General features: G+C 40.9%; 1 protein-coding gene and 2 long non-coding RNA genes across 3 annotated transcripts; 2 read left to right on the top strand and 1 right to left on the bottom strand.

Annotated features, from left to right (window-relative positions):
* The first annotated feature begins 5,426 nt into the window (after window positions 1-5,426).
* On the top strand, window positions 5,427-12,995 carry LOC136712299 (uncharacterized). The gene is made up of 6 exons (XR_010804816.1): window positions 5,427-5,552; window positions 5,678-5,730; window positions 10,083-10,296; window positions 10,618-10,633; window positions 11,797-11,979; window positions 12,353-12,995. It is a non-coding gene; the product is annotated as an uncharacterized LOC136712299 (long non-coding RNA).
* Window positions 12,996-17,881: 4,886 nt separating this feature from the next.
* Window positions 17,882-48,539, top strand: LOC136712343 (uncharacterized). The gene is made up of 8 exons (XM_066688912.1): window positions 17,882-18,043; window positions 18,490-18,516; window positions 22,776-22,791; window positions 23,217-23,306; window positions 39,777-39,854; window positions 39,961-40,143; window positions 47,011-47,243; window positions 48,043-48,539. Exons 1-8 carry the CDS (start codon window positions 17,987-17,989, stop codon window positions 48,067-48,069), a joined length of 711 nt encoding a protein of 236 aa, XP_066545009.1. The 5' UTR covers window positions 17,882-17,986; the 3' UTR covers window positions 48,070-48,539.
* Window positions 48,540-56,219: 7,680 nt separating this feature from the next.
* On the bottom strand, window positions 56,220-58,878 carry LOC136712419 (uncharacterized). The gene is made up of 2 exons (XR_010804831.1): window positions 58,684-58,878; window positions 56,220-57,478 (listed from the first exon to the last, which is right to left on the bottom strand). It is a non-coding gene; the product is annotated as an uncharacterized LOC136712419 (long non-coding RNA).
* Window positions 58,879-72,089: the final 13,211 nt, after the last annotated feature.

The following is a 72,089-nucleotide window of genomic DNA, read 5'->3' on the forward strand; positions in this document are numbered from 1 at the left end:
GCAGGATTCTCTTTCATTTCTAAGTACAAATAATGTTGTAATGAATATCATCTGTGTTGTATTCGACGCTACCAGTTTGATGTGCTAAGAACAGCAGGGCGTGTCGAGCCTCCGCTGTCCTCCGTGTTGTCCGCACAGCAGCGATACAGACTCGATGTGCTGCTGCTTTGGTCTGAATCTGTGAGAAACCACGCCCATTCATTTGAATATACCAAATGGAAATGTGCCATTATGAAATAGTGCCATGAAATACTGAAATGTGCCATTATGAAATAGTGCCATGAAATACTGAAATGTGCCATTATGAAATAAAAGTGCCATGAAATACTGAAATGTGTCATTATGAAAAACATAATTAAAAAATACTATTTATTTATATATTGACTCATTTATATATTTATGTTTATATTTATTTATATATTTAATGCCTTTATTTATTTATTTCATAGCCATATATATTTATTCATTTATTTATGTATTTATTTAATATTGACTCAAACGGCATTCCATACATTTCATGCACTTGAGTGACATACAAATATTAGTGGCTTAACAGCCACACAGTGCTATTCAAAAGAGAATACTGTAGCCTGTGTTTTAACCCTTACATCCATGAATTACAAAACATCTGTCTTCCCCTTCCTTGAAATGACTGATCTAACAGTGGACAGGTCAAAACACCTTTACTAATGCATTCCTAACAATCATGTTATGTTAGATGAGTGATTACTTCAAGAAGGGGAAGAAAGGGTGTTTTCTAAGATAATTAAAAACAGAACTTGATAAGTGTGTTTTGAACACTTGTAAACATTTGGTTTGCACATCAAAGTGGCTCTAAATAACATATTTCTGAAAATAAAATACCTATGTTCTAAAAATATAAAAACTTGCTGAAAGGATATATGATAAAGGCTGAACATCTTCCATATATGCACAACAAAACCTTTTCTTTAGAAATGTTGGCCCATATTGATAGGATAGCATCTTGCAGTTGATGGAGATTTGTGGGATGCACATCCAGGGCACGAAGCTCCCGTTCCACCACATCCCAAAGATGCTCTATTGGGTTGAGATCTGGTGACTGTGGGGGCCAGTTTAGTACAGTGAACTCATTGTCATGTTCAAGAAACCAATTTGAAATGATTCGACCTTTGTGACATGGTGCATTATCCTGCTGGAAGTAGCCATCAGACGATGGTCAGAAACAATGCTCAGGTAGGCCGTGGCATTTAAACGATGCCCAATTGGCACTAAGGGGCCTAAAGTGTGCCAAGAAAACATCCCCCACACCATTACACCACCACCACCAGCCTGCACAGTGGTAACAAGGCATGATGGATCCATGTTCTCATTCTGTTTACGCCACATTCTGACTCTACCATCTGAATGTCTCAACAGAAATCGAGACTCATCAGACCAGGCAACATTTTTCCAGTCTTCAACTGTCCAATTTTGGTGAGCTTGTGCAAATTGTAGCCTCTTTTTCCTATTTGTAGTGGAGATGAGTGGTACCCGGTGGGGTCTTCTGCTGTTGTAGCCCATCCGCCTCAAGGTTGTACGTGTTGTGGCTTCACAAATGCTTTGCTGCATACCTCGGTTGTAACGAGTGGTTATTTCAGTCAAAGTTGCTCTTCTATCAGCTTGAATCAGTCGGCCCATTCTCCTCTGACCTCTAGCATCAACAATGCATTTTCGCCCACAGGACTGCCGCATACTGGATGTTTTTCCCTTTTCACACCATTCTTTGTAAACCCTAGAAATGGTTGTGCGTGAAAATCCCAGTAACTGAGCAGATTGTGAAATACTCAGAGCGGCCCGTCTGGCACCAACAACCATGCCATGCTCAAAATTGCTTCGCCCACCTTAGTTACTGTTGCTGTGCCTGTCAAGCTGCGCTTCTACTGTAAACAGCCAAGCATGGAGGGGAAAGCAGCACATTACCGGTCAGTGTAAGTGATTCTTTTTGGAGTAATACTTCCATGATATCCTCCAGATCGAGGCAAAAGTGATTGCAATATGCAGTGGAAGGATATGTTCAGAATATTCAAATCAATAAGGAAGGGGACACAACAATAATTGAAACTCAAGCATACAGACCTCAATCAATGAATGAGAAACCCCATAAACTCATCCTAACATGTGGCCAGCACAGCCTTGTGGAGCAGCCATGCTCTTGCACTGCAGGGTATGTTCTGTTTATATAGCTATTATAGAAATCTTCTATCAGTCAACATCATCCTATCAACTTCAGCAGAAAGTCACCTGTTAAAGTTAAGCCTAAGCCTACGAGCAGCGGTGTGTCCAGAAAATGTTAAATGGGGTGGTAGAGTGGGGGCACAGGACAAATTGAGAGGGTCCATCCTATCATCACCTCTCTGATGGAGTGTCATTCACTATAGTGTGGTGGGTGGGGGTGTACTGACGGTGTTTCGTTCTCCCTGGCAGGGGGGGGCTGATGGCATTCGCAGGGGGGGTGCCCCCCAGCCTCATTTCAGGGGGGGGGCATTGCCACCCCAGGCCCCTCCTTAGACATGTCCCTGCCTACGAGTGCCCCGGCGCAACAAGCTAATATTACAGGTAGCTAGCTATCTTGCTAACGTTAGTAGTAGCAAGTTAGTCGTATTAATGGTCACGTTAGCACAAATAACTAATGTCAGCTTTAGATAACATTGTTGTCCAAGGAATGATTATGTATAAATGTTGACAAAAGCAAAAATATCCCCCCTCTAACTTTTGGGGTACCTGCTGTGGGATTTGCAGGTGCCACAGCACAGTCTCACTATTGTGATCCTTACAATAAAAGCTTGACAGACCTTCTTCAAGTAGTGACCGGTTGCTAAGGTAGGATTGGACAAGGATCTTTGGGGGGGGGCTTTGTGAAAGGCCAATTGAGCACTGTAGTTTTCTCTCTGTTACAGGATATTAACAGTCTTATTCTGCCCTATTAGTCTTCAGACCTGTTTTGCTGCCTCTACCCCATTTATGTAACCCTGCTCTGTTGCCTGTCTCTAGTTTGAGCTGTGTTCAGTGGACCACAATGGTCAGCATCTACCTTTAATAGCACCATAAGGAGCCAGTGGCACTAGGAATCAATCCTGGCTGCTACCAATGTGATACCACTTTAAAAAGACTTGTTTATGAGCTGAGGAATCATGTTTTGTATTGTAATGCTGCACCTCCACTTCTTTACTTGAAGAACCCACTCTAAACTCTGCACTAATTGCAGCATGGGGCCAACAAAGGGGTTCCTTCCTACTATTAGTAGTAGTTTCAATGCTTGCAGTAGTGGAAATCATAAAGCATTAAGCTACAAGAGGCCATGACTTATGCTGACTGATGGCACTTCTTGGTGTGTTAGCCATGAGGGGCAGTGCCTGCAGCAAAACAAGAAATAACACTATCCCAACTAACACAGTGCTGACACAATAATTGAGAATATGTATATATTCTATAGTTTCTTAATCTGATCAGTTTTTTTTTTCACCATTGTTACTTACATTTAGGATAGCACGAATTTAGCAAGAACACTGCCATACTTACAGAAGATTGCAATTAAGCTTCTCATTAAGAAATTAGGTAAGATGTTGTGAATAGGGGGCATGTTTTTTATTATGCATTTGCTAAAGAAGCTGTAATAAGGGTGCACACATCTGTCATTCTAATGCCTGTGTTCCACTGGCTTAAACGTCGTGTCATGCCGTGCCGTGCCGGAGTCCCAGAGCTTTTTTTGCAAAACCAGGCCATTGTGAAGTCCGTCCCTCTGATGCAGGAGCAGCGACTGTGGCTTTGGTTTGTTTCGTTTTAAAAACAGACACAGGAAACACTGCGAGCGATACAGCCTGACGTGAAAGGACTTTTGTGTTTATTTTATTCTTTCTGCTTTACATGATTGTAAACAGCGTAATAAATACACGTTTCTGTTAAGAGATGTTAGGAAGAGCTAAACGTGTAGAGACAACATTATATTCAGACAAGCATGTTCCCATAAGAATACGTTTCCATGTGCAACTATAATACTAAATATCAAATATGTATTGTTATTATTATCATCACCAGTTGTGCTAGTATACATATGTATTTTAAACGGCACAACGTGACTCCCTTAATGTATTACTCTTTCTGCAGATTTGTAACTGCAAACAATACTTTTTGCCATATTATTTATAATTTACTTAGCAGACGTCCTTAACCAGGGTAAGTTACAGTTTAAACAAAGTACACAAGTTTCACGATTAATCATCCAGCTACAATATAGCAGGTTATAATTGAACTAAAGTTTGCACGTCTCAGTCATGGCGTTTATGGACGCATTTATTAAACCAGTCCTTAATGTTTTAGAGGGAAACCCAGAACTGCTGTATTTATGTATTCATTAATTTAACTTGTAAATGGGCATGTTAATTGAATCGTGTTTGCCTTCATACTGATTGTCTGCGGATTGTCCTGCACACCATTCACAAAACACAGCCTGAAACACAGCTGTACATACAATATTAATAAAATGGGCTGCTACGATCTGATTATTATCCTTCAGTTTATTTTAACTAGTCAGGCACTGCACCGGTCCTGTGAAATTACAGTGTTTAATGCACTCGGATATTAACTGTAAGCAGTCATTGTTTCTGTACGTGGATTTCACTCCATGCTGCTAATACAACTGTAATTTCTTCGGGATCGCACTCGGCACTTGAGATTATATCTTCCGACACAATATATCTGATCTCTTCCTTGTCTGTCTACAAGTCAAACACACACCTCCGCTGCTGAAAGTGAATCATGTCCTCAGTGTGATGGATGCTTACGGACACGTCCAGCACCAGATTGTTAACCTCCACAAAACACGGACGCGTCCAGACGCTCAGCCAGTGGAAACACCGGTTTAAGTGTCCGCCAGTGGAAACGGGGCATACTACCCCAGCTCCAACTTACAGCTGTATATCTTTCTTCTGGAGTTCATCAGTTCCTGGAATCCCTCACAGATATAACACCACTAACCACTGTAGAGGCTAAAATCTGAAATAGCACAGCTGCACAGGTTTGTGTAACAGGTCCTACATGTCTGGGACAGCCTGTGATGTTTAGCCTTTCACACACTGATCCCAGATGCAGAGGATACCGGTCTTACCTGGTGTGTTACAAGAACGGTTTCTATTTTTCATTTCTCTATATCTGAAAGTGAAAGCTAAAGATTTTTGTATGTTTTTTTCTTCTTTAATACATATTTTCAAAACCATTTGTATTAATCCAGTGTATTTATCCACACACAAATTCACCAGTGAAGCAGAAACCAACATAAAAAAACAACAAACACATGCACTGTTAGTGTTTCAGTGACCCCCCACCCCCCTTCCTATTCCATACACACACCCTTTTACTCATAACAAGATAACAGCATTAAATGGTTTCAGTTTCATTCTTAGTATCAAATCAGAACAAATTCCAGACTGTTTCACTGCAATTCACACAGACCACAGGACCTGTGAGGAGCTGCATTTTCAAACCAAAGGAAGAAACAAGCCAGGACTCCAGTAAGCGAGAGAAATAAAGGCCAGGTAAGAACAGTGCCCTATCAAGTAAATGTTTCAGCATTCATTGGTTGAGATGGAGAAGCAATACAAATGGGTAGAATGCAGTAATATAGATCTGAAATGCCCTTTTTTGTTTATCATATAAACAGTGCAGAGAAACAAACCAAAACTCCAGGGAACTGAAAGGTTGAAAAGACAGAAGGTAAGTACACTGTAATGTCTATAATAAGTAATGTGAATGATTGTTACATGAATGCAACTTTTCAGCTGTCATTGGTTGATATCAAACTGGTAATATTGCACATTCACATATTAACGATTACATATTTATGGTTTGAGCATTTGATCAGAATTATATATTATAAAGTCTGTATGAATTGATGTTACCAGTGGGATCTGGTCATATTAAAGGTGTGACAGTCTCACTAAGTTGGGCGCCAGGTGTGAAAAAACCACACACGAAAAGACAGATACAGTGAGGAAAAAAATATTTGATCCCCTGCTGATTTTGTACGTTTGCCCACTGACAAAGAAATGATCACTCTATAATTTTATTGGTAGGTGTATTTTAACAGTGAGAGACAGAATAACAACAAAACAATCCAGAAAAACGCATTTCAAAAAAGTTATAAATTGATTTGCATGTTAATGAGGGAAAACAGGTATAGTGAAATCTTAGGGAACAGGAAGCAAGAGTAAGAAAAGACGAAGAAAGAAAGATCACATGACCTGTACCCTGTGCCGGCTAACCAGAGCCTAAGACCAATAGGGTCAATAACTACACAACAGATTTTAACGTTTCAGTTGGTAAGTATTGTAAATAAAGAAAACAAAGGAAAATACAATAACAAAAGTCAAAGTTGAATTCAACAGTTTCACTAAAATACACAGTCCCGGTCAAACTAAACAAAGAAGTTCAATGAGGGTTGGAGGAGAATCAAAATCAAAATTCTACGGGTCGTAGTAGGGACATTTTATAGGCTTCACGAAATGCAAAAAGTGACAGGGGCGAATGCAAATCGTCACATCCCCTCCCCCATGGAAAAAGACAGGACCTGGGCCTGGCAGTCTAGAAAAGGGCAATGGATGGTACATCTGGAAATCCCATCCAGTCCTCTTCATCATCTGTATCTTCAGCAAAGATGTCAAGGGAAACAAGGTTTGAGCTTCGAGACATGAACAGTTCATAGGTCTTCACCAGAGTCTTCCATAACAATTTGGTAATTTACTGGTCCCATTTGTTGAATGATCCTGTATGGGCCTTTCCATTTTGGGGCTAATTTAGCACTAAAGTGGACAGAGGCCTTTGACAGTGCATGTGTTCTAAACCACACACGGTCTTTGGGTTCATACCGCACATCTCGGTGGCGTTTGTCATAGTTCCTTTTTTGCCGTTTGCAGGCTTTTGTTAAGTTGGTAGAGACGAGTTCATGAAATTCCGTCAACCTAGATACAGGGTTCTGTGTGGCAATGATACTCTCCGATACACCATATCTTCAATTATGGTGAAGGAGGATAACGGATACCTGGTACCAAAACTTTCATCATGTTCTAGAATGGAATGGTACACTTTCCGAATGTCTGGGTCATTTTGTTGGGCCCTCCAAATGATTTCATCAGTTAAGGGGAATACAAATTATGTTTCATCAGGAGACTGCACAGAAGCATATGTACCAGCAGCTAAGGTGTCAGTTGCTTCCACAGGAGGAGAGACAAGAAGGGTTTTCAAGGTATCAAATGCCTGTTGGCATGCAGGTGTCCAAACAAAACTTGCTCCTTTCTTCTTGAGGGCGTTTAGGGACTCAGCTACGTTGGAAAAATGTGGCACAAAACGGTGATACCACCCCACCAAACCAAGAAAACGCTGTACTGCCTTGAGGTTGCTTGGCTGTGGGAACTCTTGTAAAGCTTTCGTCTTGTCAGAGTCAACTTGAACTCCAGCGGAAGACACAACATGACCAAGAAACTTGATTTGTTTTAAGCATGTTTACTGTAAGGCCAGCTATTTCCAATTTTGTGAAGACCGCTTGGAGGTCACAGAAATGCTGCTGTACATTACTGGAATAAACAATTATGTTGGAGTACTTCGGTGCGTCCAAGGGTTGAGGTGCATATGGACTCATTCTGTATTAAAAGATTTGATAGTTGAAGTTTTTCAGACTCTGACACATTAGATTGTTCCACAGCACAAAGGATGAGAGAGGTGGTGGAATCATCATTGAAACACTGTGAGGAAGGCATAGAATACAGAGGAGGAAGAGAGGTAAACAATGCAGTAGTAGGAGTAAACACAGTTCTTTTGGGAGAAAGGCAATGTGTCCAATCAGACACTTTCAAGGTCCCAGGCTGGAAAGGGAATTGTCTGTTTCCATGCGGCTTGAACCAATAATTATGCTCAGCCACATTTAAATGAATGCCGCTGAAGAAAATAAAATCCAAACCCAGTACAACAGGGAACGTTAGCGTTTGAGAAGATAGGACAAGAACAGGGAAGGTCCAAGACTTCTCATGCAGAAAAAGAGTGAGCTCTATCCATCCCAATGGTTTAGCTTCTCCATTAGCAAGGTATAAAGGTCTTCAGTTTTTCTTGAGGTTGCTTGAATTTTAACCATAATTGCTCATTTAGAAAGTATAAGAGGATCCTGTATCGAGAATGGCTCTTTCCTTCCACTGGCGAATGGTTACAGGCACCACAAGTTGACAAGGAACGGCAATGAGAGGTTCGGATCTAACAGTAGATTTGTGGTGGTTTGCAGGTGTCACAGGTGGAGTGGTAGCAGAGGTTGATGTCACAGTAGTTACAGTATGTGTTCGGGTTGGTTTTCCAGTGCTTTTAGAGTCAGTACAATGCAGATCGTCACAAAGGATTTGTTTGGGAATAAGGCAATTTAGGCACCTGAGCAACTAGTAATGTAGATCCTCTTTACCTCTATACCTTTTTAAATAAAGTAAATAAGTCAGTTGAAAGCATACACCGATCAGCCATAACATTATGACCACTGACAAGTAAAGTGAATAACACTGATAATCTCATTATCATGGTACCTGTCAGTTTGTGGGATATAATAGGCAGCAAGTGAACATTTTGAAAAATGGGTAAGCATAAGGATCTGAGCGACTTTGACAAGGGCCAAATTGTGATGGCTAGACGACTGGGTCAGAGCATCTCCAAAACTGCAGCTCTTGTGGGGTGTTCCTGGTCTGCAGTGGTCAGTACCTATCAAAAGTGATCCAAGGAAGGAAAAGCGGTGAACCAGCGACAGGGTCATGGGCGGCCAAGGCTCATTGATGCACGTGGGGAGCGAAGGCTGGCCCGTGTGGTCCGATCCAACAGATGAGCTACTGTAGCTCAAATTGCTGAAAAAGTGAATGCTGGTTCTGACAGAAAGGTGTCAGAACACACAGGGCATCACAGTTTGTTGTGTATGAGGCTGCGTAGCCACAGACCAGTCAGGGTGCCCATGCTGACCCCTGTCCACTGCCGAAAGTGCCTACAATGGGCACGTGAGCATCAGAACTGGACCACGGAGCAATGGAAGAAGGTGGCCTGGTCTGATGAATCACGAGTTCAAGGTGTTGACTTGGCCTCCAAATTCCCCAGATCTCAATCCAATCGAGCATCTGTGGGATGTGCTGCACAAACAAGTCTGATCCATGGAGGCCCCACCTTGCAACTTACAGGACTTAAAGAATCTGATGCTAACGTCTTGGTGCCAGATACCACAGCACACCTTCAGAGGTCTAGTGGAGTCCATGCCTCGACGGGTCAGGGCTGTTTTGGTGGCAAAAGTGGGACCTACACAATATTAGGCAGGTGGTCATAATGTTATGGCTGATCGGTGTATATGTGTATTGAAGAGACAGAACTATTCAAAGGGGAGTTCCTGAAACTCTATTAATGTAGGAAGCACACTTAATCGGCATGAATCAAAACAAAGATGCCGATTAAGCATTATACACATAGAAAGTCCACAAAATACCTGTACACAGAGCACAGCTTTAATGATGTTTCAAAATGAGCTCCTCCTTCAGGAAACAAGAAGTCATTATCCTGCATCAGTTTATTATTACATGATACACATGGTAGGAAAAAGTATGTGTTATTCTTACTGATTATTATCAGGGCCCTGCATTTTGTGTGACTGAAATACAGTTGATAAAACCAAGTCATACAAAATGTAGTTATTGTATGTTGCTATCTGTGTATCTTTACAGAAATCTATTACATCATCCCTTGTTTATATGTGCTGTATGTGTATCCAATGAATATCCATACTGTACTAACTGGAGTCATGGTACTGATATTACCTTTAAATATAAATTCACGTGTCATGCTTAACTTTTTAATTGATAACATTGCCTGACTCTACCACACCCATCTCTGGGCCCTCTCATGGATGATCGGGGACACTGTACCAGTCGTGCAAGTAATTTCAATATAATCCGTGAATTGCAAAAACACAAAAATAATAATAAGAGATAATTGTGCTGTACTGTCTGTGACAATTACTTAAATGTAAACATTTTCTATATTATCTTCCACTCTTTTAACAGCCAATAAGAAGTCCATTCTGGGGGTGGACACAACAAAGAACTCGATTTGACTGAGAGCAGCATACTGGTGAACAAGGAAAACATAGTAGGAACTATGTCCCGTCTGCCCCATGCGAATGAGGATTTACTGAGGAGAAGTCAGGCTGTGAACCAGGCCTCTGACTGCTTACAGAGACCTACTCCAAGTTATTGGCAGAGATTCCCAGGAATCTTTGTAAGTGCTTGTTGTTGTTTTGCTTTACTCAAGCAAAATGTAGTGCTGGAAAATGTATTTTCTTCATTCTTTTCAGTCAATAAACTTGAAATATTTTTCTATCAAGCCTCCCCCAATTAAATATACAGACATTTCTACAGGTGTTATTGAAATATTTCAGAGGTCAATATGTACTTAGTTCTGATAGTTCCGAATTTCAAAACAAACTATCATAACATGTTCCATAATCGAAAACATCCAGAAAAACATGACAAAGCATGATATGTTATATCTTGTTCTGGTGTTGCTGTTGTTAATTTCTCTAATTTCTTTCTGTTTAAGGGTCTGCCACAAAAAGGTAATTTGCTAACTTTTCATTAGATTTTGATGACTTAAAGGTTATTTTTCTTTGACAGTTTCTTTACATGCAGATCCAAAAATTTTTGGAAATAAAATTATAGAACTAAAATATTACAATATTTAACTTATCAAGCTTAGGTCAGCAGTGTGAAGTAATGATCAGGGCTCTGGACTCTGAAGATGAGGGTTGGGGGACACCGTCGCAGTACCCTTCAACAAAGCACTACCTGAATTGCTCCAGTATAAATCCAGCTGTATAAATTGGTAATTGTATGTAAAAACTCAGTTGACCTGGATAATGATGTCTGCTAAGACATATAATGTATTGATTTATTTTCAAATATTACTATATTTTTTCTATTACAGTTGAATATACTATTTCACTTTACTTTATAGAAGACCCTCTCTGTCAGTAGTGGGTTGGTTGTGGGACGTGGCCTGTGCTGGTAGAGGCAGATCTGTTCCTGGAAAGACCAAATCCAGTTTGTTGTATAGGTCACCCTCAAGTACTAATTTCTAAAGACTCTGGACACATGAGTTACTGATGAGTGAAGCCGATCGCTTGTTCAGTTCAGGGAAATGTGGCTCTCGAGGGTTGAAGGAAATTTAGGTTTCTTACAAATGCTCTCAAAATTATAACAAAACACCTGAATTGATTAGAATTCAAAATGATTAAGTGTCTATGAATGGATGATAACAACACAATCCAGAAAAATTGAGTAAGGCTGTTAGGATCCAGAGGAACTATTAATTACTATTACTACATCTGCATATATAGAGAAATATTTAAAACAAAGTAGATGTGTGTGTTGAAAAGATTAGATTAGGAGAAATCTGAAACACTAAGTCATTGTGCTTCAGAAAGTAACAGTATCTGATATCAAGATGCACATGGACAGAAACCTTATGTATTATTCCTATTGATTATTATTAGGCCAAGTGTTTTGCATGACTGAAATACAGTAGAAAAAGATTACAGTAGAAAAATTACTACATATTTTTTTTATATCTATGTATTTCTACATAAATCTTGTACAATATACCTCAATTCATATCTAATTGTTTATATGTGCTGTATTTATTATTTATTTTCTTAATCCTTAATCGCTTACTGTATAAGATGTTTGCTTCAATGTCCCCAATGTTTATGTTCCTATCCAGTTAAAATCCATACCATGGTTACTGGAGTTACCTGGGGTGCTGAGTGTCAGTTTGTAAACAGACTCCCTCAATATCAGCGTTTTGAAGCATGCAGTATTGTGGAGTGCTTAGTGATCCTGGTCTTCTGTCCTGTTGCGTCTCGCATACAGACTGATATTGATAATGCCATTCGGGATATTCCAGGTGAGTTCAGTTTTTTTATACATTTTCCTTTATTGGGTTCTCTGCTGTGTATGCAAAACACAACTCAGTATACCATAGGATTGCATTTGACAATCATTACCAAGAGGACTCCCAGTTGCTGGATTTAGTCATATAGTGCATATTCACATCTGTTCATATTGCCAATCCAGTATATTGTATGTAATAATATATATTATTTTACTCATGAAACATAAATCTAATTTTCCTTAAAACTGTCTCCACTGGTCAGTGCTTACTATTTAAACGTAATCATAATTTCTACAAGTACACTCATTTTGGTAATGGTGAGAAAAACAATGTCTTGTTTCAGAAATATTAAACCATTCTATGTTTTCTTCCACTCTCTTAACAGCCAATAAGGAGGCCATTCTAGTAGTGATGCACCACACTCACGACCCGGACCAAATATTTGTTGAGAGCAGCTCTCTGGTGAAGAACAGGGCAAACATAGTGGGAACTGTGGACTGTCTGTTCCATGAGACTGTGGGATTACTGCAGTGTGAAGTCAACACCCAGGCTGTGAAGAAAGTCTCTGAAATTGTACAAATATATACTCCCAGTCATACTCCAATATGTCATTCTCTAACCTTTATCCAAAAAATTTTGATTGTGATTTCAGCCAGTCTGTTACTTATCCTTCTTGTGATACTTGTATGTTATTTGGCCAATTTGTTTTGAAAACGTTTTTTTGTTTCCTCTTCACTATTCTCACCCAATCAGCTTTAAATATTATATTCTATTCAATCTAGAAAAACAAAGTATTCAGAAATATATATATTCCATGAAGAACTGCATTTCTTTCCCCGTGTGTCTGTGAACGAGTTCACCGTCTTACTCTGTTACTATACTGGGCCAGAGTTCAACCCTGCTACCCAGATATGTTTCATTTAAGTTTGGTGCAATAAATTATGAATTTACTATATACAACACCTCAGACCAAGGAATGTGGTAACAGTTTATTGAACCTCTGAAATAAACCAATAAGCAACAATCAATATTTGTGTTACTGTCAGTGCTGTTTGTCTCTCCTACCAGTGTAACTCAGCAACCACAGACTCTGTGGGTCAATTGCAACAAACATTCAGATTTAGCAGCACGTGACCCAGCACGTGACCCAGCACTTCAGAACAAACATTCATAACATGCCCTGTAAGTAGTTTCATTCCAGAAAACAATTATAGTATAGTGTTGGATTATGAAACAATGAAATGGCTGAAGTTTCTGAAATAAACTAGCACCAATTATAGTTGATACTGCCTGTGCTGCCAGTGTAGCTCAGCAACGACAAACTGGGGGTCAATTGCAAGATTTGTTACACCTATTGGACTAACTTGTAAACCGTTTGCATGACACTTTCCTCAGGATCATCCCCAGTTCAAGATCATAATTTCCTTCTGTTAGGCAATATACAGTGGCAGCTATGTTCAGCTGCTTTAATTTATAATGGAAAGGAGTAGTAGTCACAGCCCACTATTTAGTGCACATTTTTCATTATAATACTTTAATTATAATAAGGTCTCCAGTCCATGTGTAGTACAGTACAGTTCTATTAAATTTGATTTAATTAAATAGAAGGATTTGAAGCCCCTGTGTCCATATTGTAGGACTGTTGTCAACCAGACACAAACCGGCTGTTCTCAATTAATCTACACCTCCTTCAGAATACACCAGTCACACTATGCTGACAAATTTATGCCAGTGAGGAGGGGTCTCACTATCCCCACCCCCTCTCCCCACACAGACCTGACACATTCCCAAATGTACACACCACAGAGTCAATGTCTGGAGTTACAATAAAACAAGATTATTACAATTGTAAGATTATTTGTTAGAACAGAATTTCCCATAGAAAAATACATTCCATCTGGTTCGGTAGAGGAAACAGACTTCCTTCCTTTTACCTAAGCTCCCTGGTAGCCTCTGGTAGGCTCTGGTAGCCTTATCTGTACATGCAGAAGACCAAAGGACCCCCAGACTTCTAAATTACATTAGCATAAAGCACCCAAGTCATGGTGGTGGCAAAATGCTATTGGTTGGAAGGAAACCTTATAAAAAGGAAAACAGAGAAGTTTAGTCTCTTAACTTATTCATTCTTCAATGAGACAACACAAGACAGAGCAGGAGGAGAGGAGAGACATCCCTTCCTGCCTGACCAGACCTAAGCTGTCCTGCGAGAAGAAACTGGGTATTATCTGTTACTTACTGTAATCCAGCAGAAGCTTAATATTACTTAAGATCAATTATATTACTGAAAATAAGTTAATGATATTAGTTTCCTATTTTTGTCATAAATACATGATTATTGCACATCTGTGACTTGACCACATCTTCCCTCTAAATAAAAAAAAAATCTTAAAAGAGAAACCAATTGACTTATGAGTTTTCAGTTCTACCATTTAGATGGACTGAAAAACCAAGCATATCAAATTCTCTTACATAGTGGTACCAGGCAGGGCACGAAGTCCACCAGGCAAGAGGCCCTATTACTAACAAAAATACTTAAAATTGCCTTTAATTAATCTTTCATTAAAACAAACACAAAATGGTTAAGACAGGCACTAAAAATACTAACTAATCCTAAAAGTCCCCATTTAAACTATTCTAAGAACTAAGCCTGTCTTGCCCCCCCAAGAGTCAAAATCCTAGAATTACAGTGCAAATATGCAAAAGGAAGTCTTAGTCCCAAATGTCCATTCCAGTTCACAGCAGGTGAATCTCTAAAAGCCCCTGGACCCGGCCCTGCAGTGCCACCAATCCTGGGAAGGGAGAGAGAAACAAGGAAAGGAAATTCAAGAGGGACGCGTCATTGAGGCCGGGTAAGTGAAACCACACACACGCTACAGAGGTTATTTTCCCCATTCACGTCCCTCTGCTATCCTCTTCCCCAGTGAATCTTTCCACAGGTACACTACATCCCACCTCAGGCCCAGCTGACCACAGGGGGAACACACAGTCTCTACCAGCCCTGTGAGATAAGTAGAAATAGTACAGAGTCAGTCCAATATCAATATTCAGATTTACAATTTCTTTCCCTCTTCAGGATGCTACACTCGTGTCACAAAGGGGCAGCCAGGAGACAGTACAGGTGCACAGCCAAGACTCATTCAAGACCAAGGAGAGTTGTCCCATAGAACATCAGAGTACTTATCCTGCCATGAACAATTCCCCTGTGCCAATCAGTGGTTTCCTCTGTTCCTCAAGGCAGTCTTCCTCGCCTTTAATGCTCCCAATTGCCGCATGCCTTCCTGCCTTGCTCCCCACAGTGCTGTCCTCTTCCCTTATCAGTCCCAGGCATTCCTCCTTACTGCTCTCTGCACTCCTCTTTTCAAGCAGGTTTTCCTCATAATGGGTCAGGAGATGGATGAAAACAGGTGTGCTCGTTGAAGGAGCGGGGGGTTGGGGGGGACACCGCCCAATCAGATGGGTGTATCCTTAGTTTCTGGAGTTTGAGAATGCTGCCTTCGAGTGAAAATACAATAAAGTGAAGAAACCAAAGCAAAAATCAAGTGAAACTTAACAGAAGCAATACAACAAGTGAAAATACAAACCCACAACAATCCATGATAAATGAACACACCAATCACCCCTCCCAGCACCTCTTGTAACATTAACGAGATATTCAATCAGCTCCTATTAGGCTAGGCCACAGATTTGTTTTCAATAGGGCTTAACTAGAACTGGGATATAGACCAAAGACACCAGCAACCAGCCTAAAAAGTTCTAAAGCATTTTATTTTTACAAAAAGGAATAATTAGCAATAAAATCAGCAGCACATTAATACACAATTGGGATACCACAACGAACACGTCATTCAAAGAGTCCCTACATCACCCATACTATACATGCACTGGAATAATGCACTTAACCCGAACCAATTCATACAGTAAAGAGAACAATTACACCAATCACAATACAATCACACCATTATGAACAGCTTCCCCAATACAAACTCTTAAGAAACTGCAGTTTGAACTCTTATCTAATCCCATTTAAATAGCTACACGCTTAAGAACCATCCACGTGTCCCCATCAATACAATATACATGTATAGTCAGAAACCCAGACAGACGTCCACTGGCGACGGGGCTACACGTTCATATGCCTGGTCGCGCAGACACCACACGGCCAGTCAAGCTCCGGGATCACATTCTCAGCTCAGCTGCCTCCTCAAGGCTATCAATAGTCTTCCACCAAATTCCTGTCACCCGTGGGACATTAATACTTAATTAGCTGGGTTTTATTTATTTTGTTTAGCTTTATATTTATTACACGTATTTGTTTATATACATTTAACACGTTTGTTTGACTATCTTTTGACACGTGATTTTGTGATCTACACACTTATGACTTTTTTGGTTTTGCACGAGTTTTGTTTCTTGATTGATTGCACTAATTACCTTGTGAAGTATTAACTACCGCATTCCAGTAAAGCCTTCTTGCGTCTTTTATTGGCATGATTATAGACAGCTGCGGTAGCCTTTTAAAAAGGGCTTGTGCACCTGAAGAGAGGGGGCACGACAACGAGCCGAGGCAAAAGAGACCTAAAACTAGCTTTGCAAGGACGCACACGTTTGGATTTGGTTATCTGTTTGTATGCATTTTTGTATACCCCCTGCCTGCTACTATAACTGGGTTTTAAGCTTTCTATGGACACTGGAGGTACTTGTTGAGCTCGCGTTTGTATCGGGATACAAGCCAACCCTTCCGACATCGCTCTAGCAGTGGACGGGACCATTTTTGTGGGGGGTGGGTTTTGTTCCTGTTGCAGAGACTGTGTTTTTTTTTGTTTGTTTTGTTTTTCAAATCCATATTGGAAGTTTGAGTCCTAATGCTCAATTACAACACTAGGTGGCGCAGTCGTGCACTCTTGGTAATTCTGCCAGGCAGGTCGAAATCTACCCCCTCACGTCGATGTAGTCCCTACATCCCACCCAGCCACACAAGGCCGTTAGCCGTGCTGCCTGCACCCGTCACTGCATCCCGGCGTGTCTCCATGCTCCCGAAACCTGCCCGTCTGCTTCCCCTGACGCTTCTTGCCTTCCGAAACATTCCTGTACTTCTATACAGGTGCAGCAATCGCTTCAAGCATTGTCATCTGTTGATAATTATCCAATTAAACGACCCGTATAATCCCTAATATTCGACCCCTTTACAATCCTCAGCCAGTGCAGGGGAGAGGACGCACAGATACCGTGTGTGGACAACGCAGAACATTTTAAAAAGCATAGAGTGTAAATGGGAAGGAAAAAAGTTTTTAATATATATATATATATATATATATATTTTACTACTGATAAACTAAAGTTCAATACAATCCATCTGGTTGCGGTTTCCCACTCATCTCATTCTCTATGTGTAACACGCTGCCAGTCCCAGATATTACAATCACATCCAAAAATGCATCTCCACCTTAATATAATAATATTAGACAGAAAATGCTCTTCGAGCTCACGAGTCAGATGGAGGTGAGCCGCTGTGTGTTGGAGGTTTCTTTCCAAATTCAGGGGTGTTATTTCTTAGGTAGGTAGGTAGGTATATATACAGTACTGTGCAAAAGTTTTAGACCGGTGTAAATAAACGCTGTGAAGTAAGAATGCTTTAAAAAAAGACATGTTAATATGTGACCCTTACAATATTATACATTATTATTTCCTGAAGTTAAACAGTATCAGGTAAGAACGAACAATTATAAGGCGATTATAATTATGAGATACGAAGTCATGATTATGAAACACTCAATCGAAATTATGAGATAGCAAATCGACCTGGGAGAAATAGAAAAATGCGACTACTTTTTTTTTTTCTTTTTCATGGAAATGGGCTTAAACAGCAAAAGTCACGAAAAGTCCTGATGACATGATCAAATGGTTTCAGTTTCATTCTTACGATCACATAACTACACAGTCCCCGCTGATTCAAACACACACAGCAGAGATCTGTGAGGAGCCGAGCCTTATTTTCAAACCTTTTTAAAACCAACAGAAGATGAGTGCACACAAGCAAGCCACGACTGCAGTCAACTGCGAGGGGAATATAGACCAGGTAAGTACACTGTTCTGTCAAGAAGTACAAATGTCCGCTTTCATTGGCTGAGAAGCAAAGTATATGGCTGGAATGCAGGATTGTAGATCAGAAATGCCCTGAAAGTGAAAGTGACTTTTCTTTTTATTTATTTTTTAGAAGCAATTGCAAAAAACCCCAAAAAAACACTGAAGCACACTGTTCATTTGAAAATGAATATATGTATGCCAAATGTAACAGCCAAGCAAACTGCATTCAGGATGCTGATGAAACAATTATTGTTTTCTGCACCAAGCATTACGGATTGACTTCATCCCTTACCAAATACTTACCTAATACTAAATTGACACACAGAAGATGACATTGTGTGGACCCTGGTACTATGTTTTAGAGAACATGCATATATTTGCATTTACTTGACCAATTTAGCATAATGTAATTACCAACGTTGCCTGTTTCTCATACAGCCGTCAACACATCAGCAGACCACCGAGGTAGGTTGTTTTCTCCATTGACAGATGTGTTTCCATATATGAAACTTTTTTTTTTTTTTCTTGAAGAATAATCTCAAAATGTTTTCTTTAACCCTATGAGGACGAATGTGGAAAATAAGTGCTTGAGAGATCACAACAGACCAGTAATGTTGTATATTCACACATGTACAGATGACTTATTTATTGTTGATTTTATACTTTCCTAACTAAATCAATTCATACCTTTTTTGAAATGCGTTTTTCTGGATTTTTTTTGTTGTTATTCTGTCTCTCACTGTTAAAATACACCTACCATTAAAATTATAAACTGATTATTTCTTTGTCAGTGGGCAAACGTACAAAATCAGCAGGGGATCAAATACTTTTTTCCTCCACTGTATATATATAATTTTTCAGCACATAATTTGCCAAAGCGAAAGTAAACTGCACAGTGTAACTGGAGTACACAGTCAATACAGTCACTACTATCAATAGTTTTCTTGCACAGTAAGACAATTTTTTACTTAAATTACAGCAATATGCAAACTAAGAATAAGAAAAAGCTTTCACTCACATGTCTGGGAGCTACGCTGAGTACCACTGAGGTGCGCCAAAGAGAACACTGTGTATCCAAACAAAGTGCAAGTGCAAGTGCAAGTACAAGCACCGCATAGGCCCGTAGGCTTAACCACACAGCTGGGGTTTCTGGGGACACCGGGTGACGTGGCGTTTGGGGTTCAGAGGCCAAAGGCCTCCAGCCAAAGCTCTGCCTAGAACCGAGGCCACACACAAGGACGGTGGAGTGCAGCAGAGCTTGATCCCAGCAAGCTGAGTGAGCAATATCTCCTAAAGCTGCAGTTGCAAGCTGTAGTGCGAGTGCAAGCTGGCAGAGGAGCATGTCACGCAGGCGAGATCTCTTACGACAGACTGAGACTTAGGCTGAGGGCTGGACCTCGGATTTACTGATGCTGCTGGTGCCCCGCTGTGGAGGAAAAGCCCCGTGAACAAAAACCAACCCAGTGACTAGTCTGTAAATAATATAATATATAACAATAATTATATTAAAATGACAAGATAAGCCCTGTGTGATGTATTTTAAAATCAAAATTGAAACCAAAGCAGAGCTGGACCTCCGAGGCTCAGATGGCACAGAATGGTGTTAATTATAAACTAACTAAAAAATTCACACAGAGACAGAAAAATGTGGTGAATCGGTGGGTAAACAGCACTATTTGTGCAGCCAGCTGACCGAAAGCAAACACACAGAGAGCTCTCATGTATTGATGTTCCAAAGGCGAAGAGGCAAAAGAGGAAGTTCCTGCGCAGACATCTTCCTGTTTGTACAAAAGGTGTAGGAAGGCACCTGTTTGAGTGACGGGCACAGAGGCCAATGGCAGCTTTGATAGAGAGATGTTTCGATTGGGTTCCAATGGAAGTGTGCTGACACCCCTCCCCTTTGGGCAGTGCTTCCAACTTGAAAGATAACATCACCTTTCTCCAATAATGATCATATGAAGGGTTTGATATATAATCAGAATTAAAAAAAAAAAACGTTAGTACAGTGGCTCTCAAAAGTATTCACCCCATTGTGTTACAACATGAAATCAGAATGGATTTAATCAGGAGGTTTTGCCACTGATCAACACAGAAAATGTCCATAATGTCAAAGTGAAAAATATAATCTTCAAATTGTTCTAAATTAATTACAGATACAAAACAGAAAATAATTGAATGCAAAAGTAATCACCTCCTTTGCTATGACACACCTGATTGAGCTGTGGTGAAACCAATTGTCTTTAGAAGTCACGTAATTAGTTGAATGGATTCCACCGCAATTACATGATTTCAGGTTAAACACACCTGTCTCTGGAGGTGCCACAGTTGTTTTGTATAATTCCTAACAAAAATGATATCAGGAAGAAGAAGAAGGAACATTCAATGCAAATCCGGAATATGGTTCTTCAAAAGCACCTACACAGGGGTAGGATATAAGAACATTTCCAAGGCATTGAATATCCCCCAGAGCACAGTAAAGTCCATTATTAAGAAATGGAGAGAATATGGCACAACTGTGAATCTGCCTAGATCAGGCTGTCCTCAAAAACTGAGTATTCGGGCGAGAGGGGCACTAGTCAGGGAGGCCACCAAGAGGCCTATGGCAACTCTGAAGGAGTTACAGTCTTCCTCAGCTGAGCTGGGAGACACTGTGCAGACTGCAACTGGTGCTTCAAAAAAGTGGCCTTTATGGGAGAGTGGCAAAATTAAAGGCATGTGGGGAACACTGAGACCAGGTGGAACAAGATTCTATGGTTGATGAGACCAAAATAGAGCTTTTTGACCTCAAAGCTAAGTGCTATGTTTGGCGCAAGCCTAACACAGCACATCATCCTGAGAACACCATCCCTACCGTGAAGCATGGTGGTGGAAGCATCATGCTATGGAGATGCTTCTCTGCGTCAGGGCCTGTAGACCTTGTAAAGATAGAGGGCAAGTTGGATGCAGCAAAGTACAGAGAAATCCTGGAAGAAAACCTGCTGAAGTCTGCAAGAGACCTAGGGAGAAGATTAATCTTCTGGCAGGACAATGACCCCAAACATACAGCCAAAGCCACCTGAACTAGTGTGGGAGGGACAGGTGAGGTGCAGCAGTGCTGCTGATGCGACAGCGCTATGAGGTGGAGAGAAAGATGGCATCTTTTAAAAGAGCATACCAGTCGGATGTAGAAAAGAGGAAGAGGAGAAAAGAGGATGAGGACAAAAAGGCGCAAGGAAGAGGAATGTTACAGACCTTTTTTTCACCTCACGGCTCTCCTGTTGTGTCAAGTGATGCTTGTGTGTTACCTCAATCCATTAAACAAGCTGCTTTTATTATTTTAAATTCACTCACTTAAGCATACTAGTTGTGTGTCATGCCGGTGCTGAAAGCTGTGATGTTTAGTATCAAAACAAAGTTCTGGCTTTCCTCTTACTGACGTCATTTCAACCCACTTGCTCAAGTAGACCAACCAAGGTATTTAATCGAGGTATACAGCCACACAGAAGCATAGGGTCAATCCCATCTGCTCCAATAAATGGTGTAAAAATGACAAAAACACGACAATTATCCATACGTAAGCCCACAGTTTATGTATAAATGCTACTGTCTGAGATAATCGTATATATTATATCCCAAAATGGACACATTTTAAAAGTGCATGATAAATGGTCCTTTTATTGTGGGATGGTAAGATGCTGATGGATGTTTCATGGTTAATGGCAATGCGGATCACTTTTGTTTCCTATTATCATTATGCTCTTTATATTGTTGTGGGTTTGTTGTGCACTGTTCAGTACTATACTTCGTGTTGTAAACCTAACTTTATAAAACACTTCTATTTACAGCTTGGTGCTCCATAAGTGACATGAAAAAACATTCAATAAGATCATTAAAACAAAGTATTTAACAACAAGGCACAATGCAAGAGACAATAATTTGCCCTTTGCATGGCTGTGTGGTAAACAGTGCAATCAATTTGATAGCTAGCCTACTGCCAGTTGCCATCCAAATGATGATTTTGATTAGCTAGAAGTTAACTACAACAGTAGTCTGCTAGTTGTCAGCTAATGATTTTTGATATTATTGTATTTCATTTGTTTTTTTTTAATATGCAGTTATTCACCATAGTATTTTCAGTACTGAGTAGTTTTGGTGTGGATGTTATTGTTGCATCCTTTTTATTTAGTGTGGGTTATTGAAATGACACGACAAGGATTGCCGTATAAATCCAATATTTGTATTTGTATATTTAATGTGCATACAAAAATGGAACACTCACCACTGGTAATTAGTGAAAGTACCACAACTTGCTGCTTTAGCTCCAGCACAGAATGCTAAAACGTCCATGCCATGAGCCTGCAAGCAAGCAACTACCTCGGGGACACCCTATTTACGACAGGTCGTAGCCTTCAGAACAAGCCTTCTGATTGGCTAACCCACCAACACAGAAAAGTAACTAAATATTTTCTCTCCACCATAGAGATGGGCACCATTTAAATGTTGTTCAGCGAGGTGGAGTTTTACATTATGGTAATTTTCTATGTTGATCTGTGGCAAAAACTCCTGATTTCAAAAACCATTCTAATTTAATGATGTAACACAATGAAATGTGGAAAAGTCCAAGGGGGGTGAATACTTTTGAGAGCCACTATACTTCTTGATCCTCTATTCAAGTGTTGTGTATGAAAAGTATGACATCTTGTGCTGATGTTGCTGTTAATTTATCTAATTTCTTTCTCTTTAAGGACACACATCCAACAGGTAATTTGCCAGTCTTTCATTAGAACTCATTATTACTGAAGAGTACTTTTTATTCCTTGACAGTTAACGTGACTTTACATGCCAGTCCCAAAATATTGGAAATAAAATTTAATAGAAATAAACAATTAAATACTTAATTAAAACTATTGAACTATACTTTTATGTTGCAGTTGTATATAATATATCACTTTACTTGATGCCCCTCTCTTTCAGTAATGGGTTGGTTGAGGGACGTGACCTGTGTTGGTGCATTTCTTGTGCTGGAGAGCCCAAATCCATCTCGCTTTATAGGTCACTGTAAAACACTGATTTCTAAAGACTAGGAACACATCAGTTACTCAAGAGGGATGTGAATCACTTGATCAATTAAGGTTTACTAGTGGTTCTTGAGGGATGAAGCCTAAAAAAGATTTTAATTTCTATAGACTTTGCCACCAGGCTGAGCTTCTGGACCCAATGGAAGAATACTCCTGATAAGCAGCCAGAGGGAAAACATTGCTTCAACCAACAAACAGGTAGATGTAAATACCTTGAATTACCAAATCACATGTTAAAGTAAATAGTGTTTAGAAGCTCTGGTGAGAAAGCCCCAAAAATAGTTGAAAGTGAAAATAAGCGAAAATAATAAAATACACACACAATATCTGCTTGTAAGATGTGACCATAAAATACAAAATTATCACTGAATAATCTAATTAAGATGTGAGTTATTAGTACAAAGAATAACTAAGTAATATGGTTTTCAAGGTTGACACTTAATTTGGATAAATCAAAATAATGACACTACATGGCCAAAAGTGTGTGGACACCTGCTTGTCGAACATCTCATTCCAAAATCATGGGCATTAATATGGAGTTGGTCCCCCCTTTGCTACTATAACAGCCTCCACTCTTCTGGGAAGGCTTTTTGTTAGATTTGAAACCATTGCTGCGGGAATTTGCTTCTATTCAGCCACAAGAGCATCAGTGAGGTCGGGCCCTGATGTTGGGAAATCACGTCTGGCTCTCATTCAGCATTCCAATTCATCCAAAAGGTGTTTGATGGGGTTGAGGTCAGGGCTCTGTGCAGGCCAGTCAAGTTCTTCTACAAACCATTTCTGTATGGACCTCGCTTTGTGCATGGGAGCATTGTCATGCTGAAACAGGAAATGCCCTTCCCCAAACTGTTGCCACAAAGTTGGAAGCTCAAACTTGTCTAGAATGTCATTGTATGCTGTAATGTTAAGATTTCCCTTCAGTGGAATTAAGGGGCCAAAACCATGAAAAACAGCCCCAGACCATTATTCCTCCTCCACCAAACTTTACAGTTGGCACTATGCATTCAGGCAGGTAGTATTTTCCTGGCATCCACCAAACCCAGATTCATCTGGTGAACTGTTATTCATCACTCCAGAGAATGTGTTTCCACTGCTCCAGAGTCCAATGTCAGCGAGTTTTAAACCACTCCAGCCAATGCTTGGCATTAGGCATGGTGATCTTAGGCTTGTATTCGGCTGCTCGGACATCTGGGAGGTCCCATAGTTGGTTAGTACAATTCCTAACAAAAACTAAATCATGATGATTCAATGCAAATCCGGAATAAGGTTCTTCAAAAGCACAAATCAGGGGTAGGATATAAGAACATTTCCAAGACATTGAATCTCTCAACGAACAGTTCTTGTGCTGACATTGCTTTCAGAAGCATTTTTAAAACTCGGTAGTGATTGTTGCAACTGAAGACAGATTATTTTTACACTCTAGGGGTAGCACAAAAAGATATACAAATTAAAACTCATAATAAAACAGTTTTATTTTGTATTAAGTATTTCTTTGATGCATCTGAGATTAATAATGTTAGATATAATCCCTTTACTGGAATCGATTACTTCCATTTTGATAATTAAAGCAGAGAAAATTGAATCATGCAGTTTTATAACAAATTAATGTCTGCTTCATAATATAACGAACTAAAGTAGTGCATGGACGAAGTGAAAAGCAACAAACACAACACTAAAATACAAATACAAAAATGAAAGCAAACCTATTGCTGTTAAACCACAGTCTTTAGAATTATTTAGCCTATGATGATTATTTATTCATATTCAGGGTACTGATTTACATTTAAATAAATAATAATAATCATTATTTCAAACAATACACTCATGCCTTACAGAAAACAACTAATGTGCATGTGCAGTTGAATAGCTCGCCGTATATTTTTTTTATTTGGGTAATAAATCAAAGCATTTCATATAAGAAACAATATTATATTTTTGGCATTGTCATGAACCACACACAAAACATCACTCCAGTGTACACTGTGTAGCACCTGGGACCACAATGGGGCTTCTACGGGATGAAAATGAGGGGAGTGGCGCAGCCTGACCATTTATTTTAATTTGTTTTAATCAATTAAAATACAAAAAATGTAAAAGGTTTAAAATACATAAAATCATAAACACAGACATACACAGAATTTACAGGAGCAGTACAGGCGAGAGGAGGCAGTGAGGATTTAAAACAAACATTTCTTCCATTAAATTAGAGCTGGTTTGGACTGAACAGGGACTGGAAAGCGTGAACACAAATTAAGTGCAAATGTGTAAAATATGCACTATTGTACATTGTACTATGTGCAGTAGCAATTGCATATTGATCAGTAGAGTAAAAGCATTTAGTACGGTGCCATTTGGACCTGGCGTTTCACTCACGATGTTTTCAGAACACTGGCAAAAACCCACAAATGATCAGTCATTCCCAGTATGACTGATGCCCCTGAATCAGAGTCATGTTTATATGTACACAGCATTTTCAAAACACTCTCTCTTCAATCTCCATCTCGTGTCCATGTTTAGTTGCAGTGTAAACACTCTCAGTGTCCACTCAATCTGAGTATAGTTGTAAGACACCTGTAATGCTATACAGTGTGTGTGTTTTTCAAGCACATGAAAGACTGTAGATAGGTAGAGATCGCCACTTGAGTGTGACACTGTATTATAAAGGGTAGGCATTACCTTCATAAATGCAGGGTCCTAATTATTATTCATGTCTACATCTGAGTATCTTTACTGAAATATTTTACAATATACCTCAGTGAATCCCTCTAATTCAGGGGTTCCCAAACTTGTCAGCCCACGACCCCCAAAATAACGTTGCCACTGACTCATGACCCCCTGCCACTATCCTCAGAGGTGATTAAAGTATACAAATGTAATAGGCCTATACGAAAAGTATAATGACAACAACACAACAGCCTAACAACCATAATATTATTTAAAAGTAGCCTAATTTAGTCATTACTTTCATTTCAGTGTTAACCTCACCTAATGCTTGGAGCACAAAAGCAAATCCATTCTTGGTTTAATTTTGGAGACCGCCACTCAGAGATCATCCTCTACGTTCAGTCGCGATCTGTATTTATTTTTAAGGTACGTGAGTGCCGAGAAAGTCTTTTCGCACAAGTAGGTAGTGCCAAATGGCATCAGTACATCTATACCGGCCTTGGATAACTGTGGGTATTCCCTCTCGACTGAAATCCAAAACTCAGCCAGTGTCTTGGAATTAAATGCTGTCTTTCATATTTGGTTGCTTGACAGTTCGCTTGACGGTGGTGCTTCTCCGCTCTCCTCCGCTGGCCTCTCTGCTGGCATCCCTGCTTTGTCTTTTGATATTAACCAACATTTCATTTCGACAAAAATAATATTGTAAACTTAAAGCCAAAAAATGTGCACATATCGGAATGTTTATGGGTGCTGTAAATTGACCTGCTGCAACTGATGCTGATGCTAATATGTCGTTAATCTGTCTAAACACCTCCGGGGTCATGAGGGGACAAGGAACATTTTGTTTGCATGGTTTTATTTTTAATTTAACGAGTATTATGTTTTATTACAATTATGGCTAAAAAAAAATTATTTGATTTCTGGAAATAATCTCACGACCCCTACTTTGGGAACCACTGCTCTAATTGTTTATACATGCCGTACTTATAATGAAAAACCACACTGTGTGTACTGGAATAATCCAGAATAATAAGAATAGTTTTAAATATACATTTTTAAATATAAATTCCCATTTCTTTTTCATTTAAGATGCTTGAATGTTTGTCCCCAATATATATGTTTAACCTTAGAAGGAGAAGTAATTGGCACAATTCTAATATTTTTAAAAAATTTCAGGTTTGCAGTGCTGGGATCGGCAGATCAGCACACAACCACGACAGAAAGCTATTAAAATCAATTGCTTATTAAGATTAAAAATAAATTATAAAGAGTGCATCAAAGTCTAGCATAGGAAACAGCCACTCTATGCAGACAGGCACTGACAGGCAGATATCAGTGTACTTGATAGGAGAAGACCCTCTCTGTAAGTAATGGGTTGGTTGCAGTGGTGTAGTCTACGTGATACGCAGGCATACGCCGTCTGCCCACGAGGATTCCCCACTATTATTATTATTTTTATTTCTTGGCAGATGCCCTTATCCAGGGCGACTTACAACATGAGTGCAAACAAAGTGCAAAAATACAGAGAAGTACAAGGCATCAATCATTACAAATTCAATTTAGCTAAAACAGCAATTCAAAATACATTTTACAAATTTCAATTTACAATTTACACAAGTACAGTAAGTGACTTCCTACATCCTGGATGGTGAAAGCTAAGTGCTGTCAAGATGTAGGGTCACAGTCAAGGGCTACGGGAAAGGGAGCAAGGAGGAAAACAATCAAGAACGCGAGAAGCAAAATAAAACTGTGAAGTGCTATCTAGCAGGGATAGAGGACTAATATTACAAGTACTGTCGGAAAAGATGCGTCTTGAGTAAGCGCCGGAATGAGGTCAAGGACTCTGCTGTTTTGACTTCGGTGGGCAGGTCGTTCCACCATTTAGGGGCCAGGGATGAGAAGGAGCGGCTCTGGAGGAAGGAGAGTAGAGAGGAGGAAGAGTTAGTCTTCTGGCACTGGAGGAGCGCAGTGGTCTGGAGGGGATGTATGGAGAGACGAGTGACTGAAGGTAGCTTGGTGCAGTGTGGTCAAGACAGCGGTAGGTGAGGGTCAAAGTCTTGAACTGAATGCGTGCCCCTATCGGGAGCCAGTGGAGGGAGTGGAGCAGTGGAGTAGCGTGTGTGAATCGGGGCAGAGAGAATACCAGACGAGCCGCAGAGTTCTGGATGAGCTGGAGCGGCGGGTAGTAGATGCAGTCAGGCCGGCCAGGAGGGAGTTGCAGTAGTCCAGGCAGGAGAGGAACAGTGACTGGACGAGTAGCTGAGTCAAGTAGTCGGTGAGGAAGGGACGGATCCAGTGTATGTTGCTCAGGAAGAATCTGCAGGTACATGTCAGCGTGGTGATGTGCTGGGTGTAGGAGAGCGCAGGATCGAGGGTGACTCTTAGATTTTTAGCGGAAGAAGAAGGAGAGAGTGTGGTGGATTCCAAGGGGATCGAGATGGGGAGGTCAGCAGAAGGTGAGGAAGAGTGGGGGAAAAAGAGGAGATCCGATTTGGAGAGGTTGAGCTTGAGGTGGTGCGAGTGCATCCAGGTGGAAATAGCAGACAAGCAGGAAGAGATGTGTGAGGGGATGAGAGGGTCAGAAGAGGGAAAAGACAGGAAGATCTGGGCATCATCAGCGTAGAAGTGGTAGTAGAAACCATGGGAAGCGATGAGGGGGCCCAGGGAGCGAGTGTAAAGAGAGAACAGGAGCGGGCCCAGGATGGAGCCTTGGGGAACGCCTGTGAGGAGAGGTTGAGGGGTGGATGAGGAGCCTCGCCATGTCACTTGGTAGGACCAGTCACTGAGGTAGGAGGAGAACCAGGTGAGAGCAGTCCCAGAGATCCCAAGGTCAGCGAGGCAGGAGAGGAGGATGGAGTGATCAACGGTGTCAAATGCTGCGGAGAGGTCAAGGAGGATGAGGACTGAGGAGTGGGAGGCCGCCGAGCATGGCTGAGAGAGTCAGTGACAGCCAGGAGAGCCGTCTCAGTGGAGTGAGCTGTGCGGAAGCCGGATTGCTGAGGATCAAGGAGTGAGTGTTGGGACAGAAAGTCCGAGAGCTGACGGTGGACCGCCCGCTCGAGAGTCTTGGAGTGGAAGGGGAGTGGGGAGTAGGGAGTTCTGAGGAGAGGTGGCATCAAGGGTTGGTTTCTTTAGCAGTGGGATGACAGCAGCTTGTTTAAAGGCAGAGGGGAAACAGCCAGAGAGGAGGGAGGAGATGAAGGGGAGAAGATCAGGAGCGGTTGCTTGGAAGAGACGAGAAGGGAGAGGGTCCAGGTCACATGTTGTGGGTTTGTGACGTAGGAGGAGAGCAGAAACTTCAGCATCTGAGTGAGGTGAGAATGAAGAAAAGGAAGCTTGGTCGGTGGGAGGTTTGGGTGTGATGGGAGATGAGGGTGGAGTATTGAAGAGCCTGCGGATGTCTGCAATCTTGGAGGAGAAGAAGGAGGCGAAATCATCAGCAGTGACAGATGGGGGAGGAGGAGGGGGAGGGGGGGCAAGGAGGGAGGAGAAGGTGGAGAAGAGTTTGCGGGGGTTGTTGACAGTGGATTCGAAGAGAGATTGGAAGTAAGACTTCTTGGCTGAGGTGAGAGAGGACGAGAATGTGGACAGTAGAGAGCGGTAGAGTTCGAGGGCAGCTGGGAGTTTGGTCCTTTTCCACTTCTGTTCGGTGGCACGCAGACTAGTTCGGGTTGCGCGGAGAACAGCAGAGAGCCAAGGTTGAGGAGGGGAGGGACGGGCAGGACGAGACGTGAGAGGACAGAGAGTCAAGGGAGGAGTTGAGGGAGGAGAACAAAGAGGAGGTAGCACAGTTGACAAATAGATGGGAAAAACAGTCAATGGAAGGCAAGAGAGTGAGGGCAGTGGAGGCAAGGGTAGAGGGGGAGACAGAGCGGAGATTACGGCGGAAGGTGACAGAGGGAGTGGGTGGAGAGGGGAGGGAGGGGAGGGAAAGGGAGAAGGAAATGAAGTGGTGGTCCAAGATGTCCATGGGTGTCACGGAGAGTGTTGAAGGGGAGCAGCCTCTTGAGAAGATAAGACAAAGAGAGAGGATAAGGCAGCAGGGGTGGTAGAGTTGTCTGGGGAGATCCATGTCTCGGTGAGAGCGAGGAAATCCAGAGACTGGTGGGAGGCGAAGGCAGAGATGAAGTTGGCCTTGTTGGAAGCTGAGTGGCAGTTCCACAGGCCTCCAGAGAGTGGAGTAGCAGGGAGGGAGGAGGAGGGGGGGAGAGGCAGAGAGATGAGGTTGGAGGGATTAGGGAAACAATGGCGCGCAGGTGCATGCCGAGAGGAAGGAGAGAGCAGGACAGGAATTGGAGAGATCGTCATGGTTGCCTGTTGTTGCTGTTGCTGTGCAGCGTCTCCTTGCACTCTTCTCCTCGCTGGAGTCCCCGCAGCTAGAGTCCCTGCCCTTTGTAAGTGGGGCCCTTCAGAAGGGGGGCACTGAAGGCTGCTGGCACTGACTGCTGGTGCAGAGGGGTGGGGGGCTGTTAAATACTTCACCTGTAACTAATGAGGACAGTGCACACTATAAAATGAGCAATGATACGTAATGTTACTTTTTTTAATTCACAATAAATAAAAAATCAATTTACAGTATTCAATACATTTATATTTCAAGTTACAGGCTTATATTTTAGACTTCAGTTTAATTCGTCAATGTTCAAGAAATAAGAAAATCACATGTGGCCATTAATAACAAAGCAAGCCGAATGGGAGGGGGTGATACGCCATATGGATAAAACATTTTCAGCTCAGTTTCTACGCACCAGATGTACAGCTACCAAGTCTCCTACTTGCCCCGCTGTAGCCTATAGCTAGTCGTTGTTGCGTGCATCTGTACAGCAACATGAAGCAAAAACAACAGAGTTTTAATAAAAGCTCTGTAAGGTCTGAAATCGAGTATTTTAAAGCTATGCTGCACTTTGTGCTTCATATTAATTGTTTACAGATGAGTTCATAAAAGGTCCCTAAAGTCCTTAAAGGATTTTGTTTAAAATGTAACTGGAATAAATATGATTGAATACGATTCACCTATGATTTGATGCATAGTTAATTTAAATGCAGTATATAATGTTCTTATGTAAGTGAATAAAAAAATCATCACTCAAATGATTCACTTGTGTCATGACACGTTTTAAAAAACAGAAATAAATAAAGTGTTGGGAAAAGTCATTGAAAGTACTTGAATTACCATGTAATAATCTCTGTCTGAACCCACATAGTATCTGCACCTTAATTTTGCAGTATGTAAAAAAAAAAAGAAATGTTTGGAAATGTGTGTGTATCCAGTGCAGTTGGAGCTCTCTGCTCATAATTCGAACTGTACCTCTTAGCTCTGCCCTGCAGCAGCTCCACCCAAAAGACTGATCAGCCTAGTATGCCAAGAAACTCAATATCCTTATAAAGGAGGCTTAACACTGAGGGGTGTGGAAGATCAATCAATCTTCAATCAGGTTGGAACGTTCATTGCAATGCCTTTATTACACGTGACGTGGAGAACAGCAGTGAATCAAGAAGATCCCAAAGCTGCTCTGCTTCCATTCTAAAAGCCAGAGCTTTTTATATACAGAAAACAAAGATCTGGTCACTATTAATAAGTCATTACTATGTTATCTACAAAGCTAGCTATATATTATTAGAGGACAGAGTCCATGGGTCAATACAAGAATTAAGGAGCAGACACTCAAATCATACTCTGTCATCTTCTCCAAGATGTTCATCGAAAATAACAACTACCTTCTGGCCTGGCTGTTGACTTGACCTTATCTTTCGTATACAAGAAGTAAACCATTTGTGAGGGGAATTTCTAACTTTACTTCCACACTCCCCCATTTTGTCCTATGAAGGACAATCATTCATATATACAGAGCCTCCATGAGACCCTGGAGACCCCTTTAACCTCAGGGGGAATAGTGGACATCTTTTAGTGTAATTCATAAGATCCATTATATCACTGTGTTCTTGTTGTATTTCCTCATACATTATTTTAACCGGCTCCTTATTTCAAAAGGAGTAAGGCTTTTCTGCATTTCTTTAGCAGTGCAAGCACAGCAACACTTGATCAGTACAAAACAAATATAGAGAAGAATGAGTATGCCAAGGATAAAAAGCAGACTCAGGGCTATAGTAGCACCAATTCTTCCTAGGGAGCCACTTATCCAGCTCCCCAGAGACCTGAGGTCTGGTGGATTTTAGTAACTTCTTTACAAATGTGATCCGTGAGATCATGAATCTGTTCAGTGTTGTCGGGAATGTAGGTACAACATTCTTTACCAATGAGAGCACACACCCCCGCTTTTACCACCACAACGAAATCTAGGGCTAGACAATTCTGCAGGACTGTGGTGCATATAGCAGCTATCTCTATGTTATGTAATCTATAGATTCTGCAGTTTTATTACTAACCTCCTCTAAGATTGAGGCCAGTATCTGAACCTCCTTTATAGAGCGCCCAACACCATACGGGGAGATCAATATGAAAAAGAAACCCTCAGTTTCAGAGATATATCTTAGATTATGTCAATGGCCCTTAGGGGGTTTTGAAAGAGATCTCATGGCGGGAGTGATGTAGCCAATATAGCAGGAACCCAACCAATTGTCAGGGAGCCAAGGATTTGAAACCCCCCATCCCACCATATCCCACGAGCTATTGCAGGAGCTGTTTCCTACAAAAACATTTCCTTTACCACACTGACAGGCTAGTCCAGGGACAGAGTCTACCAAGAGGATAGAAGGTGGCCTCTGGGAGGTATTATAAGGGTGGAAATAGGGCATTTGTCCGTTCAACATTGAGGCAGAGGCATCAACAGTATTGCAAATGCTCATATCTATTCTATGATGTTTCTATATAGCACAGTTATCTTCTGCAGTCTAGGGAACTGGGATCATGGGAATGCCTCCCTCAGCGTTATGGGGCACATGAGAACACACCCAGCACCTTGACAGGTTCAAGTCTTTTGTAAACTGATAAGACAGTTGGAGGTAGGCGTTTCCTCTGGTCAGGTGGCTGTCTCGTCACTGTCGAATCCTCAGTCGTATTTTATCAGTGTACATGTTAGTGTTTGTGGTGTCAATATGCGAAAGGGGAGAGGTTACTAGCACGTCACCCGGTATTTGTGGACCCTTGTGTCCTGTTGCTCCTTTTGGGCCACTGCTCTGCCCTGTGCTGTTAGCTGGAGGGTGATGCCGATGTCAGCTTCTTCTGGACTGGTTCCCCCAGTCAGCGATGATCCTGTCAGCTTGGTATTTGAAGGCGCCCTCTTCCCAGGTTGCTATGGCGCAGACAATGGTCCCGCAGGCGATGAGAGAGACAATCCAGGCGAAGGGGGAGCATCCCTCTGGTCTCCACCAGTGTTGTGCTGATCACTTTGATGGGCAAGTTTGCAGTGGGAGGAGTGGATCCATGTCGTCTTTCCTTGGCACTTCACAGCGGTGTGGGTGGTCAGTAGCACGTGATAGGGCCCCGTCCACCTGGGCTGCAGAAAGGACTTTCTCTTGTGTGCTTTGATATACACGTAGTCACCTAGCTGGAAGGGGTGGCAATCCTGCTGGGCTGATTCAGTCTGGGCTGCTTTCACCTGTGAATGGACAGCTTCGAATGCACATGTTAGTCCCATACAAAAATACAACATAGCATCATCCATCAAGTGGATCTCCATTTCCCTTACAGACAAAGGAGGAGTGACGGAAGGTCTCATAAGTCATCCCATAATAATCTCTTGCGGAGAAAGACCAGTTTTCCGTTTTGTTGACGATCTCATTGTCATTAGGGCTATAGGAAGGGCATCTGGACGTTTGAGCCCTGTTTTTTTGCATATTTTAGCCAGTTTATTCTTTAATATCCCATTTTGTCTCTCCACTGCTCCAGCTGATTGAGAGTGATGGGGCAGTGAAAATGTGCTTAACTTCGCAGGGCTTTGCATAGTTCCTGTACTATTTTCCCAGTGAAGTGAGTGCCCCTGTCACTGGAAATTTTCCCTGGAATGCCAAATCTACATATGACATCTCTTAACAGTATTTTTGCAACTGTTACTACTTCAGCCTTCCTACGGGATAGGCTTCAACCCATTTAGAAAACCTATACATTATTATAAGTATATATTCATCCATCAACATTTAGGCATTTGAGCACAATCTATTTGCATATGAAAGGCATGATTTTGTGAGTTTAGCTCCCTTCCCAAGATTATGAGCTTGACAGATGTGGCAAGTTCTGCATTATAGCAGAACTGTTACTTTAAAACCTGGGTCAAACCAATTTTAAAGACTGATGCACACATCCCCCTTTGCCCGTGTGGCCAACACCATGCGCCAGACGGGCAAATCAGGGAAAGAGTGTCTGTGAGGCAACCAATGCCTTAACAAATATTTGAGCTCTCTTATGGAAGGTGCAGTGGCCAGTTGCAATTTCCTGGATCTTTTACAGTGCATCTCAGATTATTATTATTATTATTATTATTATTATTATTATTATTTATAAAATGGTTTTCATCTAGTATGTGCCTTATTCTTCTGTATCAACATCAATATTATTTAGCAGTATTAATACAAGCAGTGTAAATTAACATTTATCACACTCTTGCTCTGTTTGTAGTAAGTTTTGAACCCTTACACGTAGTTACAGTCTCTGCCTTCTCTCTCTCTCTCTCTCTCTCTCTCTCTCTCTCTCACAGTCATCTCAGGCTGCTTGTCTCTGCCCTTGCCCCTCTCTTCCTAATTGATAGGGTATTTCTGTTTGCAAAAAGGACTATTTCCAAATAGTTTTATTTCTTTGAACTTGCCATAACTATGTCTCATTAAATTATTTAGGTTACATTAAGTTATACTTTTAGTAACTTCCTTATTTTCCCTCATATTTCATTCAAGCACCATCAGAATCTCTCATGGCAATACATTTGTCTCACACATAACAAACTCTCCTTTCTCAACCTTTTAAGCCCTATCAACACTGAAACTCTTGTCATCTTTCGCAAACCTTATTCAACTTTGGTTAACATTGCTCTGCATCCCAACAGCTGTTCTTTCTCTTGTTCCTAATTTCTTATGAGAAATGTATGCAAGTTATATTTATCAATATGTATTATTACTATTTATACATATATTTCACTCCATTTTGTGAGCTAATTAATTAATATCTCTTCCTAACAAAATACTTTATAAAAATAAGCATTTTCATTGATCTCAATAATGATTCCCAGGTACCCCAGGAAAACACATTTTCAAAAAATGTGTCCAGTCAATGATTTCCCCAATGATGAGCATGCATGGAAAGCTAAGACTTCTGTCCACCTGCACAGCTCACATGTCTTTATTGTGTCAGTTTCCTCCCATTGAAGTCCAGTCTACACTGGTACGGGTTCAGAAGAACTGTTCACAAAACCATATTGAACTGATCAACAGTTTATTGCTTACCTACACATTGTATTTAGGCATGTTATATCTGGCTATACATTAAATGAAAATTACAAACAAAATACGGACATTTACCTTGCGCAAACTCTAAACTTACAAACATACAAAGACACATACTAATTTATATCCAAAGTCAATTCGGATACCATGGTTTTGGTTGGCAGGTTGTATTGACCTGCAGTGTCTCAAACTAACCTTATGTATTATTTCTTATCTATTAGATTTCCTTCAGTATCTTGAGGACTTTTACTAATACTGAAAACGTATTTATGTATTTGTCTTTGGGGCATTCGGCTTAGACTAGATTGAATTGTGTTGTGCCTATTTTTTCTTCAACAATTTTTTTAAGATAGCTAGCTTTGGTTTCTCATTTCTTAATTTACATTCATCATTCCACATCATAAACACTTTCTTGTTTACTTCTCCTGGCTTTGTATTTCTATTTTGCAAAACCGTTTTTAGGTGCTCAAGTCTATCTGAATCAAAGTCCCATCTTCTGGAAACCTTAGCTTTCTGTCACCTATCGTCCACTTAAACCACTTGTGCACATCACGCACCACTTAACTTCCATAATTATCATACATATACCTTATATTTGTACCTTTTGGTGGCGGGTCGCCCGCTTTACTAGAGTTGTTCCCACCCATTTTTCATGTATTGTTTTCTACACAATAATCAAGGCATGCAAGCCCACAAAAATAATAACAATAAAACGACGGGGGAAAAAATAATAATAAAAATAAAAAACAAATACAAACAATAAACCATATATAGTGTAATTGTAACAGGAGACCGGTACACTGGACTGGAGAACCCAGGTGCAGAGAGAAGAAGTGTCGAGGGTCTAGGGCAGGCAAACAGGATCCGAAGAGAGAGGCAAGAGAGTAGTCAAAAGGCAGGCGAAGAGTCAGGCGATTGAGCAAACGAGTCCTTAGGGAAAATCCGAGAGGTGGTGGTCGAGGAAACAAACAAAAGTCGTGAACAAGGAGCAAGAAGAGAGATCTGGAATACTTAGGATTGACTACACGAGGAAGAACAAAACTGAGCATTGACTTGTGGAGATGCAGAGGTTTAAATAGAGAATTAGGTGAAACAGAGGACAGGGATGTGAGGTGCGGGGCCAATAGTGTTGAAGAGAGAAGCTAGCATGTGCACATGGTTCTGTGGAATGTAACTGAAGTGATTGATGCAAATGAATTGGAGAGAATGGTTTAAAACTCGGGAAATGACGACCTCAGGTGGCGAACAGGGGAATGGGTGAGTGAGGATGACACAGTAATTACTTTCTTACTCCATGTACCATCTTATTTATGGTTCTATAAACTTGTGCTTTTTATATTATTTTCACCTTGGTGTATCAGATATTAAACAATCATTTAGCACCTTTTTTTAATTTTCTTCTTTCTTATAGTAGGTCAAACCTACGCTGCAGTTTTACAAACACACTTTTGTCAGCGGGAACCCCAAACAAGAACACAGTCAAGTCTATGGTAACCCTAAGAAACCCTTGTTTCTTTACAAGCAAGAAAACAATTCCTGCCTCAAGTACTTGATGTAAGGCAAGCAACAACGATTAATTAAAATATAGATCGCGTTACCTGATCATCATAGGGCCAGGCGAGCAGACAAGTGAAAGCAAAGCACCGCAGTAAGGATTTTAAAAGGCTCCCTTACCTTATTATTTTCCCGGCGCGGCTTTGCTAGTCACTGGTCTGGCCCACTCCGGTCCTCTCCGACAGGGTTAGCGGCCTGTCCTCGTCGCCGGGTAATGTGGAAGAACAATCAGTATTCAATCAGGTTGGAACGTTCGTTGCAATGCCTTTATTACACGTGACGTGGAGAACAGCAGTGAATCAAGAAGATCCCAAAGCTGCTCTGCTTCCATGCTAAAAGCCAGAGCTTTTTATACACAGAAAACAAAGATCTGGTCACTATTAATAAGTCATTACTATGTTATCTAAAAAGCTAGCTGAACAGAATATGCTCATTGAAAATAACAAACAGGGGTCTAACTACCTTCTGGCCTGGCTGTTGACTTGACCTTATCTTTCTTAAGTATACATGAAGTAAACCATTTGTGAGGGGTTACTTCACTTGGAAATATTTTCATATGCGCCCACGTGCACGTGGTGGCTGGGGGCCATCACGGGTAGGAAGGGGGGCTTGGTAAATTGACTGTATGCCCACTACTTCATACTAGACTACACCGCTGGTTGGTTGCAGGAAGTGGCATTACTGGTAGAGGCAGCTGAGTGCAGTTCGGGTCCTGGAGAAAACAAATCCAGTTAGTTTTATAGGTCACCCTAAAGCATCAATTTCTAAAGACTCTGGACACATGAGTTACTCAATAAGGAAGCCCATCACTCAGCTCAAAGTTCACTAGTGTCTCTATAGGCATGAATACGGTGGCCCAGAAGTGCAACTGCTGAAAAAATAAAGCAGCGACTGTGAGATTTGGAAGCGCTGAAAAAATAAAGCAGTGGCTGCGAGATTTGAAGTGGTGAAAAAATAAAACAGCAGCTGCGAGATCTGCAGCGGCTGCGAGATTTGGAAGTGCTGAAAAAATAAAGCAGCTGCTGCAGCATTTATAGAAACAATTACGGAAAGGGAGGGTACATTGTAAAATATATTTGACTGATGCCATTGGACAGCAAGCAAGTCACGTCGGCCAAGCCTGCTTCTCCAGAAGAGTCAACAGAGTATGAGAAAGGGGCTCCAACTGCGCAGTGCGCAAAGTATTCATATTAATATTGTTGTGATCTTCTGCTCTCTATCCACTTTGTGGTGACATATTAAGAGTCATAGGGCTGTCCTAAAATGTATTAGAAATTAATGAAAGCTTATGGTATCACTAATTTAACTAAACATGTTATTTTCATATACAATTACAGTACTCAGCCTATATGTAAACTCTAAGAAGTGAAGGTTGTAATAAGAACCTTTTTGGATCCCAGGGTTGATACTGTGGAGGATCCTTAAGGTTCTTATTAGAACCCTTTACCAAGGTTCCCTGCAAACAAGGATCCTTAAAGAACGTTGAATGTGTGTTAAATCAATCGCTATCATGATGAAAGAGGGTTCTTACATGATCCCTTGTGTTTCCCGCGGAGCTCACGGTTCTTAAATGAACCCTTTAACTCACGAAGAATCCAAAGGTTCTAAATAGAACCACTGAAGAATCTTCAATTTTTAGAGTGAGTATGTACTCGGTTGGTGTTTTTTCTGTTACAGTTATTAATTTACTGTAGAAGCTGATCTGATCCAATGTAAATTATAATATCTGGTCACGCATAAGTGGGGCAGGCTAATTTGAGAGCAATTCCAAAGATAGAATAACACTAATTATTATTATTAATAATAATAATAATAATAATAATAATAATAATAATAAAAGATGTTGCTGTTTATATAAATTAAATATACTTTTCTTACCATTTTATTGTGTAAATGGGTTAATATATATATATATATATATATATATATATATATATATATATATATATATATATATATATATTGTGCAGGTACATTTGTAAATGGTTTATTTGAAGTAGACAATACAGCAAAGGTTAAGGTTCCCAACAGGTTTTGTACAGAACACTACAGACAGTACATGGTTTTAAAGCAGAAAAGTACATTCAGTATAAAACGCATGTAGAATTAAGATAAGTTAGAGAGACAATGCAAAAGTCCTTATAATAAATAAAATAAAAATCCATCCCGTGCAGACACCTGAGGCACCTGAGCCGAGACCCAAACCCAGTGCCCCTGGAGCTGTCGCGCCACCGTTCCACCCCTAAAATAAAAATACTATTTTATATGAATGTGTTATTTATTATTGTTTCTTAGATTTTTTGCAGTTATTCATATTTGTTAAAGCCGTCTCTCTAATTTTGCATTTCCCAGATTAGCTCATGCTCTTGTCTATTAAATCAGTAAACTGCTCCTTCTGGTGCAATTGTTAACAGATGTTTTCTGTAATTGCTTCTGAAAACAGCTGCTTTATTTTCTCAGCACTTCCAAATCTCGCAGCCACTGCAAATCTCGCAGCTGCTCCTTTATTTTTTCAGCACTTCCAAATCTCACAGCCGCTGCTTTATTTTTTCAGCAGTTGCATTTCAGGGCCACCGTACATGAAGGATATTCAAGTGTTTCTCTCAAGGGCTCTCTAAGTGTTTACCACAACACCTGCTGAATTGATAAGGATAAACTATTTCCAACTCTATATGAATTGATGATACAAATTGCATTTGAATTTATTATAGAAGTTGCTCGGAAATAAGATCTATGAAAATGATGAATGGCAATTAGGTACCTTTGCCACTAGGAATGTAGAGTTCTGCAAGACATTTGGATATAAACTGGATATGGAAAAATAAATATACTTTTTAGAAGCAAAAGAACATTGTTTTTTTCTGACTGTAAATAAATCCTAACAAGTGTGTGAGTCAGGTTTGCTATTATGACAGACAAGCCTAGAGAGGGTTGCACATCTGGAGCCAGTCTGTATAGATCCCTTGGCTATTGAATCCTCTGGGAGCTGCAATAGGGGATACCATAGTGGGGTAAGTCATTGGCACAATTCTAATTTTTCCCTTTCTTGTTTTGCAGGTTCAGAATCCAGGGGTTCATCTCAGGTGGGCCATGCTGGCCAGACACCTCCCATGCATGTTCAAGAAATAATCAAAGGTGCTGAGCAATGTGTTAAACATAAATTCCTATTATTTTTTAATTTGAGTGACTCAATGTCTAAGATGCTTGAATGAATGACCCCAATATTTATGTTCCTATCCAGTTAAACTCCATGTCATGATCACTGGAGTTACCCTGGGTGCTGAGAGTGAGTTTTTAGAGAGACTCTCTCAGTATCTGCTGCTTCAACAGTGCGGTATAGAGGAGTGTGCAGTGATCCTGGTCTTCTGTCCTGTTGCCTGTTGCATAGAGATTGATATTGATAATGCCATTCTGGATGTTCCAGGTAGGTTCAGTTTATTTTATACATTTTCCCCTATTGGTTTCTTTCCTAAGTATGAGAAACACTACTCAGTATCCTGTACAATAATTAAAATGCTTCCATTCAACAAAAATTAAAAAGAAGTTCCATTCAATTCACTCCCAGTCATTTTGTTTACGGTCAGAAAGTGTTTTTTAACACATACAGAGCTCTGTTCAGATTGGTGATCTAGGGCTAGATATTCATAAAGTTTGTGCACCATGCAGAGGGGTTTGCGCGGCGCAAATGGCTATCATGCAAAAATGTGCATCATTAGCCATATTCAAAACCTTGTTTTGCGTGGTGCAATCCATGCTGCGCTGTTTACCTTTTAATTGTATGCAAGGCGCAAAATGGGGGAAATGCTACATTCGTAACTGTGCGTTGCGCCAAAAACAGGTTTGCGATAATGCATTGAAAAGGGTGGCGTTAACTCCGCGCACAGCACTATTTCAGCAGACAGCGACCAGACAGCAACATTCCAGTGCACAGTCAACAATGGGAAGTGTGGAGCTGTCTGTTTTTATATTTGGTTGTATGTGTTCTGCACCAGAACAAGGTTACAACAGCACTGCCCCACCCTGGATTTGAACCCACAACCTTCCAGTTATGAGTCCAGAGCTAATTAAGTTATTTGTGGCAGCTGTAGGCTACTTAAAACAATAGGTTGTGAATGCAACCCCGGTAATGTGAAAAAGGAAGCACTGCCCGAGGTGAGGGGAGATTCTGCGAATCGAAAACGTCACTATATCAAAGCTGCCATTGGCCCCTCCGCACGTTACTCAGAACAGGTCCTTCCCACTTCCTGCTAGTATAAAAGGTGATGTCTGCGCAGGTTTGTTCTCTTTTGCTAGGTAGGAGCTAGGACTCCCGTGCGACCTTGAAAATCTTGGGCAGTGCTTCCTTTTTCAGATAACCGGGGTTGCATTCGCAACCTATCGTTATCTTTCAAGTCGGAAGCACTGCCAAAGGGGGAGGGGTTACTGTATAACAAAACTATCAGAAGGGAGGAGGCAGCAAGCTGATAAGGGAGCCTGCCGCGAGGTGTACCGCTAGGGGCCTCGGCAGACAGGAGCCACAGAGGCCCCTTGGGGCCAAACTGGGCTGCCCAGGAGCAAGGACCGCAGTCACGCTCTACCGAGGACTGTCTGCAATCAGTATATACAAACCGGTGCTACAGAGGTCAACTCTTATGCCCTCCGCTTACAATAGTAAGGCCGGCTGCTCTACTAGTGTAGCTAGGAGCGAGGCCGTAATCTACTTGCACAATATTTGATGCGGGCAATCAAGCAACTTGTGCGGCCTCTGCACATTATCATAGCAGGTCCACAGACCCACTGAAACACAACATAATAAACAGCCGGCTAGTCTACAGAGTATAGCCGAGCTGAAAACCAACAATATGTATTGCGTGGCAGCAGGAACATTCATGAACAGCACTGAAACATTACTGAACAGTATAGAGCGGAGAGCTCCACTGACAACTTAAAATGTCGTACAATCAATCTATATACACCACAGTGTGCAGGAACCAACTCATGCGCCACCCGCTGAACACAGGAGTAGTTGATGCCTGCTGATTAAGCAGGGCAATATTAGCTCTACTGTGCTGACAAATTAACTATGTACACAGCGGAACACGAGAGCCTGCTCAAGTGCTTACCACTGAGGGCAGCAGCAGTGGTCTCTTGCTCTATATGCACACAGCCAGAGTGGGCCACAGACCTGCTGACCAAGGAACTATGTACACAGAGAGGCAGCGAACAGCTCAAGTGGGAACAGCAGCAGTGAGCTCCAGTCTACTAACAAGCTAGAGTGGAGCCACAGTCCTGCTGTTTATACATATTATATATACATAGCTGGGTACAGGCCAGGCACCTGCACTACAGCAACACAATGCAATAATGAAAAAACTATATACAGGGTGGCCTCGTAAGGCAATGTACATAGAGGCCGCATCACAGACCCTGGGAACACATCAACAGGCTGTCAGCAAGTCCAGGAGCAGCTCGCATGGGTGTTCGACTGGAAGGCATAGTCCGGTGGAAGGGAAAGACACAGTTCAAATAGCTCCATCAGGATGCACTTACAGGGGCAGACTGGGAGAGGAAATCAGGAGCCAGAGCCCATGAGCTACTGGGGCTCGACTACAGCCAACATGGGGTTCCCAAAAGAAGGGACCGGTCCTGTCACATCCAACCTGTTGAACCAGTAGACACTCTTGCTCTGAAGCGAAGGGAGGAGGATGAAAAGCTATCAACTCAATAGGCCTGTTGAAATGAAATAGAGGCAGCACTTTTGGGAGGAACGCAGGGTTATGCCGTAGCATGATCCTGGTGTGTCCCACAAAACGGACACACGATGGGTGTATGGACAGGGTGTGTAACTCGCTCATGTGTTTTGCAGAGGTGATTGCCAGCAAAAACACAGTCTTAAGTGACACTAGCTTCAGCTCAGCTGAGTTCAGTGGCTCAAATGGGGCTTGGGAAAGTGCATCCAGCACTACATGTGGGCAGTGGGAGGAGGTTGCAGTCGTCAAGCTCCATTCAGAAACTGCACAGCCAGGAAATGAGACCCAGGGGGCTCGCCATCAATCCAAACATGACATGCTGTCAAAGTGGCTACTACCATGTCTGACAGACCCCAGGCAATCAATCGCTCCCACTCAGGGGCCAGGCCCAGAGCTGGAGGAGGCCCGGATTGGGGTGCTAAAGCATGCCCTGCACCTGGGACAACAAGTCCGCTCTCACTGGGAGTTGCCGAGGCTCTCCGTGGAGGAGGGACGATCAGGTCTGCAAACCAGAATCTGTGAGGCCACCATGGGGCTATCAGCAGAACTGTCACTCGTTCTCTCCTGACCTTCTCCAGGACCACCGGGAGAAGGGGGAACAGTGGGAACGTGTAAAGGAGACAGCGCAGCGATCGCTTGGATTCCTGAGCAGTCTAAGATGGAGAACCATAGTGGGCAGTGGGTGGACTCTCCTGAGGCAAAGAGATCCACTTTCACTCTGCCAAAACGGCTCCACAAATGTTGTATCACAAGCGGGTGGAGGCGCCATTCAAAAACTGCCGTTTTAGACCGGGGAGGTATACTACTCTGATGGAGCGGACCTGTGGCGGCACCCACAAAAGCAGACAGTGTGCTAGACAGTACAGCCTGCACGACTGGAGACCTCCTTGTCTGTTGATATAGCCAACCACCGCTGTGCAACCACAGCACATGTCTGTCCCACAGGACTGGCAGAAAATGAGACAGTCCGAGGATCACCGCTTGTAACTCCAGGATGTTGATATGGAGGGCCTGTGCAGGCTCTGTCCACCTGCCTCGGACACCATGTCTGTTGCAGACTGCTCCCCAACCTTGTTTGGAGGCGTCTGTTCTCATGACTGCACACTGAGGGTCAAATTGTGAGGGCTCCACCACCAACGGGGCGCCCTCCAGCACGCCAGAGTGACTGTGACTCTGCGTGCTCGATCGTGGCGAGGGTGCATCTTGAGAGACCTGAACCACCACTGCAGCGGCCTCAATTGGAGGTGGCCGAGGGGGAAGGTCTGTGATGCAGCCAGTAGGAGGCCCAGCAGCCTCTGGCAAGGGGACACCCTGACATGAGCTCTCAGTCGGAAGAGGGAGAGACACGTGCGAAGGGGACAACAGCAAACTCGTCGTACACTGAAAAGGGTCCTTCACTCGTGTCCACACCACGCCTCGGAAGGGGGGTGGACGTGCTTGAAACTGCAGGGAGTAGCCAACTGATATAATTTGGAGCCCCCAAGAGTCTTGGGTGCAGAATTGTCAATTTGCGAGTTGCTGGGGGGTGTAAGTTTGGGCCAGAGGCGGGGTCAAGCTAGGCCTCCCTCTACCGCGAGCTGCCATGGGCTGCTGGGGGCCAGGGCGGCAAGCCTGGGGGGGCGCCTGCCTGCCAGAGAGACGCTGGTGGAGAACGGCAGGAGGGCAGGGCTGTTGCATGGACTGTGGCCTGGGATCCACGATCGGGGAAGCCACCCCGTTGATGAGCTGCCGCAGGCTGCCTGTGCTGCTGGGCCTGGAATTGCAATGGGGTAAACACGGGCCAGCTGCAGGGCCTGCTCTCTGTCTTGGAGGGTGCGTGAGAGCATCTCCTCCACAGAGGAGGAGAGATGCGAGATGGGGGTGTCCATGAGGTGGGTCCTGTCTTCCTCAGGGACCCGTTGTGCCTGTGACAGCTAAAGCTGGCGGCGGGCCGTCACAGAGGCTGCCAGGGATCACCAGTCGCCCTTGCCCCGTGACGCATCACTGCCACTGTACAGGGCCAGCAGGCTCTCGGTGTTCCTGAGGCAAGCCGCTTGGGCTCTTGCCTCATACGCCCGTCAGAGCAGTGTCTCTGTGACGCAACACTGCCTGTTGGGGCAGGCCAGGTTGCGTTGCTCCGCGGACAGTGGAGGTAGGGAGAAGAGCATGGCCATGGTGGAGTTGACCCGAGACAAACACACACTAGTAAAACGGTGGCGAACAACACAGCTCTGAAGCCAACCAACCGAAAAACAGTGATAATAAAATAATAAAGTCTAATGCACAGACAAGACGCAGAGAGCTCATGTTCTCGGGTCCAGCGAAATGGCAAAAGAGAACGAACTTGCACAGATGTCACATTTTATAGAAAAGGAAGTGGGAAGAGGCCTTTTCTGAATGACATGCACAGGGGCCAATGGCAGCTTTGATAGAGTAATGTTTTCAATTGGGTTCCTACAGAAGTGCACAGAAACCCCTCCCCCTTGGGCAGTGCTTCTAACTTGAAAGATAACAGGTTACACAATCTCATACTCATAAATGACCTTCTTTTGATGTTATTTTGATATAAACCCAACGGTGCATAATAATAAGACAGAACACGGAAATTATGTAATGTTTGTATTATTATGTTTCAAACTACAGCGCCACCACAGCCACTCCCTGCAATTTTGTGCAGCTCCACCTCTGTTGCTTGTGGAAGTCTGTAAACTTTGAAATCTTTTTTGGTTGAACCACACAATGCCCCCCACTCCCGCTCGCAACATTCGTTACTCCTTAGTTCACACCATCTCAACCCCCCCGGCAACATAATAGGGGACCCCCCAAAACATAGAAATCAATTCAAACACTGTGGATATATAATCATCAAAGACATGAAGTCATGTTTATTAACATATGAAATGTTTTAAAACTGCCCATATAGAGATGGAAAAAAGCTTTACTAGCTACTCTTGAACATTTTAATACAATAATAATGTATACACATTTAACAAAATTTAAATACATACCTATATATATATATATATATATATATATATATATATATATATATATATATATTTACAGCTCTGGAAAATATTAAGAGACCAATTAACATTGATTTCTGAACTTGGAGTGGTCTCTTCATTTTTGCCCGAGCTGTATATATAATGGATGCAAATTGTCAATATAGACGATACAATTATATGATTTAATATTGACACACATTTTATATGACATTGACATATCAGATGTATACATATCATACTGATATAAAATTATTATCAATTGACATGATTATATGATTTTCAAAATGATATCCCTGTGCCCACTGGGAGTGCATCATTAATCGAATTCAGCCAAACTAAATGTAAGAAATCAAAAACAATAACTTAATAATAATAATATTATTATTATTATTATTATTATTATTATTATTATTATTATTATTATTATTATTATTATTAATAATAATAATAATAATAATAAAAGGACATCCACATATGCAATGAATTTAATAACAACGCTTAAGTAAAATTAATAAACAAATCACCCCCTTTGTGCACTCTATTCACTGTATTTTCAAAAGATAAAAACAAGCTTACTTATGGAAATCAAAAAGGATATGGCAGCTACACACCTGTTTTGGACACACAGTAGCAGTAATGTACATAATAAGATTATGTTTGAGTCTGTGACGACCTCCATACATACAGACAATTATGGGTATTGGGTAATATTTATTACTACTAATCCACAATATTGTGTTTGTACTGCAATGCTACCCATAGCGTCATTGTTTTGTCAGTGGCGTAGAGGTGTGCATTACTATATTACCGAGGAGGTCTACGTTAGGGATGTGTCCAGACTCGAGTGCACTGCACAGATGTGATTTTGAATGATATATATGTGTGTGTGTGTGTGTACCGAACAGAACGTGAAACATGGCACTCGCCTCTGTCCAGCACACTGCTTTCATTCATCCACCTGCAGAGTCCTGTTCCTTTAGGCTAATGCCGTGGCTTATTAACATATGGTAATGACTCTGTAATTGGAAACATGAGATGCATATGTTTTCCTGGCTGACATAGCGCAATCAAATTTGAATTGCGTGAAAGCCTAAATTAGACTGAATATACCAGTTTTTGAGCAATGTTTGTGCAGAGCATTCATCCAATAACTGCACAAAACTGTGTTCAAACAGTGGGGATAATAGTGCACTGTGGAGTGGCACAGGTGGGTTTGTGCAACACATGAAAACAATGCTATATTCCAATGTCACATAAAGATTTGTGCCATGTTTGAATATCTCTCCTTTTTTGGCCAAGTTGCATATTTTTTGTGCAACACACATAATGTAATAGTGTGATTCACATATTCTCCCTTCTAGGATTGTGTAATTGTGTAATAGAATATTGTAGCAAAAATAAAGTATTTCCATTTCATTATAATGACTGAGAGGACTCCCAGCTGTCTGGTTTAGACTTGATCATACTTCTATTAATTAATGTATGTTGGTTAATGGTGAGAAACCAATGTATTTGTTTGAGAAATATTATTTAAAGGTAAACCATTCTTTATATTTTCTTCCACTCTCTCAACAGTCAATAAGGAGACCATTCTGGTGGTAATGCATCACACTCACAACCCAGAGCTCATTTTGGTTGAGAGCAGCTCTCTGGTGAAGAACAGGGCAAACATAGTGGGAACTGTGGACTGTCTGTTCCATGAGACTGTGGGATTACTGCAGTGTGGAGTCAACACCCAGGCTGTGAAACAGGTCTCTGACATCTTAAAACCATATACTCCACAGTATATTGAAGCAGCCTTTTCCAAAGTAAGTTTGTTTTTCTATGCTGGCCAGCTTTTCACTCATTTCAACCAATCAGCTGTGAATATTTTGCCATAGTATTCAATGTAATGTGCGCTACAAAGCCTGCCCCTTTAAATATTCACACATTTCTACAGGTGCTGTTGAAGATATTCAGATTTCTTGTCAACATGTAGTTTCATAGTTCTGCCCAGTGTTTTGAGATGTGTTTATTATAACCTTTTTCCATTCTCCATTTTTATAAACAATTACAGAAGTTATCAGGGCATCACGCTTCATTTCAGTATAAAATGTCATAGCATGTCCAAATATTTCTGCTAAATGCTGCTTACTAACCAGAGAGAATGGGCATCCAAAAAATTCAGGAAATTTACAGTAACATTACTAAGGTTTTTACTGTAGAAAGTGCAGTAATATACTGGTGAATTCACAGCAAATTTGTACAGTGCAGTGTTTAATTTTGAAACAAATAGAACTGACTTGGGACTCGAAAAGCTATAATTTTTGTCGTAGCTTGGAGTTCCTGCATTTCTGGAAGAAGGCATTTATTTATATATTTTCCTGTTATTTATTGGGAAACATTTCTATTCTATGGGTATCATGCATGTAATTTACCATGAAACAAGTCATACCTATGGACATATTTATAGACCTGTTAATAAAGGTGCCCCATATGTACTTTTGAATTTCCTCTGTGCTTAAACTTGATGATAATTGATAGTTGCAATTTTGTTATTTGTGAGAAACCAACTCTTGCTTCCTAAAGGTAAACCATTCTATATATTTTCTTTTAATCTCTCCACAGTCAATAAAGTGGCCATTCTGGTGGTGATGCACCACACTCACAACCCAGAGCTTGATTTGGCTGAGAGCAGCTCTCTGGTGAAGAACAGGGCAAACATAGTGGGAACTGTGGACTGTCTGTTCCATGAGACTGTGGGATTACTGCAGTGTGGAGTCAACACCCAGGCTGTGAAACGGGTCTCTGATAGCTTACACACATAGACTAACAATATATATAATATTTTAGCAAGTGATCAATGTTTTTAATGTAAGTGGGTATTCCCAGAATGTCAGCTCTAATTAAAGACTAAATAGGCATCTAACCAACAACCTAGACCTACTTCATATTCAGACATCATTTCAGAATATTCAGAGTACTTGTCAATATGTACTTTGAAAGTTTTACCAAGTGATGTTATAAACTGTGTTTATTGTAACTGAACCATTGTGTATTTTAGAAAAATAATAGTCAGTACTTCTCAGCTCATCACCCTGCAGATTAAACCACACCAGATAGACTAGAGTGCTATATTTTATTAAAATGGGAAGATTTTAGGGTTCAGTGGCATTACGTGTGATATAAAGGCATTATAGTTAATTTATCACTTTTCAGTTGGAAGTACCAAAACAGATCGTCTAATCATGTGGACCAAAAAAAAGGTAGAGTGACTATGCTACCTGATTTATTTTTAATTATTTGGAGGAGAGCACACATCCAATGTTCCCCACTGCAGCCTCAAAGTACAGTCCTACAACAACACACTAGACGATGGCAAGTAGGATCATATTTTATATAATAAATTAAACTACAACAACAATCTGGATTTAAAAATAATTGAATAAACATAAGCTAACTTCACTACCAATAAAAGGCACCAGTTCATAGAAATAAATACCTGGATTCACAGACCTCAAGTACATATACTGATTCTAGTGCAATGCAATGCATGACCATGTGCTCTAGTGCTAATTGGAGCACATTTGTCAATGCTGGATTGTAGATGTTTGTGTTTGCTTTTGAAGAGTCCAAATAATTGAGAGAGAGATTTTCAATGAAGAGGAATTAATGGAAGATGTGTTCGAGACGTGATCTCAAGAACAGTCTTAGATAAGTTACAAAGTAAAGGCATTTTTATACAGACCAGACAGGAGAGAAATGTAACAGGGCCCACATGTCTGTCGTGTGATCAGTGGAAGCTCGGTTTCTGCCTAGAACTGCAACTGCTCTAGAACACCCATATACCAACTGCTCAGGAACACTCATATAACAACTGCTCAGGAACACCCACAGGGAAAAATGAAGGCATACATAATGTTTAATATAAGTGGGGCTTTTATGATGTATCAAGTGATGTACTCTGGTGAAAACTGGTTCTTATCAGACTCTGTTCTTCTAGGTATCTATAGCACAGTACTGTGAGACTAGGACTGTGAGACAGTGACCTTGTTCACACAAACACACAGGAAAAGAAATGCAGTTCTTCAGTCCCTCCTGTCTGTACAGCGAAAGAAATGAGCGAAAACCAAAAATCTGCCTCCCCTCCTGTTATGTATTGTCTATCGCTATTATTACTCAATTTCTTAACAGACACCCTTATCCAGGGTGACTTACAATTGTTACAACATATCACATTATTTTACATTTTACCCATTTATACACCTGGACATTTACTGGAGCATTCTAGGTAAAGTACGTTGCTCAAGGGTACAACAGCAGTGATTGAACCCACAATCCTCTACTCCAGAGTCCTAACCACTACTCCACATTACTCTATCCCTGAGATAGGGTGGATATCAGCTATGCGTATGCAGTTACCTGATATGTTTGGCAGAGTGTAAGTGGGTGCTTGATTGGTGTTGATTGGCTATAATATAATAATGGAAAATGTGTGAGTAGAGGGTTATAATAGGGTGTGGTTGTATCATTATTTCTTACAGTCTGGTTTAACTGTATGCATTTCTGGGACACTATGACAGGAGACACACTGGATTCTTGGTGCTGAGAATATAAGACATTGGACATAACAACAATAAATATATAGAAAGCAGAAACACTACAAGAGACATAAGAGCAGCAGAAATATTAACAACAGTCCCTCCAAATTATCAAATGCAGACTTCCCTCCCCACCCCCTCCAGACCCCAGCTGGACCTCATATTGTCCATGCAAGGAGTCAGGAAGAGTCATTAAAGTGTCAGCACGCAGTCTATGTGCGAGGGCAACAGGTGTATTGTCTATCTTTTGCTAATGGCCCAAGTCACTAATGTGCGGACACCAGACTGTTCAGGATGCACCCGGGTCTCCAAATACCAGTGTGTCATTCATTCACCTGAAGTCACATTGTTGGTTTGCAGGGCACATCTGTGGGCCAAACATGTATGTAGGCAATGAAGTCAAGAAGCAACATTTGTGTAGCAACGGTCAGTTGTTGTTGTCATAAGGCCGTGTGAGGATGACAACATGTAGTCAGTAGTTCCCAAGTGATACACAGACCCATTATGTGTACTGCTCCTGCCTGTGGATTGAAACTTGAAAGCATTGAAAAGGCTTGAGGAGAAATCATGAATGATCATCAGTGGAATGGAAATATAAAGAAGTATCAGCAGAGATTAAGCAAGGAGTTCCCACCTGAATATTCAACATGTAATATTTTAACATAATCAAGAGGCCTCAGACGAGGACACCCAGAAGAGTGTTAATGGGGAGTCCCTCCAACGAACTCTCCCAACAGAAGCCATAGGAAATTCATCCAAACACTTAATCGATTACAGCATTCAATAACATCACAGTTGCAAAAATAAGCACAGTTTAAAGCGGAGAACTAAGATTCTATTGTAATGCAATAGTCAGGAAATAAAATCCTAATATGGTTTAACTCTGCCTAACAGTATCTTAAGAAATGAACACATCAGTAAAGAAAGTAAAAACATGGCAGACTGGAAATTCCTCAATGACACAAAGCCTAATCAGCAGAATGTTGACTAGTATCCTGTGTACAAAAACAAACTCAGAGAGCAAGATAAAGAGAATGACAGAAAGAGAGGAGAGGCCGATAATATAGAACCTTAGCAGCATGACAAAGACAGAACATACAAAAAGCACACCCTAACACCTAATAACATGTACAATAATAATTCTGGGTACTTTTCAGTAACTGAAGAGCCACAGACAAAACTAAACCCCCTCTAACATATACACTACCGGTCAAACGTTTTAGAACACTCTCATTTTTCCAGTTTTTATTGAAATGTAAGCAGTTCAAGTACATTGAATAACCTGAAATGATACAAAGCGGTAAACTGCTAGAGGTAAAAAAAAAAAAAAGTTTAGGTTACCAAAAACTGAAAAATAATGTACATTTTCATAGTTATATACTGTGTTACTACACCCTCTTAAGCATTGTTTGGCAGTGTTACACGCTGGTCCTGTGCATAGAAGTTACACTGTATTTCTACAATACGCACATAGTTTGAAAGCTTATTCTCTTGGCTACCAGCACGTTTCATTCTCAAACACATCCGATTTACAGTTCCACTGACCCCCCGGCTGTCATTGTATATTTCACACTCTGCCTGGGAAGGTAAACGAGCAGTCTGCTTGGGGAGGGTGGCGGGGGGGGGTGAGAGAGGGTCTTATTCAGACGGTCACAGATCACTCAGTTTCAATCACATTTCTTTGCAAATAGGCTTGTTTTGTTCAGAACAACCTAACAATTAATCCAGTATATATTATTTGATATCAAAGAAGTTAAGATCCAATTATGTGAAATCGTTGTGTATTACACTGTAAACAGAGTTTCCCATCTTTACATTTTGAGCTCTCTACAGGTGTGTGTTGCTTCTACCAAAACGTCTTGGTCTTGTTTTGATCAGTAGACTTGTTCCAGAATATGTCATAATTGTCAGTATTTACATGATGTGGAGCAGGGGGGGTGGGGGGGGTGAAAATACAGGGGGGTAGAAAAAATATTTTTTTCACATCAGAGAATGCTTCACATCATTAGAAAGCTAAGAGTCTCAGATTTCATGCGATACCAAACACTTGGCATACAACATAACAGTGAAAAGTACACATGGGATTAAATAGAAGCACATGGATTTGGTGCTCTTCCGAGGGAACCAGAGGGGTCTGTCATCTTAAGGGGTTAGATTTTGTTAAACAAAATTATTCGATGACTTCCTTTTTATCTACAATTGTTTATTTGTTCTATGCTTCAATTTCTGAGTACATTGAGAAAGTAAACTGCGTAAATTTCAACAAAAACTGGAAAAATGGAGGTGTTCTAAAACATTTGACCCGTAGTATAGATCTCTCTTACAGGAGGAGCAAGGGCCCTTTGCCAATGCTTGGAGATAACAATCTCTTTCACCACTTCAGCAGGGAACCAGGAGCAGGCAGCTACAGAATATATAAGGGAATGTGTGCAAGTAAACCATGAAGTGTAGTTCTCTATAGCTTGCCCTAAATAGAAACACATACCTATATCAATTATCAGTATGAATGCTAAAGCGACAGCTATATCCCAGACAAACCAGTCCCTCCATCACCTGATTCCAAACATGCATTCCACCAAGATTGAAGAATATGCCGTCTGCACAGTGTCTCCCAGCTCAGCTGTGGAAGACTGTAACTCCTTTAGAGTTGCCATAGGCCTCTTAGTGGCCTTTCTGACTAGTGCCCTTCTCGCCGTTATTGAGGACAGCCTGATGGCCTTCACAGTTGTGCTATATTCTCTCCATTTCTTAATAATGGTCTTTACTGTGCTCTGGGGGATATTCAATGCCTTGCAAATGTTCTTATATCCTACCCCTGAATGGTGCTTTTGAAGAACCTTATTCCGGATTTGATTTGAATGTTCTGTGATAATCCAAGGGGCAGGGTGCTCAATGGGAGATGTGTGAGGGCAGAGGTGTTAATGGGAATGTGTCCTGTGGAAAGGTGGCTGCTTTGGACTACAGATAACAAAATAGCCACCCACAGAAAAACTACATGTCCCAGAACCCTCAGCCAGCCATTTCCCCCTTAATGAGTCCACCTGGTGGTAATCTACAAGTCATCCACCAGGTATAAAAGGGAAGAATCTGGGGAAAGGCAGTAGAATTGAGAAAGGCAGTGAAGTGTGAGTAGCTGAGTGGGTGGTGGAGTTATTTTCCTTAGGTTGGCTTAGGCCCTTGAGCCTTGTTTCTTTTGTTTGGTTGGATAGTTATTAAAAGTATTTTTGTTTGAAGACTGGTCTCCAGCATGTTCTTAAAGAACCGCTTTGTCACAGTTCCTTTGTCTTCATGATGTGGTTTTTGTTAGGACTTGTACTAATCAACTTTGGGACCTCCCAGAGACAGGTGTATTTAACCTGAAATCACACCTTAATTGCACAGAGGTGGACACCATTCAACTAATTTTGTGACTTCTAAAGACAATTGGTTTCACCACAGCTGAATCAGGTGTGTTTTGTATTTGTAATTAATTTAGAACAATATGCACATATAAAATCTCACACCGATCAGCCATATCATTATGATCACCTGCCTAATATTGTGTAGGTCCCAAAACAGCCCTGACCTGTCGAGGCATGGACTCCACTAGACCTCTGAAGGTGTGCTGAGGTATCTGGCACCAAGACGTTAGCAGCAGATCCTTTAAGTCCTGTAAGTTGCGAGGTGGGGCCTCCATGGATCGGACTTGTTTGTCCAGCACATCCCACAGATGTTTGATTGGATTGAGATCTGGGGAATTTGGAGGCCAAGCCATTCAGTAGACCAGGCCACCTTCCTCCATTGCTCCGTGGTCCAGTTCTGATGCTCACGTGCCCATTGTAGGCACTTTCGGCAGTGGACAGGGGTCAGCATGGGCACCCTGACTGGTCTGTGGCTACGCAGCCTCATACACAACAAACTGCGATGCACTGTGTGTTCTGATACCTTTTTATCAGAATCAGCATTCACTTTTTCAGCAATTTGAGCTACAGTAGCTCATCTGTTGGATCGGACCACACGGGCCAGCCTTTGCTCCCCACGTGCATCAATGAGCCTTGGCCGCCCATGACCCTGTCACTGGTTCACCGCTTTTCCTTCCTTGGACCACTTTTGATAGGTACTGACCACTGCAGACCAGGAACACCCCACAAGAGCTGCAGTTTTGGAGATGCTCTGACCCAGTCGTCTAGCCATCACAATTTGGCCCTTGTCAAAGTTGCTCAGATCCCATTTTTCCTGCTTCTAACACATCAACATTGAGGACAAAATGTTCACTTGCTGCCTAATATATCCCACCCACTGACAGGTGCCATGATATCGAGATATCAGTGTTCTTCACTTCACCTGTCAGTGGTCATAATGTTATAGCTGATCGGTGTATACAGTGAGGGAAAAAAGTATTTGATCCCCTGCTGATTTTGTACAAATAAATGATCAGACTATAATTTTAATGGTAGTTGTATTTTAACCGTGAGAGAGAATAACAACAAAAAAATCCAGAAAAACGCATTTCAAAAAAGTTATAAATTGATTTGCATGTTAATGAGGGAAATAAGTATTTGACCCCTTCGACTTAATACTTGGTGGCAAAACTATGGAAAGCAATGGGGTCGACATGGGCCGGTATCCCTGTAGCATGCTTTCGACACCTTGTTGAGTTCATTCGCCAACAAATTTAGGTTGTTCTGAGGGCAAGAGGAGGCACACCATCCAACCCAAGTCTGCAGCTGTGGGTCTGTGTCTGCGTACTGTCAGTCTGTGTGGAATTCTGATAGGCCTCTGTCTGTCTCCCTTAGGCTTCCATGTTTCTGTGTGGTGTGTGTTTTTTGTGACCATGAGCATGATCTGCTTTGCAGCTGCACAGTTGCCCCAATGTGTTTGGTGCTCAGCCCAGCTTCTGCTCTCTCTCCCACAGTATATTCATCATTCAAGCACTTCAGCCTTGTAGTCTTCACTTACCCAGGCCTGGTCAACTCCATGTCTCCTCGGAGTTCTATTGGCAGCTCTGCTATAGGGTTTTAAATGCTTCCTGATGAACAATGATGTCCCATAATCCCTTGTTTTGAAATTGAAAGAAAATGCAGCAACACAAGTAATTTAACAAATATGTAAATGAATCCAGTCAATTCAAATCGGAAGCACTGCCCAAGGGAAAATCCAAAAATACCCAGTTGTTTTTGTCTACGTTCTGCCATTTCTTCTCTAGTCTCTTCCTGCTGTCACTGACTAGTGTCACTCAGCACGGACCTCATCAAACCCACACCCCCTCAGACAGAGTTAGTTAGAGCTAGAGCCGTTCACTGACATGCTAGAGACACTGCATTTATTTTGACAGACTGTTACAGCATGTTACGAAAACTTTCACACATTCACACACATTACATTTTTTTTTGTCGAGAAATTAAAATTATATTCAGGGCTACACTCAAAAGGTTTGGGGCTACAGCCCTGGCAAAAATCCCTGGCGATGCCGCTGCCTGTCAGTGGGGGTGATTATATATGAATCGCAAGGCCTACTACTCTGTGCTGCTACAGGGCATTGTTGATGACTTGGGAAGGTTCACAGACATCTTTGCTGGGCCTCCAGGAAGAGTGCATGATGCCCGTATGCTCAGGGTATCACCATACTATGTTACATGGAGACGGAAGCTGGGGGATTACCAACTGCTTGGAGACGGTGCCTACATCAGCAACAGCTTCCCTTTCATAGTCACACCAAAATGTGACAATGGTACCTTGAGGGATGATGACTTGTGCAGAAATGCAATGATCAGCAGAGGGAGGGTATTAGTTGAACAGGCATTTGGTTGGCTGAAATGTAAATGGTGATGGCTACGTGAACTACAAAACTCTCAGGTGGACATAGTTGTAGAAATCATTGTGGCTGCTTGAGCATTACACAACGTGTGCATTGAGAGGTATGGAAATACACGTGAAGAGCATCCACATGGGTGCCCAAGGAAGAGGATGAGAATGACTAAAATTAAGTAGTCTCAATTTTCTACTACACAGACAGAAGCAAATAATACTCATACCTCAATTTTTTTTATTACCTAAATGGATCGTAATTTATTTGATATGTTAAGTTTGGTTTGAAATTGATCATTTTGTGATTACATATTTTTTTATTCTACTTCAACTATAACACAACCATTATGCACATAATCATTTTGTTCCATGTGGAACAATTTCAACAGTGAAGTGTCTAGTATAAAAACAGACAAATTGTATTACAACTGTATTAAAAACATATTTGCAACATCTTTATAAAGTCTCAGAATTATTTCAAGTCTCTAATAAAAAAACAGTCTATAAAAAAAGTCTATAATAAAAACACGTCTTTCATAAACTTTCACAGAACAAAACAGTGTCTTTAGTACATTCAACTCGGTTAAAACAAAATATTTTCAAAGGTTTAGATTTAAAACAAAAACATTTAAAGCCATTTACTGACAATAATAAATAATAATAATAATAAAAACATGTAAACCATTTACTAGGGCTGCACAATTTGGGGAAAATGTCATATTGCGATTATGGAGGTCAATATTGCGATTGCGATATAATAAACAAATGGTATCATGAGTCAACTTGCTTGGTTATCAAGGAAAATGCACACACAGATTACTGATAATGCTGAAATGTGTATTTCTCAACTCAAAAATACAAACTAGCAACAACAACAACTAGAAATGCACAGTGTTTTCAAATTAAAATATTTTTACAAAATTAAAGAACAATAACATCTTTGCATTACTGCAAACTTGTTATTTTCTCCGTAGCAATAGTACATCTAAATAAAATAAATAGAACAATAAATAAGAACATACAAATTTTCATGAAAATAAGATTGTCCAAACAAACAGGGACATTTAAGCAGGATGTAACATAATTTGTATAAACTCTTTTAAAAAGGAAACTGGACATAAAAGTGTGGTTCACTCAATCAAACCACTACAACTGTTATTGTTTTTTTGGTTTTTTTTTAATGACCAACTGGTACTCCCAAATTCTCTTTCTAAAAAGTTCTACTTATCACTTGAGAGGTACTTTTCCAAAAAAACAAGCATATCCACCTTGTCTGGTTTCAGACAGGAGCAATGATTCGATACATTACCACTAGTGCTAAAAGCTCTCTCTGATGCAGAGCTTGTTGCTTGTATGCACAGATATTTATGTGCTAGTTTGCATAGCCTAGGGAAGTTTATTTTGTGAAACTTCCACCATTTCAGTGGATCTTCTCCATGGTCTACACATGGCATGTAAATGTAAACGTTGAGTTCAGCAGCCACTGCTTCTCTAAACTGTACCATGGGATCAAATGTGGTTGACAGTGATGCTGTTGGTGTTGTGTGTCTGGTTTCCTTGAAGAAACTGGCCAGAGTTTTCTTCTTGCCTTTAGCAGCAGGTGGATTTTTCACATCCAGGCCAATCTTATCCATCGCTGCAGTGCTTTGGGCTACAGGCTGCTGCTGCTGAATTTCCTGAAACAAATAAAAAATGCACATGTTTTAGAAATCTGTTATATGGAATTCTTACCAGTTAAGTAAACACTGTGGTTTCACTCACTATCAACTAGTGATGTGCATTCAGACTCTTTTCAATGAGCTGGCTCGTTCGGCTCAGCTCACCAAAAAGCCGGCTCTTTTGGCTCCCAAACAGCTCTTTAAATAAAAAATGTCAAACAGTTTGCGATAGTTTGACTATGATTGGTGTTAAAACAATTTTAATTCGATTATTAAATGAAATCATACTCTACCTTAACCACAGTGTATTTTAAAATGCATTGGTTTGTTATGAAAAAGAATGCTATTAAACATTGACCCTTAAACAGTCGTCCTAAAACCTGCCCGGTGGCACTAGGTGACGCCCGGAGATCAAAGACAATAACTTTATTTTGATTTAAGTTCAGTTGGCGAGAACAAAACATGCTTAAGGGGGGAGATCAGCAGACACTATCAAGGACTTCTGTGATGCGCTGATAGGGCTGACCTGACCCACTATCCCGGGACATTGTGAGGCAGAACGGGATTTAAAATTAGCTGCTAAATTGAAATAAATAAATGTGTTAATTATCTCTACACCTTTGTATAAGCGAGAGCAATTTAATTCCCGCTACTTATGTCGGGGAAGGTTAGAAAACCCAGTTGCTCTTAAAATCTCTCCCTGGAGTGGGTACCTCTAAATCGGAGCTGGTCCGGTGTACTATTTGTGTAGTCCGTTTTACAGGATTTTTTATCTTCGAGACCGTCTCCGATCCCACATTTGTGATATAAAAAAATAACAAAAATGAAAACACGGCAGCGACCTGTACAAATCTTCTCCTATTTCCCCAAACCCAACAAAACGGTGAAGTGGCCCGACTCCATCTCTTAACAGACCTCAACAATTTCAAGCCTGATCACAGTCTTAGAAAAAAAAACTTTCTTTGCTGAAGAGATTTGGACTTCTCTTTTCCAAGTTAAACCATTTTCACGCCTTTTTCTGTCCTAACTATTCGTATTCACTGCGCAGTTGTACCTCTTGTCATCCTATATCAGTGTATATAGCCTGTGTGGAATATCTGTTTACCAATCACCAACACAAAGATAAACACATCACGTTCACACAATGTCACCCTTACATTAAAGAAAATACAAATACAATAAATGTCCTGAGCAAAATAAAGTGTCTTAGCAGATATAGTTACATGTCTGTTGCTCCTGGCGCTCCAGCGACGGGGTTGAGAAACTCCAGAACAACCGCCGAGACCGCGACGTGCTTCCTCTTCCTCTCGGCAGAAACAGCGACCAGATCCTGGCACACCTTCAGTCTCCAGTCCCTTCTGCACCGAGATACAAACAGTTTTTTCCTTTTTTATTTGATCGAAAAAAGAAATGGGCTAATTGAGCCACAGGCTGTTTCTCGAAAACGTATTCTAGAAAATATATATATTTATGTATAGTACCATCTACAACAGCCAAAAAAACTTTTCCATGAACTGTGCCTCTTTACATATACACAAAAGAAACATTTCGGTTTTCTATACTTGTCTTTCGAGTAGGCAAGAGTCACTGCTCCCTTATCAAACCCGCGCACACAATCCCGTGCGAGGTTAATATGCAGATATAGCGATTGAACATCTTCAATAACACTAATTAGAGAATACATAAATAAAAACATATAAACACCATATTTTAAGTAAGGGGATTATTTTAGCCCCATTACATTTGCTAAAATGAATCCGATTCCAGACAATGTGAAACGGGGTGGCCAGGGGGTCCAGTTCTTATTCTTGGGGTGGCACAGCTGAGCGAATCTGCAATCCAGCTTCATCATGGGCAAAGTAGTTCATTATTAATAATCATCATAATAATTAATTTGTTAAAATGCTGACAATAGGTAGAAACCACATAGCTGTGCTGTAGTTGAATTATGATTAGTCTTTGTATTGATGTCACGGGTGGTCTTGTGACGGTCTCGGACACAAGGAATTGCGGTAATAACAGGTTTATTGATTACACACACACGCCGGGAAGTCTGCGTGATTACTTAACATATAACATATCTACTAAAATAATGCTTTATTTTCCCGGTCAAGATAATAGCAGCAAGTTAATGTGCAAAGACAGAATACGGTTATTAATCAGTATCCTGGCTCGTGTAAGAAAAAAAGGGATAAAACAATCAAACAAGCAGTGCAAAGTATTTTTAAAAAACAAACCCACAATTATAATATAAAGGAAATCACAAATTACATTTAAGTACAGTGTAAATCCCTGCTAACACACAATGTTGCCATAACGTTGTGGCTAACGTAATTTCCAACGTTGTATGTTTGCTGGGATGTGACTGCTTTGTATTGTAAATCACCTTGATATGTCCTTGATCGTGTCTGCTCATCTCCTGGATTAATCATGTTTTGCTGTCGCCAACTGGACTTAAATAAAAATAAAGTTATTGTCTTTGATCTCCGTGCGCTTACAGGCAGGTTTTAAGACGACCCCATTTAAAGTATAAAGTATAAACTTTAAAATGTATATAAACCAAGTGCATATAAATTTAACAATTCAAAACGAATACAATCTGAACAACATAATAATAGAATATTGCAGCAGAATATTAGAGCCAACTAGTATGGAATGCCGTTTGAGTAAATATTAAATACATAATTAAATAAGGCTATGAAATAAATAAATAAATAAATAAATGAGGCAATGAATATATAAATATATAAGTAAATATAAAAATAAATATATAAATGAGTCAATATATAAATAAATAGTATTTTTTTTTAATTATGTTTTTCATAATGGCACATTTCAGTATTTCATGGCACTATTTCATAATGGCACATTTCAGTATTTCATGGCACTATTTCATAATGGCACATTTCAGTATTTCATGGCACTATTTCGTAATGGCACATTTCAGTATTTCATGGCACTTTTATTTCATAATGGCACATTTCAGTATTTCATGGCACTATTTCATAATGGCACATTTCAGTATTTCATGGCACTATTTCATAATGGCACATTTCAGTATTTCATGGCACTATTTCATAATGGCACATTTCAGTATTTCATGGCACTATTTCATAATGGCACATTTCAGTATTTCATGGCACTATTTCATAATGGCACATTTCAGTATTTCATGGCACTATTTCATAATGGCACATTTCAGTATTTCATGGCACTTTTATTTCATAATGGCACATTTCAGTATTTCATGGCACTATTTCATAATGGCACATTTCAGTATTTCATGGCACTATTTCATAATGGCACATTTCAGTATTTCATGGCACTATTTCATAATGGCACATTTCAGTATTTCATGGCACTATTTCATAATGGCACATTTCAGTATTTCATGGCACTATTTCATAATGGCACATTTCAGTATTTCATGGCACTTTTATTTCATAATGGCACATTTCAGTATTTCATGGCACTATTTCATAATGGCACATTTCAGTATTTCATGGCACTATTTCATAATGGCACATTTCAGTATTTCATGGCACTATTTCATAATGGCACATTTCAGTATTTCATGGCACTTTTATTTCATAATGGCACATTTCAGTATTTCATGGCACTATTTCATAATGGCACATTTCAGTATTTCATGGCACTATTTCATAATGGCACATTTCCATTTGGTATATTCAAATGAATGGGCGTGGTTTCTCACAGATTCAGACCAAAGCAGCAGCACATCGAGTCTGTATCGCTGCTGTGCGGACAACACGGAGGACAGCGGAGGCTCGACACGCCCTGCTGTTCTTAGCGCATCAAAATGATCAACAGTTTATCGGCGGATACTATTTTGGCCCCTATTGAAGGCTTTTTTGAAATACTCTGGCGGATAAGTGCTCTGGTGGCAAAAACACTTATAATACAGGTAAACGCCTAAGAGGGCCAGTAAACACAATTAAACATGACTGACATTAAACACTCATGCAATCTGGTGTAGCAATATGATATACAGAGAGATGGGAGAAACGGAGCATGAGTGGCATATTTTCCACCAGAAAATCGATACGACAGGAGACAGGTGGAGAGCAAAGTTTTTCAGCAGTTAAAGTAGCTAAAACGATAATGTCAAAGTCTTTACACATAAACTTGATCAGTCCACAATACATAGTATATACTACTCCCTTGATAACATCTATCTAATTACGTTTTCTTCAGTTATTATTTTCATAATGTATGTTTCAGTAGTTTCACAACACCGATTAGCGTTGGGGCGGGGGATGCGATTTGATTTGGGCTGATTCTCTTGGCTCCGGGAGTGATGGAGTGGAGGCACTGCGCAGGCGCGGGGCAGGATCCCGGTGTGACGTGAGCAGCATCTGCTGGCAACACAACGCAACCTGCGCTTTGGGAGTCGAAGAGGGATGAACGACGGCGAATGCGCATTAAAATAAAAGTATAAGGATTAAGTTGCTTTTTAACCATAATTTGCGGTGCCCGGTACATATCTACTTATTCTGTTTAGTTATATTTTTATTCCATTATATATGCAATATATAAATATAGGGGAAAATACACGTTTTCACTGCTGGCTGGTGTATTTGTGCAATTCCAGAAAAAAATAAGGATTGTAACTCAGACAATGGGGGGTGAAATGCCATGTACAGACCCAAATTGAATAGCTCAAGGGGTTAGATGTATCAGATTGTTGCTGGGCATCTAGTGGTGCCTGGGCAAAATGGTAAAAACTGACTTTTTGACTGTAAAATAAGTAAATTATTGTAATATGAAATTAAATACATTTCTCCACAGTACTGGGGAGAAGAATAAACAAAAAACAAAGGCAGCTGCTGACACTTATACATCTTCATTATCTAATGCATATTATGGTCCATGACTTTTTATTATTATTATTATTAATTATTATTATTATTATTATTATTATTATTTTATTTTTATTTTAATTTTTTTTCTTGGCAGACACCCTTATCCAGGGCGACTTACAACATAAGTGCAAAAATACAGTAAGTACAAGGCATCAATCATTACAAATTCAATTTAACTAAAACATAGCAATTCAAAATAATACATTTTACAAATTCCAATTTACAATTTACACAAGTACAGTAAGTGAGGTCCTACATCCTGGACGGTGAAAGCAAAGTGCTGTCAAGATGTAGGGTCACAGTCAGGGGTTATGGGAAAGGGAGCAAGGAGGAAAACAATCAAGAACGCAAGAAGCATCATAAAAACTGTGAAGTGCTATCTAGCAGGGATAAAAGGACTAATATTACAAGTACTGTAAGAAAAGATGCGTCTTGAGTAAGCGCCGGAATGAGGTCAAGGACTCTGCTGTTTTGACTTCATTGAGCAGGTCGTTCCACCATTTAGGGGCCAGGGATGAGAAGGAGTGGCTCTGGAGGAAGGAGAGTGGAGAGGAGGTAGAGTTAGTCTTCTGGCACTGGAGGAGCGTAGTGGTCTGGAGGGGATGTATGGAGAGACGAGTGACTGAAGGTAACTCGGTGCAGTGTGGTCGAGACAGCGGTAGGTGAGGGTCAAAGTCTTGAACTGAATGCGTGCCCCTATCGGGAGCCAGTGAAGGGAGCGGAGCAGTGGAGTAGCGTGTGCGAATCGTGGCAGAGAGAATACCAGACGAGCCGCAGAGTTCTGGATGAGCTGGAGCGGCGGGTAGTAGATGCAGGCAGGCCGGCCAGGAGGGAGTTGCAGTAGTCCAGGCGGGAGAGGACCAGTGACTGGACGAGCAGCTGAGTCGAGTAGTCGGTGAGGAAGGGACGGATCCGGTGTATGTTGCTCAGGAAGAATCTGCAGGTGCGTGTCAGCGTGGTGATGTGCTGGGTGTAGGAGAGCGCAGGATCGAGGGTGACTCCTAGATTTTTAGTGGAAGAAGAAGGAGAGAGTGTGGTGGATTCCAAGGGGATCGAGATGGGGAGGTGAGGAAGAGTGGGGGAAAAAGGGGAGATCCGATTTGGAGTTCGTGAGCTCACTGTGACCTGGTAACTGTGACCTTTTCAACAGGGGGCGCTAAATATCCTCTATGTAAATTAGATAGTCAACGCCACCTAATGTAGATGGGAACATTTGTGTTCCCCAAAACGGTGCATTATGGGATTTGCATGAAGTTTTGGTGTATTTTTTTTTTCCTCTCTACATAATGGAAAACCTGCATAATTTTTTATTCCAGTCTACTCTTTTAAAACCAATTGCATTTTTAACACGATGCACTTGGATCGTATTAGAGCAGCCCTTCTCACAGATGGGAGAAAAGCGGGAGTTTAATCTCGTTTAAACACAGAATCTTTGTTGGCTGTGAAGACCCCGCACTCCGCCATTTCTCAGAAAACAGGATCAGTAAAGAGCGATATGGTAAGGCATTTTCATTTACTTCTTTTGTGTTTTCCAGAAAAATCATGAATAAACCAGAGATCATAGACTAAAGCAACTGCAACCGAAATATGCACTATTTACTAGTCACTGTAGCTGTGACAGTTTTCTTTAAGAAACACTAGACTCGCCGACATTTCGCACTACATGCAACCGCAGCACCCGGACAATGCGCGGCTGCTATGATACAGCTGTGTGAGGAAAAATAACGACTGTGTAGCGTTATGTTGGGTGTATTTTGATAAGAGCATTTTAGCTCTGAGCTGAAGAACTGATATAAAGAAGACCTCTCCTCCCCAAAGTTATCAGATTTCCTTAACTCATCAGCTGTGAACTGGTTTACATCAAAGTGACAGTCTTGGGAGGATGGCACAGAGAATAGGCCAGATAGTTTGGAATCCCTGCTGTGAGATGTCTGGGGAAGGGGGCCTGTAGGTAATAAAAACTCTTTGAAATGGACGAGAGCCGAAACCCGACATAGGGCTACGAACCCGGGCCAACCGGCATTTCCAAACGATGACATGGATTGACATCAGTCATAAATCAAGCCCCCCTCCAATAGGACACTGGGGGCTGAAACCAAAATCCAATCTCACAAACTCAAGAACCAATCATCTATTGATCTGACAGGCGTATAAAGGGTAGTGCACGGCATCTATCTCTCTCTCTCACCTGAATCAGTAACTCGCTGCCACAGCTCAACCTGTAGCTCTGTTGCCCAAACCGGAACCAGAAACCAACCAAGTCTTTGCCGGCAACAGAAGAGTTAAACTGGGAGAAGGAGATTGAGCCGTACAAATAATTATTTTAAAGGACTTTATTAAATAAAGAACTTTAGAAACTGTGCATGCCCGCCTGTGCCCACCTGATCAGTGGAGTTTTACAGCTGGACAATTAACTAAGTTGACTGAAAACGAAAGTGTCAGTCATTTAAATAGCTATTGAGTCTTAAGAAACTTGACCCTTGGAACCGAACAGGGCCCTGCTTTCCTCAAAGACTTTGTCTTCAAGTAACTCCGGTGGAAACCCTGCTTACAAAGAAGATTTTGTGCACAACCTTGGAGCCTTCAAACCAGTGGAAAATCTGTTTAGAAAAGACTCTACATTCACGAAACCCCAACTTCCAGGTGCATCGACTGAGTTGAAGTTCTTGGACAAAGCCGAACCGGACTGCCTTTGTTCCAACCACACGGACCTCGTGCCGTGTGCTGTTATCTGAGCCCGAAGCCAGAGAGGCCTCTCTGCGACGAAGTTCTGATAAGTTTAACAGTTTGGAGTTCATGATTCATGACATTTGAGAAATCAATTAGAAATGTTAATCTGTGATTCATAACTCTAGAATGTGTAATATCATTTAGTTTTCTTAAATATGAATGTGTGTTGCATTAAACTGTTTTGTTGATAATTTTAGAAATAAAATCTGTCAACTCCGAGAAATATCTTCTCATTCCTGTTTAACTGTTTAGTCTGAAATTGACACAAGTTAATAGACATTAGATTATTGGTGGCCCTGCCTATCCTTAATCATTGAATAATAATCAGTTAAGGGAAATTGTGGTAACAAGTAATGATAGGATCTTTCTCGGCACCTAAACGTGAATGAGACTGATATATATATAACGAGAAGTTACCTGACATAAATACTAAACTGCGTAGTTATTTAATGTCTGACTAATAATACTAACGAGAGACTCCCCTTCGTCTTACTAACCGGTATTGTAGTCAATGTGTTTATAACCTTTTTTGTTTAACGATTTGTGTTATCATATGCGATCCCATGGTCTTTGATTTGGTCACGGAAGTGATTTGTCTTTGATTTGTTGATCTAGAGTTGAATTTTAATTAGTTTTTCCCTTTTGTATAATTAGTGTAGTGCTACATTTAGTCTTTGTTTTGAATAAATTTGACAATTTATATCTTTGGAATTGGTGTCTGCGTCCAATTATTACAGAAATTGAGTTCTACAAGATTCCAGGATTCGTGATAAGGTGATACTATAAATTCACTTCTTTAATTGAAATTTATAAGTGTACCTTATGCTACAGTAGCATGGTAAAATAATAAAGTACAAAATACTCATTCCATTTAGACAGACAGACAGTGAGATACACATATATTTAAAGGTAATCCATATATACACAATTTAGATGAATAGGTCGTGTTTAAGAATGAGATTGTCTAAATGATCAGGACTGAACATTTCTAAGCAGATATAATCCATAGAAAAGAAGAAAAATGCAATACATCAAAGTGTTTTTCTTTTTACTTAATGTACATCACTATAGAGTGAGAAAGTTTAGGACTGTTTTAAATAATAATTTAAAAAAAACACTCTGAGTACTGGGTTCGTAGGCCTGCTACATAAACTAGATCTCCTGGGCTCTGTCGTGGGGGTGACAGTGTGCTCAGTTTAGGTATTCAACTTATTGATAATGATTAAGGTTTAATTAAAAAAATAGACAGTTCTTTGTCTTTGGTTAAATCCCTCTCACTTTGTAAGTCATTTACTAGTAAGTCAAATTGAGATTTTAAAAGTTGGTACATGTGAGACAGATCCAAGAAGGTTTAATTCAGACTGTAGGTTGTTTATGTACATGGCTACATTACTTTTGCTAGCCTAGTATACTACTATATACCAATGCTTTATTGTCCTTCAGGCTAAATCATTCTGTATACAAAACAATGGTGATTGCCATATTCTGAGTAAAGTACTTAAACTAGTGCTAATCAAGGTCTGAAACCAATCCATAGAGAACAAGGTGAAATCTGGATTAATGGCAAAGCACAGCCATAAACTGTCAACATAATCAAGCCCAGGTAGAAATATAGATGTCTAATTATTTTGAGCACTCATCTTACATTTCATAAAGAAAAGCATTTCATTCTAAGCAATTGTTAGGTGTATACTATGTATTCCAGTTATTTCACTGTAATGACAGATATGAGAAGTTCTTTAGCACACTCACAGAAAACCATTTCTTTCTAAACAGTTACTAGATAGCCAGTTTAGGCCTTCATCTATTTCTAATAGCAAGAGTGCTTAAAATTATTAATTCAATTATATATCTTTGTTCCCCCTTTTGCTTATTGCTCTCATAAAATAACATTTTATTAAAGCAATAACAGGGAATCCTAAATATACAACATATCTTAAAGTACAAGGCATCTGAAAGCTGTGTCTCAATGCATTTGATGCTGAGGATTAATTCAACTGAAAATGGTCAAAACAGTGGCTTTTTACTGAATGTTAGATTTGACAGTGTCCTCTCTTAAGGACCTGTTGCCTGGTGGTGTTGCTGCTTTGGGTGTGTCCAGTGCCATTTCAGATAAGAGAGGCTCTGTAGGACAAGCAGGACAGAGACCCGTCTCACACACACTCTGCCTGCCTGCATCTCCATTTCCCCTCTTCACCACTCACAGCTGAACTATACTCTGAATCTTACACAGAGCGCTCAGCTTCTGACGCTGATGGCAACACGGGGCCTGGCTCCGAGCCTGAGGAAAGCCAGGAGGTAATTCAAAATTATTTCATTTCTATACTGTGAAATGTCAGATTGAAAGTGGTTTCTGTTCTTAATGTTTGTATTGTTTACGTATTTCATGTATTTTTGTACAGAGACCAGTTTCACAGCCTGGGTGTTGACTCCACACTGCAGTAATCCCACAGTCTCATGGAACAGACAGTCCACAGTTCCCACTATGTTTGCCCTGTTCTTCACCAGAGAGCTGCTCTCAGCCAAAACGAGCTCCGGGTTGGTAGTGTGATGCATCACCACCAGAATGACCTCCTTATTGACTGTGGAGACAGAGGTGAAATATAAACAAATTGTTTCCACATTTCTCAAACAGGACATTGGTTTCTCCCAATAAGTAAACATTTTAAAATTTGTTTAAGTTATTAAATTTAAATTTAAAAGTACTGAACAGCAGAGAGAAAAACTGAAGAAAAAACAAGTACATTTAATAAAATATATATGGCGGGCATTTAAATTAATTATCTGCATAACAAAATGTCTACATATGTGAGTAGGTATGCTTTTGTTTCTTGATAAATCACACACCATACTCTGAATTTGACAATCGGAAGTGCTTTGGATGTGAACCAGCACTTTTTATGAAGTTCAAATTGAACGTTGGCAAATTACCTTTTAGTGGCATGACCTTAAACTGAAAGAAATTATAGAAATGAACATCAGCAACATGAGTACAAGATGGCATTCTTACACACGACTTGAATGCAGTTGGGCTAATAAAGCAGTAATTCATATCAGCTGGCAGCTCTAGTGATATTCTTTGTCTATTCTATTGTAGGTCACCTGGATAAATTCTATATTTTTAAAACACCAGTCAATTCACTTTTTTACATTCTCTATTTGAGTGTTAATATTGGTTACCAGATACTTCAGCATTGCTTTAAATATAAATTCTTCAAATAACATTCAAATATTTAGAAAATAGAACATTCCTGTCATATGGCAAAAAAAAAAAAAAAACCTATACAGATTTATAGTAACATTTACAATTCTTATTTAACTCCAAAGTATGTGATAACCTTAATAACCACCATAAAGTTTGCTCATAAGCTATTGTACAACGATCAGCCATAACATTATGATCACCTACCTAGTATTGTGTAGGTCCCCCTTTTGCCACCAAAACAGCCCTGACCCGTCGAGGCATGGACTCCACTAGACCTCTGAAGGTGTGCTGTGGTATCTGGCACCAAGAGATTAGCAGCAGATCCTTTAAGTCCTGTAAATTGCGAGGAGAGGCCTCCATGGATTGGACTTGTTTGGCCAACACATCCCACAGATGCTCAATTGGATTGAGATCTGGGGAATTTGGATGCCACTCCAAAGCCAAGTCAACACCTTGAACTCATGATTCATCACACCAGGCCACCTTCTTCCATTGCTCCGTGGTCCAGTTCTGATGCTCACATGCCCATTCTAGGCACTTTTGGCAGTGGACAGGGGTCAGCATGGGCACCCTGACTGGTCTGCGGTTATGCAGCCCCATACGCAACAAACTGCGACGCACTGTGTGTTCTGACACCTTTCTATCAGAACCAGCATTAACTTTTTCAGCAAATTGAGTTACAGTAGCTCGTCTGTTGGATTGGACCACACGGGCCAGCCTTCGCTCCCTACGTGCATCAATGAGCCTTGGCCGCCCATGACCCTGTTCAGCGCTTTTCCTTCCTTGGATCACTTTTGATAGGTACTGACCACTGCAGACTGGGAACACCCCACAAGAGCTGCAGGTTTTGGAGATGCTCTTACCTAGTCATCTAGCATCACAATTTGGCCCTTGTCAAAGTCGCTCAGATCCTTACGCTTGCCCATTTTTCCTGCTTCTAACACATCAACTTTGAGGACAAAATGTTCACTTGCTGCCTAATATATCCCACCCACTGGCAGGTGCCATGATAACGACATTATCAGTGTTATTCACTTCACCTGTCAGTGGTCATAATGTTATGGCTGATCGGTGTATGTTTCAATGTAGACAAAATACCTCAGAGGGGTGAGAAAATGCTTAGGTTCGGTCGACTCCTGAAAAACTTTCACTTTCAGATCTACAGTCCTGCATTCTACCCATATGTATTGCTTCTCCATCTCAATCAATGAAACCAGAAACGTTTTCATGATATATCCCAGCTTACTTGGTCTCTATTCCTCCCACAAGTCTTACAGGCACCAAAAATCTATGCATTGCACACAAATACTTCTGCTTGTTAATGTTATCGCTCGTGTCGTGTCTGTCAGAATCTGCTTCTTCGCTACTGAAGGCGAGTCGTAAGTGTGGATTGCAGTTGCTTTCAGCCAATTAAAACATAGAAAAATACTGCAATTTTCTGGTGTTATTTTTTTATTGGTTGGGGCAGTCTACAGCCCTCCCTCATCTTCTCAACACACAGCCCGCCTCAGATTGCTTTTAACCAATGCACAAATCATAAAAAATAAAAGCTTAATGCTGTCTTTGCCTAAATTCTGATTGGGTGGGCAAGACAGACGTTTGGGTAGAGGGTTGTTTATTGAATCTGCTAGCAGCTGTTTCTTTTCCTCCTCCTCTGGCTTCTTCCCCATCTCCATTTCCCATAAGGCTGTTTCCATCTCCTATCTCCTACAGTAGAAATTCCAGAGAAGTGGGAACAGTGAGTGCTATGATGGTGCCTCAGTGATGAGTGGGGTACGAGGTGGTGTACAAGCCCTGCTGCAAAACAAGCTTGATCGGTATATACCTTACATTCATTGTTATTCATTGTAACCACCAGCTACATTTAGCAGTTGTGCATGCCATCCAGTGTGATCCATGTGGGAAAAAGTTTTTTGACTTTGCCAGTTCCCTATACAACTTTTTCCATCACCACTATGTGGCTGAGAAGTATGATGGTCCTTGTCTTAAACGATTATTGGAAAATCGATGGACAAGCCATTATGAACTGACAAGGTGCATTATTGAGAATTAAGACATTCTTCTCAGCATCCTCTCAAACATTGCAGAGGATGATTTTGCCACCACTGATCTGAGCACTGAGGCAGCAGGCCTTTTAATCCAAATCAAAGGCACAATTTTTTTGAAACGGGGACATTTTTAGTCCGGGTACTTGGTGTCCTGAAACCAGCTAATGCTATTCTCCAGTCTCAGACAGTGGACATGTGTAAAACTTGTGAGTCCCTAAAGGCAATTCGCAGAGATGAGTTTCAGACATGTGGTGATTTACACCCTTCCAGGAGAAGAAGAACACTGAATACACAACTAGATGACAGTGTTGTGTATTCAACTCCTCACTACTCTCTGGCTGTTTCCCCTCTGCATTTAAACAAGCTACTGTCATCTCAAGAAACCAACCCTTGACGCCACCTCTCCTCAGAACTACCACCCTGTCTCCCTACTCCCCTTCCTCTTGAAGACTCTCGAGCAGGCGGTCCACTGTCCGCACTCTGACTTTCTGTCCCAACACTCACTCCTTGATGCTCTGCAATCCGGCTTCCGCACAGCTCACTCCACTGAGACTGCTCTCCTGGCTGTCACTGACTCCCTCACCTGTGCTCAGGCGGCCTCCCTCTCCTCAGTCCTCATGCTCCTTGACCTCTCCGCAGCATTTGACACCATCCATCACTTCATTCTCCTCTCCTGCCTCGCTGACCTTGGAATCTCTGGGACTGCTCTCACCTGGTTCTGAATTTGTAATGATTGATGCCTTTACTGAACTGTATTTTTGCACTCATGTTGTAAGTCGTCCTGGATATAAAGAAATAAAAATAATAATAATAATAATTCCACAGTGGGCCACACTGACTGTGATAATTCTACAATACTCCCCAGTCAGTCTCTGAAGAGATCCTTGCTTTCCATTCTCGACAGGGCCATTGTTGAAATGGAAAATAGATTTTCCACAAAAAATGTTGACTTGATGAATGCTGTATCTTGCCTTGTGCCAATGTCTAGTGCATTTCTAGATGCCACATTATTGAGCCCTCTACATTTGCTTGCTGGCACTGCAGCTGTAGATGCGTAGATGATATTATATCATTGAAGTAGTAACTCCCCAAAACTAATTTTCTATTTGTTTTCTAAACTCAATACAATGTAATATAATCCAATCATTAAACAAAACACATACACTTAGAAGTTACAGTGAGGGAAAAAAAGTATTTGATCCCCTGCTGATTTTGTACGTTTGCCCACTGACAAAGAAATGATCAGTCTATAATTTTAATGATAGGTGAATTTTAACAGTGAGAGACAGAATAACAACAAAAAAATCCAGAAAAATGCATTTCAAAAAAGTTATAAATTGATTTGCATGTTAATGAGGGAAATAAGTATTTGACCCCTTCGACTTAGTACTTGGTGGCAAAACCCTTGTTGGCAATCACAGAGGTCAGACGTTTCTTGTAGTTGGCCACCAGGTTTGCACACATCTCAGGAGGGATTTTGTCCCACTCCTCTTTGCAGATCCTCTCCAAGTCATTAAGGTTTCGAGGCTGACGTTAGGCAACTCGAACCTTCAGCTCCCTCCACAGATTTTCTATGGGATTAAGGTCTGGAGACTGGCTAGGCCACTCCAGGACCTTAATGTGCTTGGCTGTGTTTTGGGTCATTGTCATGCTGGTATACCCATCCACGACCCATTTTCAATGCCCTGGCTGAGGGAAGGAGGTTCTCACCCAAGAGTTGATGGTACATGGCCCTGTCCATCGTCCCTTTGATGCGGTGCAGT

The sequence above is a fragment of the Amia ocellicauda genome, chromosome 1 (genome assembly GCF_036373705.1).
Source record: "Amia ocellicauda isolate fAmiCal2 chromosome 1, fAmiCal2.hap1, whole genome shotgun sequence".
Lineage (NCBI taxonomy): Eukaryota > Metazoa > Chordata > Actinopteri > Amiiformes > Amiidae > Amia > Amia ocellicauda.

Bases quoted from the DNA above. Each gene is read 5' to 3' on its own strand.
- LOC136712343 (XM_066688912.1), top strand. From the start codon at position 17,987: ATGAGTGCACACAAGCAAGCCACGACTGCAGTCAACTGCGAGGGGAAT. The intron at 18,044-18,489 runs GTAAGTACACTG...TTTCTCATACAG, and splicing joins GCGAGGGGAATATAGACCAG to CCGTCAACACATCAGCAGAC. The intron at 23,307-39,776 runs GTAGATGTAAAT...CTTGTTTTGCAG, and splicing joins TTGCTTCAACCAACAAACAG to GTTCAGAATCCAGGGGTTCA.